The 72089-nt window shown below is 36.4% G+C and overlaps 3 protein-coding genes and 1 pseudogene across 4 annotated transcripts; 2 read left to right on the forward strand and 2 right to left on the reverse strand.

Annotated features, from left to right (window-relative positions):
- The first annotated feature begins 19283 nt into the window (after nt 1–19283).
- On the forward strand, nt 19284–27871 carry LOC107629915 (vesicle-associated protein 1-2-like). Of its 2 annotated transcripts, none has more exons than XM_016332868.3 (8): nt 19284–19520; nt 19621–19691; nt 20005–20086; nt 25063–25178; nt 25330–25494; nt 25596–25646; nt 26346–26423; nt 27322–27871. In XM_016332868.3, the coding sequence occupies exons 1-8, from the start codon at nt 19469–19471 to the stop codon at nt 27367–27369; spliced, it is 663 nt and encodes a 220-aa protein (XP_016188354.1). In that variant the 5' UTR covers nt 19284–19468; the 3' UTR covers nt 27370–27871. The 2 variants fall into 2 exon arrangements, with proteins under 2 accessions (XP_016188354.1, XP_016188346.1); XM_016332860.3 differs by having other exon boundaries at nt 19288–19520; nt 27145–27871.
- An 11612-nt stretch (nt 27872–39483) lies between these two features.
- On the forward strand, nt 39484–41456 carry LOC107606423 (lysM domain receptor-like kinase 4; annotated as a pseudogene).
- Nucleotides 41457–41964: 508 nt separating this feature from the next.
- LOC107629924 (uncharacterized) lies at nt 41965–44886 on the reverse strand. Its single transcript, XM_016332875.3, has 3 exons — nt 44620–44886; nt 43417–44488; nt 41965–42524 (listed from the first exon to the last, which is right to left on the reverse strand). The coding sequence occupies exons 2-3, from the start codon at nt 44166–44168 to the stop codon at nt 42518–42520; spliced, it is 759 nt and encodes a 252-aa protein (XP_016188361.1). The 5' UTR covers nt 44169–44488; nt 44620–44886; the 3' UTR covers nt 41965–42517.
- Nucleotides 44887–52482: 7596 nt separating this feature from the next.
- On the reverse strand, nt 52483–59637 carry LOC107629935 (uncharacterized). The gene is made up of 15 exons (XM_016332889.3): nt 59355–59637; nt 59092–59272; nt 58880–58940; nt 58736–58784; nt 58336–58392; nt 58111–58223; nt 57948–58013; nt 57714–57856; nt 57445–57505; nt 57265–57326; nt 56490–56594; nt 55599–55674; nt 55116–55228; nt 54646–54705; nt 52483–52811 (listed from the first exon to the last, which is right to left on the reverse strand). The coding sequence occupies exons 1-15, from the start codon at nt 59440–59442 to the stop codon at nt 52706–52708; spliced, it is 1341 nt and encodes a 446-aa protein (XP_016188375.1). The 5' UTR covers nt 59443–59637; the 3' UTR covers nt 52483–52705.
- Nucleotides 59638–72089: the final 12452 nt, after the last annotated feature.

The raw sequence follows: 72089 nt of genomic DNA on the forward strand, positions 1-72089 counted from the left end.
GCATTGTCGTTCTTCATCCTTATGAATCTCGATTCTACATTAGTTCCTTACGAGTCTTGACCCGGATAGTATTGAGCTACAGCTTGAGGATGCATCACGGGTTCTAATAAAATTATCTGGACTAATTGGGGTATGTGACATATAACCTCGTTAGTCAGGGGCAATTGAGGTTCATGTGGCTCTAACCATAAGAGCATCAGTCTCTGATCCAGAAGATCCGACCTTGCCTGTGGCGTTTTGAGTAGGATCATCAAAGGGATTGACTTGCGCGCGCTTCACCCTCTCCCAGATTGATCTAGTCCGTTCGGATGTTTGGTCTGGACCTGAGGAGATTAATAACCATGACCCATGGCTTAATCACTAATAGCCTTACCATTAAAGGAATCATTCATCGTTGAAGTAGAGAGTATGATGTGTTAATTCAGAAGAAGAAGCATCTCCGAAGCCTTAACTGATGTCTCATTACTGTCTCTAACTTAATTAATTATCGCTTTTGTTATAGTTTGTTTATGCACCTACAACAATCAAAACTATCTTTCGATTCACCTGACTAAGATCTGCAGGATAACCACAGCTTGCTCAATCCGGCAATCCTCATGGGATTCGACCCTCACTCACCTGAGGTATTACTTGGACGACCCAGTGCACTTGCCGGTTCAGTTGTGCGAATTTAAATTTCGCACACCATCGAAGAATCATAACTTTATTCTGGTGGCGATTGATTATTTCACTAAATGGGTTAAAGCGATTCCTTTAAAAGAGGTTGGGCAAAGTGAGGTGATAAACTTCATTGAGGAACATATAATCCTTCGATTCGGAATTCTCCAAACTTTGAGTACTAATCAAGGAACTATGTTCACTGGCCAGTGAATTAAGAATTTTGCGGCCTCGAGAAACATTAACATGGTTACTTCAACTCCATATTATGCATAAGCTAACGGGTAAGTCGAGGTGGAAAATAAAATATTGATCAATTTGATTAAGAAGCAAATCGGTAGTTGATGCACCACGAAATACGCTGAATTGAGTGGATTTTATCCATTATTTTCATACTTATTCATAGAATTCACATGTTTTACATTTTCCTTCCTAATTTTGTACTATGATTGAAAACATGCTTCTTTGGTCTTAAATTTGCAAATTTTTTAATCCTCTCTTATTACCATTCGATGCTGTGATACGTGTGTTAAGTGTTTTCAGGTTTCATAGGGCAGGAATGGCTTAGAGGATGGAAAGGAAGCATGCAAAAGTGGAAGGAACACAAGAAATTGGAGTTTTGAGAAGCTGGCAGCGTCATTTCGTGGTACATTTTAAGTTGAATAGAGTGGATTTTATCCATTATTGTCACACTTATTCATAGAATTCGTATGTTTTACATTTTCCTTCCTAATTTTGTACTATGATTGAAAACATGCTTCTTTGGCCTTAAATTTGCTAATTTTTTAATCCTCACTTATTACCATTCGATGTCGTGATACGTGTGTTAAGTGTTTTCAGGTTTCATAGGACATGAATGGCTTAGAGGATGGAAAAAAAGCATGCAAAAGTGAAAGGAACACAAGAAATTAGAGTTTTGAAAAGCTGGCAGCGACGCGTACGCGTGGAAGATGCGCACGTATGGATGACGTGCACACGTGATTGGAGCAGCAAACACACGACGCACACGCATGGACGATGCGTACGCGTGGCCAGGTGAAAATTCCATTGACGCGTATGCGTGGTTCACGCGTACGCGTGACGAGCGTCACGTGCTGCAATTTACAGAAAATGCTGGGGCAATTTCTGGGCTGCTTTGGACCCAGTTTCAGGCCCGAAAATACTAATTAGGACTGCAGAGTAGAGTTGGAAGGGGAAATCAATCATTCATACATTCATTCACAATAGTTAGGTTTAGATGTAGTTTTCTAGAGAGAGGTTCTCTCCTCTCTCTAGGTTTTAGGGTTTTTAGTTTTGTTTCTTCTTCAATTCAGATTTCCATCTTGTTTTAATTTAGTTTCTCTTCTATATTCTATTATTCTAGTATCTTAGTTTATTTTCCTTCGTTGATGTCTTTATTTTCCCAATTTAATTTATGAACTCCTCATGTTAGATTCAATTTTCTTTTTAATACAATTTGAGGTATTTCATGTTTATTGCTTCTTCCTTTATTTGTGATCAATGATTCCTTGTAATTGTTGGTCATAGATTTTACATTCTCTTATTACTTTTCCATGCTTTTATTTTATGCCTACCAAGTGTTTGATAAAATGCTTGGTTGGATTTTAAGTTAGATTTTTATGTTCTTAGCTTAGATTGAGTAAATTGGAGACTCTTGAATTGTCAAAGTCTCTTGTTAGTTGGTGATTGAAAGTTGCTAGTTGGCTTGAGCTTCACTAACTCTAGTCTTTGATTGGGACTTGTGAACTCAAGTTGAATTGCTCACTTGACTTACCTTCAATTGTTAGAGGTTAACTAAGTGAGAACAAAAGGCAATTACCATCACAAGTGACTATGATAATGGGGATAGGAATTCTAATTATCAATCTTTGCTAGGACTTTTCTTAATTGTTAGTTTACTTCCTTGTTGTTTACATTTCTTGTCTCTTATTCCAAAACCCCAAAAATACTTTTCTATAACCAATAATAAACTACACTTTCCTGCAATTCCTTGAGAGACAATCCGAGGTTTAAATACTTTGGTTAATTTTATTGGGTTTGCTTAAGTGATAAACAATTTAAACATTGATTGAGGTTAATTGTCTGTTTAGAACTATGCTTGCAGCGTGACATTTTTGTGAAAAATCTTTATCGACATTTTTCCTCCGTCAGTAGTAAACCTCGAACTTGGCACAAAACTTTGAGCCAAGTGCTATGGGCTTATGGAAATTCACTAAGAGGTTCAACAATTTGGTGCAGGATTTATAACCCACAAACTAACCAGCAAGTGCACCGGGTCGTACCAAGTAGTACCTCAAGTAAATGAGGGTCGATCCCACGAGGATTGATGAACTAAGCAACAATGATTGTATGATTTACCTAGTTAGACAAACAGAAAATGGTGTTTTGAGAGTTCAGAAGCATCAAACAGTAAATTCAGAATATCAGAAAGCAAGCAGTGAACGGGTTGTGAAATATATGAGTAAAACAGTTAAGGTTTTGGAGATATTTATTTTTTGGATTAACTTTTCTTACCAACTATTTTAATCATGCAAGATTCAATTCATGGCAAACTATATGTGACTAAACCATAATTCCTTAGAACTTTTTAGTCTCCTATAACCTTCATCAACTGACAATTCCTTGGTCACTTGATTTCAATTAGAAGATTAAGTTCAATTCTAGTTTATATGCCACAGAAACCCTGATTACCCAAATATAAGAGGATTATCTATCACGCATCCCGTTAAGTCCAGATAATTAGTGATTTAGGAGAATATGTTTTCAAGCTGTTGTTCAGGTAAAGAGCTTTTCCAAGTTTTACAAGAACTCAAATAGAATAAGAGTCATACTTCCATTCCACCTAGATTCATAAGATAAAGAACGAAAACAATTCTTGAAATTGAAATCAATACATGAATTAAAATAGAAAAGTCATAGTATTAATCCATAGAATAAACATACCTCCTAACCTTAAGAGTGGAGGTTAAGTTGCTCATGGTTCAGAGAAAAAAACAAGGATTCTCAAAAACTGTAAAGTGCGGAATGAGTTAAGAGGGCAGAGCAGAGCCCGAATGGCTGGTTCTTTTCCCTTTTATATCTAATCCTAATTAATGTAAAATATATTTTCTAAAACTAAACAATATCTTTTCCTATTTTAAAATAAAATAAAGTTTAATAAAAAATTAATAAAGATCTTCGTGCAGGACTTGAGGAGTTGTGGGGACCATGTCTTGTCATTGGTGTGGCGCCTAACTTCTTAGACTTGAGCTTGGCAGCAAGCAATTGGGTGTTCCTGTGGTCTTGGCGCCTAACTCGGGAAAAGCCAAGTTAGGCGCCACCTATGCAGCACCTTCTTTACGCGCAATCTTTCTTCTAGCGCCTAACTTGAGAATAGCCAAGTTAGGTGCCAGTATGGCCGAATATACTGGTGAAGAAGTGTATACTATTATCTATCGTTGAAAAGCTCTGATAGTTAGCTTTTCAATACCACTGGAACCACGTCAATTGGACCTTGGTGCATGGCAGAAGTTAGGCCAATTAAGAGATTGTAATATAAGAACAGCGTTGCAAGTATAGCTCTTAACCAGCTAAAATCCGCCTCACCAATTTAGAAAGGTGTCACAAAAATTAGAATAAAAATACTGGGAGTATGAGTCCTAGGTCGTCTCCCAAAGAGTTGCAAAAAAGGATGCTAATTTATTAATCAGGAGTTTTCAAGAGAGTTTGAGTTTGGATAATGAGCAATTAAATAATTGTAAATTAAAGCAATAAAAACTAAGAATGATTATTAATATTCTAGATAAAAAGCCTTGACTGGGGGAATGATTAATTAGAAGTTCTATCCTTGTTGGGATCTCTTAAGTGTAGTATTAAAAAGGTTGTTGTTTTCACTTAGTTAACACTTACTAAATAAAGGAAAGTTAAGTGATTGAGCTAAATCTTATTCGCAAATCCTAGTCCTCTCCCTTGGGAAGGTCTAGCGTTAGTAAATACAGAACTAGCCAACAACTTCCAGTTTAATCAGCACTTAAGCCTTCCAACTCAAGTGTCTCCTTTTAATCAACCCCATGTCAAGTATGGAGTCTACTCCATTGACATGAATAAAACGCTCATAAAAATATAAGAAGAAGACATGATAAATTAAATAAGATGGGATTTAAAATTAATTGAAAGTAAAAGTAATCATTTGCATTAACAATCCATGAAAATAATCCAATTACTACTCTAAACAAGAATTAAGAATATGGAATAAATAAAAGAGTAAGTAAGGAAACAAACTAGAATAATATCTTCTGCGGAGGTAACGACTCTTCAGTATCCAAAAGCAAAAGCAATAAACTAGGAACGTAAAGAGAAACTAGAAGGAGAGTAATTCCTCTCTAGATTCAGATCCCAGCAGCGGCGCTAAAAACTTGGTGCACAAAATTGTGATTACACTTTTTACAACTCCACACAACTAACCAGCAAGTGCACTGGGTCGTCCAAGTAATACCTTATGTGAGTAAGGGTCGATCCCACGGAGATTGTCGGCTTGATGCAAGCTATGGTTACCTTGTAAATCTTAGTCAGGAGATTAATGATAGAAATGATTTTTGTTTATGAAAAGTAAATAACATGAAATAAATGGTACTTGTGATTCAGTAATGAGGAACAGGTTGAGGTTCTGGAGATGCTCTGTCATCTGAATTTCTGCTTTCTTACTGTCTTCTTCTCCAAACACGCATGACTTCCTTCAATGGCAAGCTGTATGATCCTCTCGGATGAAAAATACCAAGCACGGTTTCTGCACGGCTAATCAACTATCGGATTTCTCGTCTCGGATGAAAAATACTAGGTACAGCTACCGCACGGCTAATCATCTGTCGGTTCTCACTAGCGTCGGAATAGGATCTCTCTATCCTTTTGCACACTGTCACTGCGCCCAACATTCGCAAGTTTGAAGCTCGTCACAATCATCCCTTCCCAGATCCTACTCGGAATACCACCGACAAGGTTTAGACTTTCTGAATCCCAGGAATGCTGCCAATTGGTTCTAGCCTCTACCACAAAAATTCTAATCTCACGGACTCGGTCCGTGGATCAGAGACCCAAGAGATACGCACTCAAGCTGTCGCCCAATGACTACGTTGAGCTCAAATAGAATGGGAGTGGTTGTCAGGCACGCGTTCATAGATTTGAGAATAATGATGAGTGTCACGGATCATCATATTCTCTATATTGAAGTACGAGTGAGTATCTTAGAATGGAATCAAGTAAGATTGAATACAAAACAGTAGTAATTGCATTAATCCATTGAAACACAGCAGAGCTCCTCACCCCCACCTATGGGGTTTAGAGACTCATGCTGTAGAAGATACAATATGAAATGTAAAATGTCATGAGTTCAAAATGAATCTCTAAAAGTAGTTTTTATACTAAACTAGTAACTTAGGTTTACAGAAAATGAGTAACTAAGTGCAGATAGTGCAGAAATCCACTTCCGGGGTCCACTTGGTGTGTGCTTGGGCTGAGCATTGAAGCTTTCACGTGCATAGGCCATTCTTGGAGTTAAACGCCAGCTTGGGTGCCAGTTTGGGCGTTTAACTCCAGTTTTGGTGCCAGTTCTGGCGTTTTACTCCAGAAAAGGGTCTCTGGCTGGCGTTTAACGCCAGTTTGGGCCATCAAATCTCGGACAAAGTATGGACTATTATATATTTCTGGAAAGCCCAAGATGTCTACTTTCTAGCGCAATTGAGAGCGCGCCAATTGAGCTTCTGTAGCTCCAGAAAATCCATTTTGAGTGCAGGAGGGTCAGAATCCAACAGCATCTGCAGTCCTTTCTCAACCTCTGAATCAGATTTTTGTTCAGGTCCCTCAATTTCAGCCAGAAAATACCTGAAATCACAGAAAAATACACAAACTCATAGTAAAGTCCAGAAATGTGATTTTTGCATAAAAACTAATAAAAATATAATAAAAAGCAACTAAAACATACTAAAAACTATTTAAAAACAATGCCAAAATGGTATAAATTATCCGCTCATCACCATCCGAGTTGATGAAGCGAAGAAATTTTCCACACGGGACTCCGCACGATTCACTAACCGCTATTGTGAGCGGATGTTCCCTGTCTTGGTAGAGAAAAACTACCACAATGAGCACCTCCTAATTCTTCCACAACACTTCGTGCAATTTGTGGTGCCCCGCATTGAAAGGAGGCAATGGGGATTCTTAAACATGAGTCTGCGAGAAGCTAATCTCTCTTGGGTAGTTGAATTCTACGCCAATTATCACTCGCCTACCCTTCAGTTAGTCTTTGTGCGTCAAAAGCAAGTCCCTATCTCAGAAGATGCTATTCAGGAAGTACTTAATCTTTTACCTAGTCCGGATGGGATGGATGCCTATCAAGAGGCACAGCTTGGGCGCAAGACATTTCAGTTTGACTGGAACCTCATCCTTAGAGTCATCGCCCAACCTGGAAGCGAGTAGATCTATGGGCAATACCGGACTCGACCCAAGAGCATCTCCACCCAAGCACTCACTATGGAGGCTCGAGTGTGGGCACAGATCATATTCCACTACATATTGCTGAGCACTCATGAGTCCACTTTTACTGCCGATATGGCCATTCTTGTCTGGTGCATTCTCACAGAGAAACCTCTCAACTTGCCATGACTCACCCGACAAGCTATGAGTCAAGTGCAAATAGTGGGTAACCTACCTTTTCCCGCATTGGTTACAGACTTTGTGTCTGCAGCGGAAGTTTCCTATCGGGTTGGGGATGTGAAGACCATGATTCCTAGGGACGAGGAATATGTCCCGAATAGAAAATATATTAGGCCCCAGCACCACCTGTGAGCCGAAATGAAGACCTGTCTTTTGAAGCTCCTTCATCCTCCGCTCCACCATCATCAACACCACATGCACCACCACCATCCACCCACCAGTTGCTACTTAAGATCCTCGAGAAGGTGGACCGGCAAGGCTGGTGGATTGAGCAAATTGAGCGCCGCAACAAGCGCAGATACAACTACTTGAAGGAGCTTATTGATTGTACTCACCCACCTCTGGAAGAGCCCGATACGCCAGAATCCACTTCAGATCACAGCATGGAAAGGCATGATGAGCCAGACAGTGGAAGTGATGATTCCAATCCCACTTTGCTCATCACTGATGGCACGGAGGACCGTGCCAAGCTTTAAGTGTGGGGAGGTCAGTAACTGACTCTCGAAGGTAACAACCCTCTTCTCTCTCAACACCAATATTTTAATTTTTTTGTTAGAGAGGATAACTTGCATGTGTAGTTAGTTACTTGCATTTAGGTATTACTTAGTTGAAGTGATAATTTCTTGTCCAAGAAACTATTTTACGGTATTTCACTAATTTGAATTAAAACTTTTGTTGAACTTGCCTGAAGAAATTTAATTCGGAACATGGTTTTAGAGCTCAAACACACAAAACCAGTGAGATTTTGAACCTATTTGATTGGTTGCATCTTATCAACCAATGTTTTATTTTGGTGTGTGTTATTCTCTCTAAAATTGTGATCTTTGTCTTACTTGATTCTATATTTCCATTGTTTGATGTATGCATGCACTTATGTGATTGAGGCCTTTGTTTCACTATAGCTCACATACCCATATGACCTTACCCTTTCATTACCCTTTGCAATCCAATATTGAGCCATTTTACCCCATTTATTCTTTATTTTAGTACATCATTAACTCTAAGCGGAAAACAATAAATATTTTTAATTTGAATCCTTGGTTAGCTTAGACTAGTGAAAGTGTTCATGATTTAAGTGTGGGGAAGTTGGGTTTGGAAACATTTAGTTTGAGAAGTGAGTACTGTATATTTTGGGAAAAAATGAAAAAGATAGTTGAGCACATATTCTTGCATTCAATACCTTAGCTTAATCATATGCATTAATCTCTCGTACATATATATATTTCCACCGCATATGAAGAAAAATAGAAATATATATATATATATATATATATATATAAGGAAAAAAAGAAAAAAAAAAAGATAGCAATAAAACGGGACAAAATGTCCCGAAGAAAATGGAGGTAGAAATGTATATATATTGTACTCAAATTTGGGATGTATGAATATGTGGCAAATAATAGTTAATGGGTAGTTAGGTTTGCATTGTAATTACATGGATTGTCTTAGGTTAGGTGGAAAGTTTTAGGTTAATCAAGGATTCAGATTTGAGTCCACTTAACCAAATACATTCCTACCTTGACCATAACCCCATTACAACCCTTGAAAAGACCTCTTCATATGTGTATTCGTGCATTAAATTTTTGTTGATTGGTAGAAGAAGAGCAAGGCTTAGAAAGTAAGATTAGTAGAGAACCGAGAGAATTGACCCTCAAACACTAGAGTGATTAGAGTGTATACACTTTCGGTGAGGGTTCGATGTTCGATTCTTTATTCCCGGCTTTCACAAGCTTTCTTCTGCAAGTATACTTGTACTTCATTTTGAGATTTGAAATAGTGGAATCCAATTCACATTTGTTCTTGAAAGATTTATTTACTTTTAACCAAGTTGGTAGAAACATTTAGCATGTAGTTGCATTCACATAGATAAGTTGCATTGCATAAGTCTCACCATTTTTCCTTCACTCTTTTGGCTCACCTCAGCTTGGCATGAGGAAATGCTAACATTTAAGTGTGGGGAGATTTGATACACCACTATTTGATGATATATTTTGGACTGAATTGAGTGAGTTTTGTCAACTACTCTCACACTTATTCATGTAAATTGCATATTTTTAAGTTTTCTTCCTAATTTTGTGCTATGATTGAAAACATGCTTCCTAGGCCTTTAAATCACTAATTTTTAATCATTTGTTAATATCATTCGATGCCGTGATATGTGTGTTAAGTTATTACAAGATTTATAGAGCAGGAATGGTATAGAGGATGAAGAGGAAGCATGCTAAAGTGGAAGGAACACAAGAATTTGAAGATTTGAGAAGCTGGAGGTGACGCGCGCGCATGGCTGAGGCGTACGCGTGATCAAGCCATTTTTCACTGACGCGTACGCGTAACTGATGCGTACGCGTGACCTTGCGCAGAGCCTAGCGACGCGTTTGCGTGGCTGACGCGTAAGCGTGACGAGCGTCTCGTGCTGCAATTATCAAAACTCGCTGGGGGCGATTTCTGGGCTGATTTGGACCCAGTTTCAAGCCTGAAATAGAGTTGAGACTGAAGACACTTCACACTTTAGCTTAGTTTTTTATTTTCAAATTCTAGTGAGAGAAACTCCTACTTCTCTCTAGGATTTTTGGTTTTTCTTAGTTTACTTGCAATTGGATCCGGGGAGAAGCTGTGTTCACCTTCAATTGGAGTCATTTTTCTTATAGTTTTCTTCTCTAATCCCTTTATTGATCTTTTCCATTTGGTTATTTCGAATTCATTTTTGGATCTTGTTACTTTTGGATTTTGTTAATGAGTTGAGAATTTTCATATCTATTGTTATTACTTGTTTTGCTCTTGTTGATTACTCTGCGTGGTAATTTGAATTGAATCATTTTTCTATTTATTATCATGTCTTTTATCTTTTCTCACCAAGTGTTTGAGGAAATATCATCCAATATCATGGAGTAGATTTCCTTACTTGGTTGGGAGTTGATAATTGGAGCCACTTGAATTGTTATACTCGAGTATTAATCTGTAATTGGAAATTGCTAATTAGCCTGAAACTCACCAACTCTAGTGCTTCTCTACGAAGTAACTAGGACTTGTGGTCTAAAGTTAATTGTTTCACTTGACTTTCCTTCACTTGTTAGAGGATAACTAAGTGAGAGTAATGAACTTTTGCTATCACTCTTGGGAAAGACAATAAGGATAGAATTTCCAATTCTCACCCCAACCAAGGCTATTTATATTGATTATTTTACAACTCTTGCTAATTATTCATTGCTTTAATTTCTAGTTATTTATTTTCCTTGTTCTCAAGCTCGAAAAATCTCCAGAAAAATTCTAACCAATAATTCACATCTTGTGTCAACTCCTAGGGAAAACGACCCGAGATTTTACTCCCGGCTATTTAATTCACATGTGATACATTTTAAATTCGATAAGCGAAAATCTCGTCGATCAGGATTGTACTTGCAATGTTGATTTGGAAAAATACTTTTGGTAATTCTTGACCGGCATTTATCCGCATATAAGCTACTTGATGCGTGTGCCTTGCATCCTGTGTTTCATGTGTCTGTGTTGAAGGAGTTCCACGGCGACCCGACTACGGCGGTGTCTTCGACTGCCGACTTGCCCTCCTCTCTTTGGCCCCACCCGCTTGCAATTCTGGCCTGCTGCACTGCCAACAGCCCAGATGGACTACGATCTCAGGTTCTTGTAGATTGGGAAAGTCTTCCGCATGAGGAGACAACTTGGGAGGATGAAGCCACGATTCACATGTTGTTTTCCGACATTGACCTTTAGGACAAGGTCCTTGTGGAGGGCGGGATTATTGATAGCTCTAGCCCAAATATTGATAGCTATAGCCCAAATGAATATGAAAGTGTTCTTGCAGCAGTAAAGGCATTGGAGGTTGGGCTAACAGAAGCTGAACCCATTGCTCCCAAGACCAGAAACAAGCCCACTCGGATGAAGAATTTTGTGCTCAACTGATGAGAGGAGAAGGGTGTGAAAATGGCATCACTGTGACACCTTAGCAAGTTAGTTAGAAGGAAATATATTAGAAAGAACGTGATGAGAGTTCAATAGAGAATTTAGTGGATTCGGTTGTAAATTGGAGTGAGCACCCAACTCGAATAGGGGCACATTCTCTTTACCGTTTTTCATTTGTTTATCTTGTCTCATTTATCAATACAAATCTTTTCTAATCCCATTATACTGTTTTTACAAATCTTAATCAAACAACATCAATAAAAAATAGTTGCCTTTCAAATTTATTATTTACAAGGACAAAAAAAAAACTATATAAAATGTTAACTTTTGATGAAATAAAAATGAAAATAAATATATTATGAAGTCAATCGTTCATTCAAATTATTTCTTTTTTGATTGAGTCACTAATCGCCATAGGCAACTCCCTCAACAGAAGAAGCATGCCTTACTATGTCATCGCAACATGACAATCATATTTATAGATACAAAGATTGTACTTGTCACACTGATAATGGAGACTACACAAGCAACCAATAATCCAACCCAAAATTCATAATCAAAACTAATCCATGAATCATAGACACCAACTTGACATTACCAACTCATGTTTCTTAAGATTTTAATAAATTTTTACTGCAATTATTAGCTGCCTAATACAACTTTTATGCAAAGATTTGCAGCAAAGCACTATATAAGTGATCTAACGAAGAATGAATAACTAAAACTCATTCATCATGTTCAAAAATTTACATTCTCAGAGAAAATATTTCACCCATTACATGCATAAAATCCAAAATTTACAAAGCACATTGCAACATAGAATTTACTATTTTTTAGTCTCTTTCGAAAGAGGTTTTAGGGAATTCAAATAGAAGGACTAATGCTCAATCAAATGCTAAAACTTTCAACCAAGTAGCAGAGGAGATTCATGTCTCCAGTCAGCTCCCCAACCATAGGTACAACTTTTACACTGGATATTTTATTCATGGAAGGGACTATTTTAAAATTTTAAAATTTTAAAATTTTTTAAAGAATTGCTTTGATATTTTATTTTTCAGTACTTGTTTTGTACTTTTGCTTTACCTTATATATTTATTGTATATGTGGATACCTAACATTTACTTATACAAGTTAATGTTTCACATTAACGGTCACTGCTAGTAATTAACGAATTGAATTGGAGGAGAATTATATTCTCTAATGGAAATAAACATTGAAAATTGTTTTGAATATTTTAAAATTTAAAGATTAAAATATCCAATTTTAAAAATTTCAAGAACTCATTTAAGTAATTATTTGTATTTTATTATCCTACCTTATTAAAAGAATATATGTTTTACGGGCTTTTTTTTTTCCATGTAATTTTACGCAAAAACACAAACCTTCCTATATGAATTCTAGTTTAAGTGTTCAACTCATCCTTAATATTTTTTAATAGATTAAATGGTCAAATTAATCTTCGAAAGATTATTCATTCTCCAAATTAGTTTCTGAAAAATTTTTTTAATCAAATTCGCCTTCAAAACTTTAAGTTAGTCATTTTAGTCTTTCAGTCTCTTCCGTTACTAACACGTTATAATTTATTGATGTGACATGTTAAGTGACACCACAACACACACATAATAGTTCTAAACTCCTAGTTAGTAGCTAACATGATAAATGTATGAAATTAGATCAAATCAACCCCAAATGGAGAGATTCTAATGTCTCAAATTATTTCCCCAATTATATTTTAATTTGATCTAATTTTATAAATTTATCATGCTAATAGTCAATTAAAACTTATATGTGTATTATAGTATCACTTAACATGTTATATTAACAAATTTTGTAACTATCAACAACAAAAATGATAAAAAAAACTAATTTAATTAATTTAAAATTTTTTAAGAATAAATTTTATTAAAAATATTTTTGAGAATTAATTTAAAGAATGAATAATTTTTTAAGATGGAATCCAACTATTTATTTTTTATTTTTTTAAATGGACAAGGGGCATGTAGAGAATGTTTTAAATTTAAATGCAAAAGTTAAAAAAAAATCTCGGACTATTTATAATTTATATATATATTTTTTGGTGACTATTTTTTTTTTTGGTGACTTAAAAGAAAATAAACAAAAACTAAGAAAGAAAAAAAAACAAGAAACTGCTTAAGAAAGGCAGTCCCGCTGAATACTACTCTCAAACTCCTTCCAAGGCAATGGAAGCTCCACTTGGGGAGAAATAGTCCTCATTGCAGTCTTTGCCATGATGTCTGCTACTGTATTTGCATCTCTCAAGATCAACCGAAGATCAGCACGCCATTTCCAAGACATGATATCTCGGATTTTTAACACCAAAGGATCAATAAACCCAGAGCAATCTTGTAAATTATTGACAATAGTAAAAGCCTCCACACAGTCTGTCTCACATATAATGTCTCTTTGTCCCAAGTCCCATGCTAAAAGAAAGCCTCTCCAAATAGCAAACAACTCTCCTTGCAAAATGCTACGACTCTCAATTGTTCCCAGACAACCTCGTTGCCACCTTCCCTTCCAATCTCTGCTAACACAAGCAAAACCAACTCGAGCACCACTGCCAGGATAGCTAGCATCACAATTAATCTTAAAGGTACCCACTGAGGGAGGAATCCAAGAGCCACTAATGGTTGAGGGGATAGATAGTCGTTGCAACTCAAAAATATTTCGGAGCTCCTTTTCTAAGGACAAAGCCATACCAATCACCTTGTCTGTGGTCCAATGCTCGTGAGGATGAAAGATCTCGTTATTTCTCGAACACCAAATCCACCAGAGACCAGAAAAGAATCTAAAGGGGCGCTGTTTGCTATTATGTAAGAACCAACTCATCAAATCCACTGGTTGATCGGAGATCCCTAAAGCTTGCCAAACAAGTTGGGCTTTTGGACAATCCCGAATACAATGTAAAACCGACTCCTGACTTGAGAAACATCGTGGACAGCTATCCGTGTGCGAAATGCCCCTTCTAAAACGAAATGCAGCAGTAGGAAGAGCCTCCCGAAGACATAGCCAGGCCAAAAATTTGTGCTTTTCCGGAACATGTTGACGCCAAAGCCAAAGCCAATTACCCCTATCCTCCCAACTAAACATCTTCTTACTGAGCCATAAATAACCACTATGAGCATCATAAACCTTTGAGGCCGCACCAGTCCAACCCCAACCGGCCTCTGAACCAGCTTGAACATCTGGGTTGTAAGAGTTAATGTTGCTCTGCAGAGACTGATTCAGATGAGAATAGATATTCTCAAGGTTCCACTGTCCAGATGACCAAAGGTCCAAGATCCTGAGATCCGAATCAGAAATGTGAACATAATCCATCTCCTGACACAGTCGCCCCTCTCTTCTCCATTTAGAAAACCAAAAGTTCTGTTCCAAATCCCCAATGCACCAACTAAAACCTTCCTTTAGGATATCCCAAGCTCGACATATACTCTTCCAAACATAAGATCCCCTTCCTCGAGACTGACTAAAACAATCATCCTTAGAAGAATGGTATTTTTCCGTCAACAGTTGAACCCATAGCTTGTTGGGATGGTGAAAAAATTGCCAAACTAGTTTTCCAAGAAGAGCAATATTGGCACAAAAAGGATCTCTAATTCCTAGACCTCCAAACTTCTTAGGAGTGACCAACACTTTCCAATTAACTAGATTCAGGCCTCTACTATCAACTTGACCCTTCCATAGAAAGTTTCGCATCATGGATTCTATCTTATTAGTTACCCCTTTAGGGAAGAGAGATACTTGCATGCGATAAGTAGGAATCGCAGTCACTACCGAGTTGAGCAAACAGAGTCTGCCTGCCTTATTAAGCAATCTTTCTTTCCAGCTGGCTAGCCTTCCCCGAATCTTGTCCAAAACATCGTTGAAAGTTGCGCGTGTCACCCAAGAGTGATTAAGGTTCACCCCTAAATACTTGCCCAAGTTCTGAACGAATCTGATGGAGGAGACTCCAGTGAAAATCTCTTTTCTTGTCGCTGAAACATTCCTGGAGCATAGCGCTTTAGATTTTTCCACATTAACCTTCATCCCAGAGGCTCTGCAGAAATTTTCCAAAGCTACCATTACAGTTTGAACTTGCTGTTTTTCAGCTTTACAGAAAAGAAGCAAATAATCGGCAAACATCAAATGAGAAATTCTTGGACCCCCTCTAGAAACCGCAACTGGCTTCCACAAGCCCTTATCAACTTGCTGATTAATAGAACAGGACAATCTCTCCATACACAACACAAACAGATACGGTGATATAGGATCTCCTTGCCTAAGACCCCTGCTCGGAGTAAAGCTATTTAATCTATCCCCATTCCAGAGGATAGACAGTGAGGAAGCAGTGACACAACGCATAATCAGATTGACTGTCGGAGGAGGAAAGCCAAAACTCACCAGGGTTTGTTTCAGAAATCCCCAATCCACTCTATCGTACGCTTTCTCCAAATCAATCTTAAAGGCCAGGGTGCCTTTCTTTGACTTTGTCTTCTTCATGAAATGGAGAACCTCTTGTGCTACAATGATGTTGTCAGGGGTTCCTCTCCCCGGGATAAACCCTCCTTGAAGGGGCCCAATAATCTCTTTGAGATGGGGACGAAGTCTATTGACCAGGACCTTCGTTATAACTTTGTAAACCACATTACAGAGACTAATTGGTCGGAAATCCTTCATGGAAACCGGGTTTTCTACCTTCGGAATAAGAACCACAAGAGTTTCCATCATCCTTGGATCCATATCCAAACCAGAGAACGCATGACGAACCATAGTCCAAACATCAAAACCAACAATCTTCCAGTATTCTTTAAAGAAGAAAGCCTGAAACCCATCAGGGCCCGGCGCCTTAAAAGAATGCATACTGAAAACAGCCGACTTAACTTCTTCCAGAGTAACTGGCGCTGTGAGGCTACAACAGGCTTCATCATTCAGGGAAGGCAGCGGCACATCACCAAGACAACCTAAGTCTACATCCTCCGACTGGCAGAATAGGCGTTTATAGAAGGATTCAGCTTCCCTTCTAAGGACATCCGGGTCCGTTTCCCACACCCCGTCTTGAAGAAAGAGACCATGAATCTTATTATGCTTTCTCCGCACAAGAGTCTGGACATGAAAGAACTTGGTATTTCTATCCCCAAATTTTACCCACTGCTCTCTGGATTTTTGAAACCATAGAAGTTCCTCCTGCACAAGCGTGTTATTAAATTCCTCAATCAGCTGTTTTTCTTTTTGCCGCATAGACAAATCTTCCATTACTTCAAGTCGCTTCTGAAGAAAATTAATCTGTCTCTCCAATTTGCATTTTCTAACGAAAATATTGCCGAACACTTTAGAATTAAACTCCAAAGAGTTCTTCTGCACTTCTGAAAGCTTGCCATGCATCTCTCTGTAGCCAGCCTGCCATGACTGGTTCACAATATTTCTGTACCCCGGATGAGTTGCCCAAGCTGCAATAAACCGAAAAGGTCTATTCTTTTTCGGTTGGGGACGACCTGTACAGCGTACTAGGATAGGACAATGATCAGATTGAAGCCTATTTAAAATTTCTGCGTAAGCCTCTGGAAAGAGAGATAGCCAGCCACTATTGATACAAACCCGGTCAAGTTTTTTCGCCACCTCAACACCATTTTTAACCCTTCTGTACCAAGAAAATTGTCTTCCAATAGTCTTCAAGTCAAACAGATTACTATCCCCTAGAGAGGCAGCAAGCCGATCTGCATGATGACTCGAGAAGAGGCAACCCTTAGATTCATGAGAGAATAGTACTTCATTAAAATCACCAAGAACAATCCATGGCCCGCAGAAAGACGAAGACTGAGTAACAAGATAATCCCATAGCAAAACTCTGGTATTAAATTGAGGACTACCATAGATACCACTGCACCTCCAAATCACATTATTTACCTGAACCTCAACTGTAACACACTGATCGAAAGTATCAACCCATTTACAGTGAACACCCTGTATTGCAGAAAGTAACCAAATACCCCCCTTGTGTCCTGACGCCTCCACTATACCAATAGGGTGATAACCAAGTCTTTCCCAGAACATTTTCAAGTGTTGAAAAGGACAGTGAGTTTCAACCACAATAAAAATTACAGGTTTAAATTTCCTAACCAGCTCTTTACAATTCACCCGGGCTAACTTATTAGAAGCACCCCTAATATTCCAAGCTATTATATTTAAACTATCCATAATATAAAATATAAAAATATAAAACAAGAAAATCAAAGTGCTTCACCAACCTCAAACCGAGGCTTGCCCAGCGGAAGTGACTCCCGTGACCTTCAGGTTTGCCAGATCTCCCTGGAATATCTCCTTAATCCCACCTACCGACGCAGTAACAGCCGGCAATGTGCCTTCCTTCTCCAATGGAACCGCCACGGTAACACCCTCCTTCACGGTTGCAGGAAGACATGACGATGCTTCCACCACCGTGCCTCCATTCTTCTCAACTGGCGAGCTCTGTAGGGACCCCGGCCTTGGTCGTTTCCGGAGAGAGGACCCGCAAGGCACTGGGGTGTATCGGGTTGAGGAGATTGACGTCTCACCAACACGGGAAGCGCTGTGTCCGACCTTGACTCGTGACCCGACCCTAGCACGATAGGAGCTTGATCCATTCGTGTGAGAGAAGTGAATGGTGGGCCTGATTACTCTACCCGAATCGATTCTGGATTGAATGCCTCTTTGGACCTTGTTAGATTGCTTCTGACCCAGCTTGGTTTTACCTTTCCTCACAACTTGCTCCCAGCCTGGTTCATCATGCATGCAAGCCTCCTCAACATTATTTCCTTCCAAATTATTAGCCTCCAAATCTTCTTGCAAATTCGATGCAGGATTCTTGCCAGTAACGCCACCTACCACATTAGGTTCTACTTCATTTGAATTGTGAATTTTGGTCTCAGGATGTGGCACTGCCTTTGTACCATCCCGTGGCTTGGTGGCATCGGAATCAACACTCTTTCCTTCCCTAGAGTCTCTACCCAAGCACTGTGCCATATCGTGACCATAACGTGCACAAGAGTTATAAATTAAATTTAAACTTTCATACTCCACTACATGAGTTACGCCTTCCACAATGATATGTTTGATCACTGGCAGTCCTAAATTTATTTGAACACATACTCGGGCATATCGTCCTCTCTCAGCCAATTTAGTGGCTAAGTCCACTTTGATGGGAACTCCTATTGCAGAAGCAATACGCATCATGGCCTGTTCCTGATAGCACCAGATTAGGAGCCCCGAAATCCGAACCCATACAAGCGTAGACCCGAAGGATTGCTCACATGGCCGAAAATCTATATCCCACGGTTTTACAGCAACATAGTGCCCCTCAATCAACCACGGGCCACCAAGCATGACCTTCTCACGATCTTCACATGCATCGAATTTTACCATGAAGTACCCAAACCCCACATCAAGCAGATCAAAGTCACCTTTGATGCGCCAAACCATCCGAAGCTTGTGTGAAAGAGCTGTGTAACTATAATTTTTATCAAGAACCTTAATCACTAAAGCTTCTCGATAAGGCTCTGCCAAACAAAGCTTGGCTTCTTCAGTGAAGTTTACACATGGAGGTTGGGAATCGCCCTGCTTGCCCACCACCGTGGCTATACTATCCCCAGATAAAGATCCTGCAAGTGCAAACGCCTTCGATTTCTCTGGACCAATGACTTTATCTCTAAAGGAGATCTTTGTAGGATTTGAAAAACCCCCTCGTGAAAAACCCTCCTTGACACCGGATGCACCCCCACCCACACTCTCCCCCTTATCTCTTTCGACGGCATGGCCGCCATCCTCACTGTGTTTCGCCCTCAAACACTCGTTCCCGCTCTCTCCTTCTCTCATTCTCTCTGAATACGGAGTACGTACTCTTTCTCTGCTAGGGTTTAGTAAATAATTATCGATTTAAAAAGGTTTTTTGGTGACTATTTATATGTATTTCCCAACACTCTCCCTTTCACTCTTTTTTTATTATTATTATTATATTCTTTCTTCCGAGTTTCAGAGCATGCTGTTAATTCGACCACTTTCTCCACCAAATAGAAATCAGTTACGTAAACCAAAATGAAGATCTCTTTCATCACTGCATTTTCTCAATTCCCGATTTTCTTTTTCCCCTTCCTCTAAATCTCGTTTTGGATCTTTCCTATTTTACAATCATAACTGCAAACCTTCTAGAACCTTTCGCAACCTCAATCAGTTGGAGATGAGCAACGGGGAGCTTTTTAGCATCGAACCTCTCGAGCTCAGGTTCCCCTGTGAGTTCCCATTTTTGTCATTCTCCCTCGATCTATTTTTCTCATCTTCTAGGATTTCAAATTTCCATGATTTTCTAATTCTTTCTTTTCTTCTCGTTAGTTGAGTTGAAGAAGCAGATCTCGTGCGCTCTCCAATTGTTCAATAAGACCGATAGCTATGTAGCTTTCAAGGTAAATGGTGACATTTTCTTTTCTAGCTTTAGCTTCCTTCTTTCTATTTTTCAAAATCCAAATTGTTTGTCTCGTCATGCTCTTCATTTTCCTATCGTCAATTTGGAGAATTTGTTTTGAATTGTTGTTTTGATTCTATTATAAGATCTATTGAATTCACAGTAACTTTAACTCTTCAGCAAGTGTTTGGTGCAATGCGGTATTAAAAAAAATTGGACGATAATTTGTTACTATTCTATTATTTTATTTATTTGTTGATGTGATAAAATGCTTAATTTCCATGTTTACGTGTTGCATATTTGGTTTTGTTCAGGTGAAAACAACTAATCCGAAGAAGTATTGTGTTCGTCCAAACACAGGAATTGTCTTGCCACGATCAACATGTGATATCATGGGTACTAATACTTCTATGCACTATCATTGAACAGACGAAAGGGAAAAATGGAATCAGTTATTGAACTTCTCAATTGAAGATTTATACATGCACTATAATAAAGTTGATGGAGCCTGTGACTAATTAAATCCTTATTCTAACTAACTGGTACAGCTAATTTAATTTCTAACTAACTAGTTAACTTATGCTACTAATCAGAACATCTAATATCCCCCCTCAAGTTGGAGCATACATGTTGTATGTTCCTAACTTGGCCATGAGAAACTGAAACTGAGGTGCAGGGAGTGCTTTGGTGAGAATATCCGCAATTTGATGCTTGCTTGGAACGTGCACCAGCTTGATAATCCCAGATGCGACTTTCTCGAATAAAGTGTCAGTTGATTTCAATGTGTTTGGACCTTTCATGTAAGGTTGGATTGGTAGACATCTGAATAGCCGATATGTTGTTGCAAAAAACCATGGCTGAGTGGACCTCAACGTGCATGAATTTTAGCAAAACAACGAGTGAAAGGACCTTACAAGCAGCATTTGCCAACGCCCGATATTCAGCCTCAGTCGAGCTTTTCGAAACCACATCTTGTTTCTTGCTCTTCCACGATATCAAAGAATCACCCAAAAAGGTGCAATACCTAGTGGTGGATTGCCTCGTATCTAAACAATCACCCCAATCCGCATCAGTGTACATAGTGAGATTGAATTTGGACTTAGATGAGAAAAGGAGCCCTTGTCCCGGTGCAGCTTTCAAGTAACGAAGGACATGATGAGCGGCATTCAAATGGGGAAGGCGCGGATCGGACATAAACTGGGCCAATTTCACTACTACGAAGGTAATGTCTGGTCTGAAAATAGTCAAAGACATGAGGCGGCCAATGAGTCTTCTATAGTGGGATGGGTCAGGTACGGGATCGCCTTTACCACTCGAAGTTTCATATTTGCATCCATAGGTGTGGTGGCAGGCTTACATCCTAAGTAACCTGTCTCTGTCAAAAACAACATCACATACTTTCTCTGAGTAAGCGCCATGCCAGCTTTAGAGTGTGCAAGTTCTAAACCCAGAAAAAACTTGAGGTCACCCAAGATTTTGAGCTTGAAAATTGATTGGAGTTTCAGCTTAACATTGTCAACCATCTCTTGCTTGGGGGGCAGCAATGATGATATCATCCACATAAACAATGAGGAAAGTAGTCGCATCGCCTTCTCCCAAAGCAAATAGAGACTAATCCTGTTTGCATTGTGTGAACCCGTGGCTGAGGAGAGTGTTGCAGAACTTGGTAAACCATTGTCGTGAAGCTTGCCTTAGACCATACAAGGACCTTGTGAGCTTGCAAACTAATCCTCCTTTCCGTTGAGGATGGCCCAAGGGTAACTCCATGTAAACTTCTTCATCTAATTCGCTGTTGAGAAACGCATTGTTGATATCTAATTGGAGAAGACTCCAATTCTTGACCGCAGCAATGGTGAGGAGAGTCCTTACCCTGGTGATTTTTGCGACCGATCCCGGCTTGTTGAGTGTAGTCTTTGGCGACGAGGCGTGCCTTATAGCGCTCCAATGTACCATCAGCCTTTAATTTGGCTTTGTACACCCACCGGCACCCGATTGCACGTTTGGCTTTGGGTAATTCGACCAAGACCCAAGTATTATTGGCTTTGAGGGCATCTAGCTCTTCTTGCATGGCCTGCCGTCACTCTTTGAACTTGACAACTTGGTGATAGAACTGAGGTTCAGGAATGATGTTCAACTGAGCAATGGAATTGTGATATTTGAAGTTGAGCTTGTGAGTACTAAGGTGGTTAGTGAGAGGATATGGTGTTGAGGTATACACACATAGTCATTTAGATATAATGGTGGCTGAGTGTGTCAGGTAGATCGTCGTAATGGTGGTGGCTGAGGCTGAGGCTGAGTGCTGGGGACGATGAAAGAAAGGCTTGGAGAATGGGGTGCGGGTGTGGAATTGGTGTGAGGTGAAGGTGGTAAATGTGATGGAGTAGGATCTAGAATAGGTTTAGGTAGTGCAAAGTCATGAAGCAGATCTGTGTTAGATTGAAGATGAGGGGATTGACTAAAGGGCATGATGGTTTCATGAAACACAATGTCTCTGGATATTAAGAACTGTTGGTGTGAAGGTTGTAAAGTTTATATCCTTTGTAGCCAATAGGATAGCCAACAAAGACAGGGGGTCAGCTCTTGGGAAAAATTTAGTCCTAGAATTGGGAGTAGTTGCTGCATAGGTAAGGCATCCAAAACTTTTCAAGGAATCATAGTTGGGTGTCTTGCCAAAAAGGAGTTCAAATGGTGACTTGAAATGTAGAAGTTTGCTGGGAGTTTGGTTGATAAGGAAGGCAGCAGTGATGATGCATTCACCCAAAAAGGAAATGGGCACTAAGGATTGGAAAAGTAATGCTCTTGCAACATTCAAAACGTGTTGATGCTTGCGTTCCACGACGGCATCTGCTGCGGACGATAAGGACAGGAGAATTGATACAAGATTCCCCGTTGCTGCAGGAATGCATCGAGAGCAAGTTCTTTGGCATTATCCACCTGAAACACTTAATTCTTTGGCCAAATTGAGTTTCAATCAAGGCAAAAAAATTCTTTAAGCAGTCGGGGTGGCCTCAGACTTGTGAGTTAGCATATAAATCCAACAAAAACGAGTCGCATCATCAACAATTGTCAAGAAGAAACATTTTTCATTATAAGTTGGGATATGGTAAAGTCCCCAAACATCACAATGTATAAGGTCAAAAGCATTGGAGGACATGTTATTATGTGATTCGAAAGGAAGTCTTTTGAATTTCGCTAAGTGACAAACATCACAAGTGTGATGGTCTGACTTATTTGGTAATTGCAAGATGTTATCTAAATGCTGTAAAACACTAGAAGGAGCATGTCCTAAACGTGCATGCTATAATTGGGATTTGCACAAATTTATTTGATTAAAACTAGTATAAAAGGTCGGATTAGACTGAGTAGAGACATAAGGATCTGAGGAACCATATGATGATGACTTGGTTGGGGTGTCAGCTTTCAGGATATAAAGTCCCTGCTGTAGGCTACCCTTCCCAATCTTCTTCGAACACTTGTCCTAAATAACGAAGTGAGTGTATCCAATAGTCACAGTGAGTGAAGAATTGGAAAGTAAGGAAGACATTGATAGTAAATTGACTCGAAATTCAAGCACATAAAGCACATTGTGGAGTGTAATATTGTTATTGATGAAAACTGACCCTACGAAATTCGCAGAAAAGATGTCACCATTTGGTAAAGAAACTGAAAAATTCTTAGAGGTATGAATGGACTCAAAAAGTGATAAATCACAAGCAATATGTATAGTGGCTCCAATATCCAAGATCCAAGAATTATTGGATAAATTTGACCTTAACATGGATGTGTTGAGAACAATACCTGCTGGGGTTGTGACGCTTGTGGATTCAGGAGTTGGAATTTCCTGAATTTGGTGATGGTTGAGTAAGGACAAGAGTTATTGAACTTGAGCAGAAGTCAGGTTGGGAGTGGCAGATGTTGATGGTTCCAAATTGGCAGACACATTGTGTACGGATGGCCTCGTTTCTCTCCCTTTGCCAAAATTTGGTGCTAATCCGTGGAGCTTGTAGCACTTATCGATTGTGTGCCCAAGAAAGCCACAACGAAAGCAGAGAGGACGGTCTTTCTTCAATGTGCCTCGGCCACGACCTTGAGGTTGAGTGGCATGAGGATTGCAGGCGAGGAAAGCAACCTGAGATTGTGGCAGTGAATTTAAGGAAGCTCCTAATGCTCAATGTTTCTCTTCTTGAGTCACCAAAGGTAGCACCTTGTTAATCGCAGGAAGAGGTTCCATGAGTAGGATTTGGCCCCGAATTTGAGAGTAAGACTCATCTAGTCCCATCAAGAAGCAATGGACGTATTCTGCTTGAAGAAATTCTTGCATAGCTCGAGCATCACCATAGTTGCATTGTACGGGTCTGTAGCAGTTCAATTCCTCCCAAAGAACTTTGATCTTAGTAAAGTATTGTGAGATGGTCATCGTGCCTTGGCGGAGATTCATCAAATCACGTTTTAACTCAAAAACGCGAGAGCCATTGGCATGCTGAAATCGAATTTCAAATCATTTCAAAGTTCAGCAGCCGAATTTGTATACACCAGTGAAGTGGCTATCTCTTTCGAAACAGAGTTCAGAATCCAAGTGCTCACTACATCATTGACACACTGCCAGTTTTCAAATTTCTCTGGTTTAGTGGTAGGATCAGGTTGAGGAACAGAACCTGTGATAAAACCAAGCTTTCTCTTGGCATTGAGGGCTTTTCGTATAGCCTGGCTCCAGGAATGATAGTTGTCCTCACTGAGTTGTTGAGTGACTAAGATCAAACCTAGTTGATCAGCCGGAGAGAGATTGTATGGATCGATCGTCATGGATGAAGCTGAAGAAGCAGCCGAAGACGGTGAAACGGAAGGCTCTATGAACACGCACGATGAATGTCTTCTCTTCGAGGCTCGTTGATTGGAACTTGCTGTTTCGATTCAAGAACAGCGATGAAACAAGCAAGATCTCATCAATCTCTATCGTGTGAGCCAAGAAGAGAGGAAGAAAAAAGAATATCGAAGAAAGAAGATGCAGAAATGGCAGAGAGGAGAGAGAGAGAGAGGAAGAGAGAAAGAGTCGAAGGTTACGGAAGCTTCAAGAAGGATTTGCTTCTGATACCATATTGAACAGAGGAAAGGGAAAAATGGAACCTGTTATTGAACTTCTCAATTGAAGGTTTATATACATGCACTATAATGAAGTTGATCGAGCCTGTGACTAATTGAGCCCTTATTCTAACTAACTGGTACAGCTAATTTAATTTCTAACTAACTTGTTAACTTATGCTACTAATCAGTACATCTAATAACGATTACTCTCCCTTTCCCCCTACATTATGATGTTATTGGTTATCATCCATTAATGTTCACTTTTTTCTACTATTTTTTTGGTTAATAAGTTGCCATGCAGGCGCAAAAGGAAGCGCCACCTGATATGCAATGCAAGGATAAATTTCTTCTTCAGAGTGTGAAAACTTTTGACGGTGCTTCTACAAAAGATATCAATTCAGAAATGGTATAATACTTAATAATAGTTGCCTTTGCATCTTCATTTAATTTCTTTTTCACCTTTTTGGTTTGAATTGTGAATCTTTTGCTGTCATTTTCATTTAATTTCTTTTTCACCTTTTTGGTTTGAATTTTAAATCTTATGCTGCTTTGTCTAGTTCAACAAGGAGGCAGGGCATTTGGTTGAGGAGTGTAAATTGAGAGTGGTGTATGTTTCTCCACCTCAACCACCATCTCCAGTCCCAGAAGGTTCTGAGGAAGGGTCATCGCCTAGAGGTTCTGTTTCAGAAAATGGGAATGTCAGTAGTGTTGACTTCACACAAGTGGGTTCTTAACTTGTCCTCAATTGGATGAACCTTAACCTTTCTCCAAGTAAAAATCCGGTGATGTCAATTGGGATTCCTTTTATTATTGAATATTGCAGGCATCAAGAGGATTTACTGAAAGATCCGATACTCAATACAAATATGCAGAGGTAAAGAAAGAAAAAGTGTGTTGTAGTTATTAGAAAAATTAATTTTTATTTATTGGTAGCTAATTTGTTGATTGATAAATCTTTATTTCTAATATGGAAGTTTTAGAAAGAATATCAACTATAACCGAGCTATCTTGTTCAATTATATAAAGAAATCATATCGTTTTGTTTGTCTGTTAATTTGTACGACTTCTGGTTGTTTTCATTTCATCTTGCTTAGTTTGTGATCAAATGTTGACAATTGAGCTCTTTAGAAACTATCTCATGCCCTTACTTGGAGCATACTAATTGGAGAAATTTTCAATACTATGCAGAGTTTGTATGTTTCCTTCTGTGTCATTGATTGATTGGCATTGCTAGTAGTTGACCCTACGACCTTCTTTCTACAACTCAGTCAACTCTACAATTTTAATTCTATGGAATACATGAGCATGAGAATTTTTAAAAGAGCTCTGCCTGAGTTGAGAAATGGTTTATGGCTAACTTACTAAGTGGCCTGGGGATCACACATTCTTCTCTACTATCAAATTTGGAGGATAAGTTCATATTTTCAAGTTCCAATGATGGTTTTTAGGTATCTTAGATTAACAGGAAAAGGCAAACCAAAAAATATTTAAACTTATATATATATGATTTAGATACTACATAAAGTTGTTATTGTGTGGCAACGTTATTTTGATTATAATTGCTTTGTTGCAGGCAAGGGCTCTTATCACAAGATTGACTGAAGAAAAAAGTAATGCAATTCAACAGAACAACGAGTGCCATCAGGAACCGGTGAGCATTAATCAAATATGGTTTAGATAATTTTATCTACCAATTTGTATAGTCTATATTGATGTCTTTCTGGCAATTAAATTTGCAGTGTTTGCTATTAAAGCAATATATACCACAAATATTAAAGTCTCTAAAACACCATCAAAATCTGATGCTCTTTCTAACTATCTATTTTAAAAGCATATATTCTCAGATAGATGTGGTAACAATCACAGTTCATGTCAAAGTAATGCTATGGGAGGGACCTTACTTAATTTGAACTGTTCTTTTGTTTTTCCTTCAAATATATTTTAAGGTGTTCTCCGAATTTGATGATTTTCAAGATATTGTGTATTGTTTGTGGGTTTCAATTTTTAGTAATATGAGATGAAGAGCACATATTTTCAACACCAATATGAGGTTTAGTTGTATGAACACTTTGTGTAGGACATGAAGTAATAGTTGTGCTTCATTAGTTTTATATTGATTTTATGTATTGCATATTTAATGTTTGCTTGTGTTGAGATTTTGCCTTTGTCATGACCCCTCTAATAGTCTGTTAGGGATTTGATTGTTCCTGTCAATTTCTTCCACGTCAATTTCTTTTACACGTGCTACGCGAGCTCGTGCACATACAAACACAATCATGCACTTTAATTTGTGCCATGCACATGCATTAATTCTTTCAAACTTAGCTTTGCGCTCAAGAAAACATTTATTTTGGTGATTTTACTGATTGTAGGATCTTCTGAAGCGTGAAGGCAATAAAAATCGCAGTGGAGTCTCCTTTGTCATTATTGTATTAATTGGCTTGCTTGGCATTATTATGGGGTATCTCATGAGGAAGATCTAATCAATTCTGCAATTTGATCTTTCTCTTTCTTCTTTCTCCATTTTTGTTTCTATTTTTTGGTCTCAGATGGATAGCATTCTGGAAGTAGAAAACATTGGGGAATGTCAGGTATGAGATTGCCCTTATTTGGGACTTGGCTCATACTTTCGGTACATGAATTCCTTTCGTAACTTAAAGAGGGGAACTTTGTTATTTCTCTTGTTGTTTATCTGGTGGCTCTTGGGTAAAGTCGAAGTTGTAAAAAAAAAATGATGATAAGAGGCTCCTTTTCTTATCTTTCCATGTTAAGAATGTCCTTAGTACGTTACTTATGACAGTGTTCTTTGTTTCTTTCGTAATCCCCCTTTTATGTATGTGTGTGTGTGTGTATGTATTACATATTGGTAGTTTCTCTCAAACAAGAAAAGCTCACAAAAAGGCTACAGGTACTCTTGAAGGGTGTATAAATCTCATCCTTTCGTGACTCATCAGATATATATTACTCTGGTTTCCATTATAGGGTATTTTAGCACATTTTCCTTCTTGTTTAGGGTTTAGGGTTTCCATTATGAACACGAGTTTTGTACTTAAAGATCACATATTCTGATTATTTTGGCTAATGACTTGTTTATTCAAATTTATGGTGTCGAAGAAATATCGTAAAGCTTATGACATAATACCTTCACTGTCAAATATCTGGTAGAAAATTGATGAATAACATGGATTCCAGATAATAATAAAAAGGATAGGAAAAAAAACTTGGATACATAAATGTGCCAGAAAAATAAAAAATATGATTCATGAAATGTTGGTGTGTTAAAACGTTGGTGTTTGCCATAGTGCCTACAACTACGGTCCAGAAATCAAACATAAAGGAATGGGCTTCAAATTCATATCTCTCTCCAACATCAAAAGTTGTTCATATTTTGGCAAATTCAACAAGTATTTACAAGGGCAGCTGAGGAAGCCTTAGTTCAAATGGTAAATCATATGTATCTTAATATGCTATATTTGGGTTGAACTTTGACAAATGTGCCAAGTATTGAATATGAACTTTTTAGTATTGTGTGGGTGAGTGTGTAGTATGAGTATGTTATAGTGTTATCATATTTAGGATTAGAAGTTGTTCAGTTTATTTTAAAAAAAAAAAAAAAACAAGTATTTACAAGGTACCATAGAGTTTTGTGGGTTTCTAAGTGGTGGTTTTGGAGACACTAGAAAGTGAAGATATTTTTGTTTTAAAAATCTCTCTTAATAATTTTCCTAACATTACCAACAAGGGTAAGAAATTAAAGTCATGAATGGGTCTACTTTGTACGACTCCCCTCCCCCCTTCCCTGAATTGTAAAAAGTATATATATATATATATATATAGAGAGAGAGAGAGAGAAATTTTTATATGAGAGTGTGAGAATGTATTTATAATTATTGGATTAATTTAAAAGGTTAAGATTATATGTAGCTAATAAATAGTATAAAATAGGATTAATCTCTACATACAAGTGTTTTGCATTTACAAGCTTTACAAGTCTGAACGAAACCCATCTATTAAACGTGCTGCTTATGTTACGTGCCTTTTTAACAGAATTTTAAATCAATTCAAATCAATTAACGCGCAAATATATAACTTCCATTTTTCAAAAGATTTCGTTTCTTTCCCTTCTTATTCTTCCTCTTGGTAGCTTTTTTCCAGTTCAATCTCTTCTTCATTGCTCACCAAGGGCATGGGAGGCTGTGCTTCTTCTTCTTTAATCTCCATCTCTTGACCAACCTCTTCCAAGTTTTTAACTATGATATGCCTTGGAGGTTGTACATCCTCCTCAGCATCAAATGCAACCATCCTGGAAGGAGGTTCTATGTCTTGACTTTCCCATAGAGGTACAGCATCTCTTAAGTTTGCAACCACTTTTTCCTCTTCAATAATTACAGCTTCCTCCACTTATTCCAGTACAAAGCCATGTTCTCTACTGTCCAATGGAGTTTCTAGTATCTCCTTCATGCTACGTTCTTCATTAGATTGTCCACATGAAGCCATGGGGTTCCTTGAGTGTCCGAACGTCGGGAAGCTAATTGATTTATTGCTTGATTCAATTGATGAAGTGTGGCATTAAATTTTTCACATGTTTCCTTGAGTTGCTCCGATGATGCTTGGGGTGATGGATATGGACATGATGCATAGGGAGGTGGTGGTTCTTGGGAATAATTGGGTTGGAATTGGGGTGGTTCTATATATGGTTCATATGGTTCATAAGGTGGTTAGTATGGTGGATGAGGGTTAGGATCATATGAAGGTGAATGGTGTAAAGGGGCTTGTGAGTTTGGTGGTCCAAAGTCATGTTGAGGAAATGGTTCATAGGCATATGGTGGTGGTTGTTGATAGTCCATTGGAGGTGGTTGTTGCCAAGAGAGTTGATCAAATCCTTGTGACTCCTCCTATCTTTGATTGTTCCAACCTTGATGCCTGTTCTCAATGTAATTTCTTCCTCTTGTAACATAATTGTAACCAGACTCATAGCAAAAGGGGTGAGAGTTCATAGTAGCAAATAAAAAAATTAAAAACGAAAATAAAAACAATTTTAAATTTTAAATTTCTGAAATTTAAAATTTGAAATTTGAAATTTGAACATTTTTAAATTTAAATTTTTTTTTAAATTTAAAATTTGAATTTTGAAAAAAGTTAACAATATAAGATGAAAATTTGAAAAAGATTTAAATTTTGAAAATGTTCGATTTTTTTTTAATTTTTTTTTAATTTTAAATTTTGATTTTGAATTTTGGAATTTAAATATTGAAATTTTAAATTTTGAATTTTTTTGAATTTAATGAGGAAAGAGAAGAACAATAAAATGACACCAAACTTAAAATTTTTAGATCAAAACGAAGAAAACAACTAAGAACAACTTTGAAGGTCAAGATGAACACGAAGAACAACTTGAAGATCAAGATGAACACCAAGAAAAAAAATTTTTTGAAAAAATTTTTAATAACTAAATAAAAACCAATAACCTCTTAATTTATGAAAAAAATAAAAACAGAAATAAAAATAAATAAACAAGCAAAAAGCAAATATTTACAATAACCAATAATAAGGCACACGTTTGCAATTCTCCGGCAACGGCGCCATTTTGAAGAACTAAAGATTGATGGTTTAGAGGTTATAATAAACTCTCGTTGCAAGTATAGTTACTAAACCAAGCAATCAACCTTTCTTACAAAAGTTTTGGTTGTCACAAGTAACAAACCCCTAAATAAATTGATAACCGAAGTATTCAAACCTCGGGTCGTCTTCTCAAGGAATTGCAGGGAGGTATGTTCTTATTATTGGTTATAAGTTTGTAAATTGGGGGTTTTGAAAGTAAGGAAGCAGTATGTTGAATAAAAAGAATAAAATAAAATAGTAATAATAAAATAAGCTCTTGGCAAGGTATTAGAACTGAAAGTCCTATCCTGGTTTTCTCCCACTTTGTTAACCTCTAACTATGAAGGTATGTTAAGTGGATGAATTAATTTTGATTCCTCAGGTCCTAGTCTTTCCTTGGGAAAGGCTAGAGTTATTGGAACTTGAATTAATGAAATGAAGAAATCCAATTTTCAATCAACAATGAGTTTGATAACTCAAGTGTCTCCAATGACTCAACCAAAGCTAAAAGGGAAGAGAATCTACTTGAATGAAAATAATTTGAATACATAAATTAAAGAGAGCAATCGTAATTCTGAAATACCGCAATTAGCACTAATAAAGATATCAAATGTAACATGGAAGAGTTCATAAATTAAATTAGGAAAATAAATAAAAAGAACATTGAACCTAGGATTAAGAGTCACTCCTAAAACTAAGAGAAATCCTAAATCTTAATCCTAAGAGAGAGGAGAGAACCTCTCTCTCTAAAAACTACATCTACTCCTAAAACTGTGAATTATAAAAAGCTTGTTTTTTTTATGAATGGATGTATTCTCCTACTTTATAATCTCTAATCTGTGTTTTCTGGGTCGAGAACTGGGTCAGAAACAGCCCAGAATTCGCTGGTTGCGAATTCAAATACGCTGATTTTCGTCACTACCACGCGGCCGCGTGGAGCACGCATTCGCGTCACCTAGCGTCAGGAAAACTATGGCATATTATATATCAAATCGAAGCCCCAGACATTAGCTTTCCAACGCAACTGAAACCACGTCGTTTGGACCTCTTTAGCTAAAGTTATAGCTGTTTGAGTGCGAAGAGGTCAGGCTGGACAGCTTAACAGTTTCTCCAACTTCTTGTATTCCTTCCACTTTTGCATGCTTCCTTTCCATCCTCTGAGCCATTCCTTCCCTGTAATCTTTGAAATCACTTAACACACATATCAAGACATCTAATGGTAATAAGAGAGGATTTAAACATAGGGAACTTATAGCCAAAAAAGCATGTTTTCAATCAAAGCACATAATTAGAAAGGCAAATGTAAAACCATGCAAATAGTATGAATAAGTGGGTAAAGAGTTGATAAAAACCACTCAATTAAGCACAAGATAAACCATGAAATAGTGGTTTATCACTTGTCGATGTAAAATTGTTTCAAAAGTTTCTCAATATAGGTTGACTGATGGATGAATATACCGTCCTTCAAGTGTTCAATTTTTAAATCAAGACAAAATTTTATTTTACCAAGATCTTTCATTTCAAATTCTCTTTTCAAATAATTCACAGTTTTTAGAATCTCTTCAAGTGATCCAATGATATTTAAATTATCAGCATATATTGCAATAATAACAAATTTGGATTTAGATTTTTTTTATAAACACACATGGGCATATACGGTCATTTTTGTACCCATCTTTCAATAAGTACTCACTGAGACGTTTATACCACATAAGTCCAGATTTTTTTAATCAATACAAGGATTTTTGAAGTTTTACTGAATAAATCTCTGGAAAATTATTATATGCTTCAGACACTTTGAGTCCTTCAGGGACTTTTCTATAAATTTCTTTATCAATTGAGTCATATAAATAAGCTATAACAATATCCATTAGACGCATGTCAAGCTTTTCATGCACAGCCAGACTAATTAGATATCTTAATGTTATTACAGGAAAATATATTTTCACATAGTCAATACCAGGTTTTTGTGAGAACCCTTATGCTACTAGCCGTGCTTTGTATCTTTCTATTTCATTTTTCTCATTTGGTTTGCGCACAAAAATCCACTTGTATCCCACTAGTTCTGACTATAGGACTAAAAAACTTCACGTTTTCTAAGTGAAGTTAATTCAGCGTAAATTGCGTTTTTCTAATTTGGCCAATCATTTCTTTGTTTGCATTCTTTGACAGATTTTAGTTCATAATCCTCATCTTGCTTTGCTATTTCAACAACAATATTATAAGCAAAAATATTGTTGACAATAGTATTCTTTCGGTCCCATATTTTTCCGGTAGTGACATAACTTATTGAGATCTTTACATTTTCAGGTACCTGAACCTCTTCAGAGGTTTCATCAATAGTTATGTCTTCGGATCTCTTTTGAGTATTTGCCTCCATATTGTGACCATCATGATTGATTATCTCTCTCTTTTTCCGGAGATTTTTATTTTTAGAACCAATTGGTCTTCCATGCTTTAGGCATGGATGGCTTTCATTTGCACTAACAATTTGACCTTCCAAAATACTTGTTTTTATTGGTATATTTGCAGTTAGAATGTAAGGTTTTGTTACTCTCTTTAGGTTAATAAATGTGTTTGGCAATTGGTTTGCAATATTTTATATATAAATTAATCTTTGTACTTCTATTAACCTTTGCATATGAGTTTTTAATATTATCAAGAAGATTAGGTTCTTACTCTATAACTTCTTCCATTGCTATTGCATAACATTCAAAGTGGAATTATAAAAAATAGAACGGGCCGCTACACGCTTTGGGGTGTGCTGGGTCGGTGGAAGGTGAGGAACCGAACGGGCGGCGCGGGTACCGGATCGGAGGCGATGGTGAAGGCTCATTGTCGACACAGGCAGTACACGTAGAAGGCGATGGTAAGTCCGAAATGGTCAATGATGATAGGGGTAGGAAGGTTGGGAGCGCAGGAGAAACGGTTATGGAGGAGGGGTGCAGATTGCCAAAAGTTTGGGGGGGGGGGGCTGAATGGGTACAAGGGGTTAATGGCGTAGATGTGGGACTGAACGACGAGCTCTGTAACGATGATGCTTCTGAACACAGTGGTGGAGCTCAACAAATTGACATTACACGGCGGGGAATTGAAACGTCTTGTCACAGAATTATGCCAGAGATTAATAAAAGAGATGGATACGGTGATGATGAGGGTAGTATGGAGGGCAGAACATGTGCAAACGATGATGATGCCAGTAATGATGAGAGCTTAAGATTGAATGAGCAGCTGCTAGAAAACAAAAGGACATGGGAATTGGCAAAGGAGTCAAGAGCGGAGCTATATAATGAAGAAGATGACATTATAGCAATCCTCCAACAATAGAATGAAAAAATCGCTCGAAAAAGAAGATTGGCGAAACAGAAGGTAAAAGCTAGACAGAGCAAACCCAAGACACAAAAAAAGGTGTGCAATAATTATTTAAAATAATTTTTAGTTCTTGAAATGTTAGGAAATTGAGGGGTGACAGGAAAATAAGGATGGTAAAGGACCTAAAGAGAAAGTTTAGATTAAACATGCTAGGTTTGGTGGAGACTAAAAGACAGTCAGTGAATAGTTTTGATGTTAAAAAAATTTGGGGGAATGGTTGTTTTGGTTGGGACTATGTTGAGTCTACCGGTGCGTCTGGCGGGTTGTTGCTAATGTAGGACGAAGGTTCTTTTGAAATCAGAAATTGCTATAAAAGTGAGAGATTGTTGTGTGTTGAAGGAGTCCTGTTGCAGAATAATTTTAATTATGCTTTTATTTTGGTTTATGGTGCACATATTAGAGATGATAAGCTTGTGGTGTGGGAGGAGCTGAGTTACATAGCTGGTTTATGCCAGGTTCCCTGTTGTTTCATGGGGGACTTTAATGAGATTATACAAGTGGAAGAAAGACGAGGTACCGATAACTTATCCTTGTCGGCGGAGGATTTCAAGAATTGGATACATGACATGGGTCTAGTGGACTTGCCAATTACTGACCGCAAGTTTACTTGGTTCAGAGGACGATCCTGTAGCCGTATTGACAGGGCCTTGGTAAGTTTGGAATAGCTTGAAGAGTTTCCAGAGACTCGACTACGAGGTGATCCAAGGGATTTGCCTGACCATTGTCCTATTTTGGTGGAAGATAAGAGGCTGAGAGATGGCCTTAGACCGTTCAGAAGTCTGGACTCGTGGTTTACACATGAAGGCTTCCTGAGGATGGTAAAGGAGGAATGGAGAGGTTTAGGAGAGATGCAATTCACAGATAAATTAAAGGCTTTGGCAATTCCTCTGGGTAGATGGCATAAAGACAATTTTAGTGACATGGACAAAAAATTTTTTAAGTTTGAAGAAGAGATTAAGAAGATTGATGATATGGTGGGCGATGGGGTTTATGATGAAACGGTAGAGGCAAGAAGAAAAGCGCTCGTGACGTGTTGTGAGAAATGGTATGTAAGAAAAAAACTACATTGGAAGCAAATGTCGTGCTCAAGACATGTGAGGGACATAGATAAAAACACGAGGTATTTTCACAACATAGCCTCGACAAGAAGGAGAAACAACAAGGTTGATGCACTGGTTATTAATGGAAGATTGATAAGGAATCAAGCAAGAATTAAGATTGCGATTAGGGACTTTTACAAGGACTTATATCATCAGGAGGAGTCGCCGTTGGTGGGATTCAGAGACGGTCTGGTGGAGATGATCAATGAGGATGATGCTCTGGCTTTGGAGATACAACTGACTTCTGAGGAGGTTAGAGAAGCTGTGTGGGATTATGAGTCATCTAAGGCTCCCAGTAGTGACGGTTACAACATGAACTTCATAAAGAAATGTTGGGATGAAATCGGTTCGGAATTCACAGGAGCGGTGTTGGGCTTTTTCCAGTCCTCCAGATTACCGGCAGATGCTAATCTCACTTGGGTTGCATTGGTGCCTAAGTTTACTGGAGCAAAGGAAATCAAGGACCTCAGGCCGATTAGTATGGTCGAGTGTGTGTACAAAGCCATTTCAAAGATGCTGGTTAGGAGAATGCGAGCAATAATGCCACGACTAGTAGGTAAAACACAGAGTGCTTATGTGAAGGGGAGAAAGATTCATGATGAGGCTCTTATCGCGTGCGAAACTGTTCAATTGATTAAATCGAGAAAAAAGGAAGCGATGATAATAAAGTTAGACTTCCATAAGGCATATGATAGGGTCAAGTGGAGCTTCGTAGATCTTGTATTACAGAAGATGGGTTTTGGAAGGAAATGGAGGGGTTGGGTTATGGAGTGTGTCAGTACTTGCTCTATGTCAATATTGATAAACGGTTCGCCTTCTAAGCAGTTTAAGATGGAAACGGGCCTACGACAAGGTGATCCGCTGTCTCCTTTTCTGTTTGTCCTCGTCGTTGATGTTCTACATAGGATGTTTGGGGAGGCGGTTAGGAACGGGCGCATATCTCCGTTACTGGTTGGTAGAGATCATATTGAGTTGTCATATCTTCAGTTCACGGATGACACTATTCTGTTCTGCCCTCCAGAGGAAAAGACAGTTAAGAATTACAGGATGATTCTTCGTTGTTTTGAGCTGATGTCGGGGTTAAGTATTAACTTTGACAAATCTAGCTTGATTCCTATTAACTGTGATAATCAGTGGGTACAACGTATGTGCTATGTGCTGGGTTGCAAGAAAGCATTCCTTCCAGTAAAATACTTGGGGATCTCGCTAGGAGCTAATCCAAGATTGGTGAAGACTTGGAAGTCAATTATTGACAAAGTAGAGGAAAAACTCAGCCTTTGAAAAGCCAAGGTTCTCAATAAACCTGGTAAGCTGGTGCTCATTAAATCTGTGTTAAATAGCCTTCCTGTATATTATTTGAGCCTATACAAGATGCCAAAGATTGTTGCAGAGAAACTTATCTCCTTACAGAGAAGATTTCTATGGAGTAAGGATGATGGTAGGAATGGTATAGCTTTGGTCAGGTGGGAGGTGGTGCAGGCGCCCAAAAAGTTTGGTGGATTGGGTGTTGGGGATGCCATGCTGCGAAACTCAGCTCTTCTATTTAAGTGGTGGTGGCGCTTTTCAAAGGAGGATTGTCCGCTGTAGAAGAAGGTGATTTGCTCTTGTAATAACCTGAACCCAAACGTGTTGCTGTCCTCTCAGGCTTTACCTATCCGGGGAGGCCCCTAGAAGGATATATGCCAGTTACAGTTCAAGAATCAGCAGGTGAGACAGAATATGATCATTGGGTTGGCTATGGAGGTTAGTGATTGGAGAGGGACTCGATTCTGGGAGGATGTTTGCTACGTGGTGGTGCTCTGAAAGATCAGTTTCCGAGACTTTTCTCAGTTTCAAACTAAAGAGGATCTGTTATAGGGAATTGTGGGTTTTGGGACGGGGCTGAGTGGATATGGAACTTCCAATGGAGGCGAGAGCTATTCCAATGGGAGTTGGATCTAGTGAACCAGTTGCATGAAATTTTAAGGCTGGTCAAACTGGCTCATGATAGAGAGGATAGAGTTGTATGAAAATTTGATAAATAAGGAGTCTTTTCTACTAACACTTTTATGCAGGTACTGCAAGCAGACATAATCCCGGAGGATATAACAAGTTACAGCTTTACTAGGACAATTTGAAAAGGTCTTGTTCCACCAAGAGTTGAACTGTTGTATGGTTTTCTTTGATTGGTAGGGTCAATACAAAGGAGAGGCTAAGCCGGTTAGGAGTTATTAACCAGAGAAGATTTCTATGGAGTTATTGTTGCAGAGAAACTTATCTCCTTACAGAGAAGATTTCTATGGAGTAAGGATGATGGTAGGAATGGTATGGCTTTGGTCAGGTGGGAGGTGGTGCAGGCACCCAAAAAGTTTGGTGGATTGGGTGTTGGAGATGCCATGCTGCGAAACACAGCTCTTCTATTTAAGTGGTGGTGGCGTTTTTCAAAGGAGGATTGTCCGCTGTAGAAGAAGGTGATTTGCTCTTGTAATAACCTGAACCCAAACGTGTTGCTGTCCTCTCAGACTTTACCTATCCGGGGAGGCCCCTAGAAGGATATATGCCAGTTACAGTTCAAGAATCAGCAGGTGAGACAGAAGATGATCATTGGGTTGGCTATGGAGGTTAGTGATTGGAGAGGGACTCGATTTTGGGAGGATGTTTGTTGCGTGTTGGTGCTCTGAAAGATCAGTTTCCGAGACTTTTCTCAGTTTCAAACTAAAGAGGATCTGTTATAGGGAATTGTGGGTTTTGGGACGGGGCTGAATGGATATGGAACTTCCAATGGAGGCGAGAGCTATTCCAATAGGAGTTGGATCTAGTGAATCAGTTGCATGAAATATTAAGGCTGGTCAAACTGGCTCATGATAGAGAGGATAGAGTTGTATGAAAATTTGATAAATAAGGAGTCTTTTCTACTAACACTTTTATGCAGGTACTGCAGGCAGACATAATCCCGGAGGATATAACAAGTTACAGCTTTATTAGGACAATTTGGAAAGGTCTTGTTCCACCAAGAGTTGAACTGTTTGTATGGTTTTCTTTGATTGGTAGGGTCAATACGAAGGAGAGGCTAAGCCGGTTAGGAGTTATTAACCAGGAAGATGTTGTATGTGTGTTATGCAACAAAAGTGTCGAATATGGTCACCATTTGTTCCTTGGTTGTGATTTTTCATGGCAGGTCTGGTGTGCCTGATTATCATTTGTTGAGAGGCCATGGTCATGCCCGGAGACGATGAAAGAATATTTTATAAGTTGGACTGAGATATCAGCTAGCAAAGAGGAGCGCCAGAGGTGGATGATGTGTTTTTGTGCGATTGTTTGGAACATCTGGTTGAAAAGAAACAGAAGGATTTTTCATAATAAAGAAAAAGGGGTTGACGAGATTATCCATATGTCCTTCATGAACTATAAGGAGTCGTTAGGTGTAGATTCTTTTTGTTGTTGATGGCAATGCCGGAGATGACAATGCCAAAGATGACAAGGAAATAAATATTGATTAGGTGTTTTTATTTTATATTTTATGTGAGTACTTTCTTATTTTTTTTGCTCCACTTGTTGTGTTGAGCTTTTTTCTTTTAAAAAAAAAAAATAGAACAGGGACCAAAAGCTGGCTTGGACTATGGGTTTAGAAAAGATAATTGTGGAATGTGACTAAGTCTGTTATTGAGGTCCTCAACAATCCCAAAGACTTAAAGAATCATCTAAATGCTCTTATAAAAAATATCTATAATTGGAAGATCAGAAAATGGAACATTCCTTTTATAAATATCTACAGGGAAGATAATAGACACGTTGATTATCTAGCACGCAAAAGCATATAATTGAGATAGAATTTCACTTTTACGACATTTCTCCTGGAGAGTTAGTGACTAGCATGTATTTAATTTCCTTTCCAAATTTTATGCCTTATTTCTATACCAAAAAAAAAAAAATTATCCATCACCCAAAGTCAACGGATTGATACTTTCATTTCATCATCAATTGCCTCAAATTACACTTTTTCTTTCTTAATTTTTTTTTTTCTAAAACATAAAATACAAAATCATAGTTTATAATTTGCTATTCTAAGTTTGAATATATGAAAAGCAGCATAACATATTACTTAACAAGTAAAACGGCAAAAATAAGGACCTAATCAGATTTGCGATCGATTCATTATATGACTAATTCGACCAATCAGTTCAATCCAATTTTGAAGACCATGGTTCTCATAAATAATGCTTGTTAGAATAGAGAAAAATTGAAATAAGGATAGAACTGTAATTTTATGCTTTTATCATGCTTTTACATCGAGGACCATAACTCCATAATTGAGGTAAGTATCAAAGTAGTTCTTGAAGTTATCCTCGAGCCTCAAAATAATCCTGAACTTAAAAATTTGTCGAGATCGTCTCTGAAGTTGATCTCCGGTACTCATAGTGGTCCTTCTGGTGAATTCTGTCCAGCTGGCGCAACCAAAAAGCTGACCTGGCGTCGTTGGTGACACGTTAGCAGCGCAACGACTAAATGACGTGGCGCAGTAAACATTTTGGACTCAATTTGGTTCTAATTTTAGGTTAAATAATTTTATCACTTTTTTAATCCAACCCGCGTTTGCGCTATATATTACGTATTCTGATATGAGAAATATTAGTCTATCATATCACGAGTCTGAGTCCAATGGATAATACTATTGTTCTCTTCACACTAAGCTTTCTTCTTGTATCTTCAAATGGCATCATGTCACAGCAGAATTATCAGTACTAAGTTGCAGCAACAACGACGCAGAGGGTCCTTCTTCAGATTTCCTATACACCTGCAATGGATTCCAAAAATCTTGCTTAGCCTTTCTCATATTCAAATCCCAAACTCCTCACAACACCATTGCCACAATCTCCAACCTCACTTCCTCAAACCCAGAGGACCTTGCAAGGTTCAACAACGCCACTCATTCCACACTGTTCCGAACCGGCAAAGAAGTCATTGTCCCTCTCAATTGTTCTTGTCCAACCAGAGAACATGATGATGAGTACTATCAAGCCCAAACCACATACGTTCTGCCAAAAGATCCAACATATTTTACAACAGCAAATGATACCTTTCAGGGATTAACCACGTGCGATTCTCTCCAGCGTTACAATCCTTATGGGGTTCTTGATTTGCATCCTGGCATGGTGTTGCACGTGCCCCTCAGATGCGCTTGTCCGACGGCGCGTCAAGCCGGTAGCGGCACCAAGTATTTCCTGACCTACTCGGTTAATTGGGGTGATAACGTCTCTAATATCGCAACACGGTTCCATGTCAACGCAAGTAGTATGGTTGATGCCAATGGTTTATCCTCAGAAAATGAAATGCTCTATCCATTCACAACTGTCCTGATTCGATTAACAAGTGAACCCAACAGCACAATAACCAAAGTTCAAAATGGTCAACCACCTTCTCCAACTACTCTTTACACTAAGAAAGGATAAGACAAAGACAAAAAGAAAAAGAATCATAGTTGCTCTTACTTCCTCTGCGAGCTTCTTGTTTTTTCTGTTTGTCGTTTTATCTCTTGTGTTTGTGCGTAGAAAGAGATTAGAAATTTTCTTCAGGGGAGATAGAAGAGGCAGAACAAAGCAAGTGTTTTCAGAACAAATACGTGAAGGGTTAGCAAGCATTGAGCTTCTTTCCAAAGTGTACAGGTTTGATGAAATTAAAGAAGCAACTGAGAATTTCAGTGCAAGCAACAGAATCAAAGGCTCTGTCTACCGTGGGGTATTTGGTAAGGAGAGGAAAATCATGGCGATCAAGGAGATGAATTTGGGTGCCTCTAAGGAAGTGAATTTGTTAGGAAGGATCAATCACTTCAACCTGATAAAGCTGGAAGGTTACTGTGAAAAAGATGGATCCTTCCATCTTGTTTTTGAGTACATGGAAAATGGTTGTTGAGAGAATGGCTTGGGAGAAGAAACAGAACCCTAGAACACCAATGTTGGAGAAAGAGGATTCGGATTGCTGTGGATATTGCAAATGGACTTGAGTATCTTCATAACTTCACAGATCCTTGCTATGTTCACAAGGCCATAAACACTGACAATATATTGTTAAATAAAGATCTAAGGGCCAAGATAGCGAATTTCACTTTGGCTAAAGAATCAGATAGAGAAGTAACAAGCTCTTGTTCTTATTACACATCACATGTTGTGGGAACTAGGGGTTATATGGCTCCAGAGTATCTTGATTCAGGGAGAGTCACATCGAAGATGGACGTGTATGCGTTCGGAGTGGTGCTGTTGGAATTGATCACTGGCAAAGATTCTATTATTGTGCAGGATGATGGAAGTGAGACGATGCTTTCATCAATCATATTGAATCTCATTGACAAAGATGATGCAGAAGAGAAACTCGGTTTGTTCATTGATCCTAGTCTCGTGGGAAACAGTCAGAAGGTCTATGCAATTCAGCTAGTTAAGCTAAGCCTAGCATGCTTGGTTGAAGAACCTTCAAGGAGACCAAACATGGCAGAAGTGGTCTCGAGTTTGCTTAGAATATATACAGAAATTGAGACAAGAACGTCACCCTGCCGCATCAATGACAGTGGAAGCACGGAGAGGTTAAATCGTATAGAGTGTGACGGAGAAATGAAGAGTGAAGAGTGTGACAGAGAGTAGAGGAGAACAGCGTGTGCGATGGAGAAAGGAGAAGAGAGTCAATTGGGAGTTAGGGTTTTTAACCTAAAATTAGGGACCAAATTGAGTCCACGCGCCACGTCAGCTAGCCGTTGCGCTGCTAACATGTCACCAACGACGCTATGTCAGCTTTTCGGTTGCGCCAGCTGGACGAAATTCACTGGAAAGACCACTATGAGTACCGGAGATCAACTTCAGGGACGATTACGAGATTACTTTGAGGCTCGAAGGTAACTTCAGGGACTACTTTGATGCTTACCTCCTCCATAATTCCTATTATTACTTTTGTTCCATTGAAGACAAATTCATATAGGACATTTATATGTTTGTAAAGCTCATCAAAAAACGTATAAAAGATAGCATGCTCTACGAATAAACAAATATTTATCCAAAATGCATGTCTAATTGTCTAGTATGAAAGGTTGTCGAAATTCCCAGTATAAGTATTTCTCTAGTAGTATAAACCCCATCGTTGCAAGGTCAGAGGTTCTTTTCAAACACAACTGCATTATTTTAATCATCAGCATTTCTTCATATACAAGGTTTTTTTCAGACAGTCGTTTCTTTATATACAAGTTGATGATCAAAACTCGGGTACAAACTTAACAAACTAAACTAAAAATAATATTAACCAATGTTATTTCCCACTTTTTCACATAAGCTCAAGCAATTTGAAGATCCTTTCTACACAGGGCAATAATCGAAACTAAGCTTCATCTAAAAGCTCTAGAAACTCCAAACCAAAAAATATAACGTGATTCTGCTTTCTTTTTCCCCTTCAGACAAGCAATTTGATTCCACTGGACTCGAGTCTAAGTAATAGCACAAGCTCTGACAGGTGATTTTACAGGGTCTATTTAGCAAAGTGGGAGCTTTGATGTGGGTTGCAAGAAACTGCATGTGATTTGTGAATTTGCAATGAATTATCCTAGAACAAAAAGAACAAAATCCCAAAGGCCATATCCGGCAGAGCAAATCCAGAGATCCGTGCAACAAGACATGGGTGGAAGCATCAATAAGGAAATCTGTGTCACTTACTGAAATTATCGCCTGTAAAACAATAGAATATGGGTTTTCATTAAACAAAATAATGAAACAGAATAACCAATAAAATCGTTATCTCATAACATCAGGTATGATGTGCACTTTTTGGCCTGTCATCATCTGGGGTCAGTATCAAACATAATCCACTGTTATATGTAAATGTAAAGAAAGAAATACGGCCAGTGGTTCATTTTCGCAAACATAACATTCACTCAACAACATTCCTTTACAATTATATCTCTGACTATATACTTTGGAAAGGAAAAGTCCAAAGGGTAAGTTAAAAAACAATTAAAATTATGAATTCTAATGTTATCATATTTAGATGTGGAGCAATTCAATAAATCAATATTAGAAAAAAAATGACACCATTCAAATAGTGGCCAGTGAAACAGCAACCAATCAAAAGATTGAAAAAAAAAACCTAGGGTTAAATAAGTTGGACTGAGGGATCTCAGCCATATTCTGAATTACTTCCTGAAAAACTCAAATAGACAATGTCATATTCATAATATGTTTTACAATAGTGAGACCCCAGAAGTCAGAACCTTGTGCACGATCAAGCAAGAAAACAGTTGCAGGTCAGATACAAAATTTGAATGGGGGGCATATATCTCTGCTAATTTTGTAACTTTATTTTAGAAATATATGATCCTAACTGTATTTCGACATTTAGAATTAAGAGATTACTTGATGAAAGAAAACCAAGCCAATTTTGATTTTTGATTCGTTACATTATTCTTTTATGTTACAAGATTACTTAATCAACAACTTTTTACACAGCATTGAATTTCTAAGCTTGTCGTAGTAGACATACAAAGAGCATTTATGATTTAAAAGAGCTTCAAACAAAATTGCCAAATGCATAACATTAAAAACATGGTCAATATGTGATCACCTGTTAAACTTCTTGTTCCCATACACATCTCTATCGCTGCGGCGCTCACTATGGCTGCTTCTGCTGCGGCCCTTCTCCCCGATCAATGCCCTCTCCCGCTCCTTCTCGTGCTTCTCCCTCTTCAACCTCTCTTCCCTCAACTCCTCCAAAGTCTTCCTCCCATTCTTCTTCTTCTTGTTCTCATTCTTCACTTTCCCATCACTATCATCCCCACCGCCCTTCTCATCGTCGCCATTACGCTTTTCAAGATACCAAGGCATCTTCACACCCTTCCCTGCTACCCCATACCCTAACCTATACTTCTCATCCTCGGGACCCACCGCCACCCCCGAGGACTTCCCTTCTTCTTTCTTCATCCTCTTCTCCTTCTTCCACCCTTCCCTTTCCCCTAACAACTCCTTCCTCTTCTCGGTTCCTCGTACAGGATCAAAAATCTTAATCCCCTCGAACAAGTTAATGTGTCTGTTGTCACCCGAATTCTTCGATTCTGGTTCTTCTTCTTCTTCCTCCTCCTTCTCTTCCTCTTCCTCTTCCTCTTCCTCTGCCTTGGCCTTAACGAGAGGAGCCAAACCCTTGGCGGTGCGGAGGCGCTCGAGACGGAACTCGGCATCGCGCTTTCTGACCTCGTCGCGCTTGATCTGCTCGTCTCTGGCGGCTTGCTCCTCGTCGCGGCGGACCTTTTCCCTGTTCTCGTAGTTGTAGACGTTCCACCGCTTCTGCGGGAGAATGTTGAGGCCGCCATGGCCTCCCATTTTCGGTGGCTTAACGATTCAGCTTGCTGAGGTTGGAGATGATTGGCTGTGAAATTTGTAATATCGATGAACTATGAGCCTGATGATAGGCCTCTTTCGATTTTCCCAGGGAGAGATACGATATTGATAACAAATTTGCAATACTTCGTTGTGAATTTAGTTTGGAACACGTTGTGTGTCCGCGGGTGTAATTGGGAATTCTGAAAACCCTAAGACGATACTGTAAGGGGCTAAACAGTGATAGTACAAAGTAACCTATGCCAAATCAATATGATCCTTCTTCTCTGTCTTCAATTTGTGTCGCCTCTCCATGTGGCTCCCTGCAACCAAGGAGATGGAAGGTGAAAAAAATTCAATGCCGGAAGAACAAGAACAAAAAAATTAAGAAATTAATTAAGCAAATTAACAAACGAATACAACGCAGCAAGAACACAGCAAAGAGAGGACTCACCTACTAGAATTTCGGCGAGAACGGCCAGAAGCAAAGCAACACAGAAAGACCGCGAGAAGCACCGTAATAGGCAAGAACTACGAGCATCACGGCGAGGAGGGTAAGAAGTTGCTCGGCCAACACGGAAGGGGACGGCAACTATAGAGTTGGGGATGATGGCTTTGGTCTCTGGTGTTTGTTTTCTGACTTTTCTCTTATTTAGTTGTTTCTGAGTTTGAATTGTTTGATACTGAATAGTGAAGGAGCAAAGAGGAAATTAGGGTATATATTGGAGTAAAATATCAACTCGGTCCCTGTCTATTTTCTAAAATGACAAGACGACCCTTAATCAAAAATACGTTTTATTATGGTTTTTGATTCTGTACTCCGTCTGTCAATTCGATTCTTCTGTCAGTTTCACGACGAAAATTCGACAAAATTACTGACGTGTCAGATTTAAAAATGGACAGGAACCTAATTGTTTTTAAATTTAAATTGGTTAGGAATTTATTTGTCTTTATTATTCTTTAAATAATATTTTTAATTATATTTTTATTCATTATATTAATATTCTTTTTTTAATAAAAAAGTACAAACTAATTAATAAATTATTCAAATTTAAAAATATCATTTATTATGAAACCAAATAAATAATTTTTAAATTAAAATTTTAAATATATAAATAATAAACATTAAAATTCAGTTAATACATTAATAATAATAACCCTATAATATACTATTAGTATTATAAATTTATAACTAATGAACACATTATTTGATATATTGTAAACTTTTTTTTGACTAATAACAAATTTAATTTCTTATCTCTTTAAACTAAATTAATAATTCTATTATGTTTTATTTCATTTAGTATTAGTAGCCTACTCATAGTGTATTTTAGTGCAAAGATATCAAATAGAATTATTAATTTAGTTTCAAGAGATAAAAAATTAAATTTGTTATTAGTCAAAAAAAGTTTACTATATATCAAATAATGTGTTCATTAGTTTTCACTTTATTGTGAGAATTAGCTAGATCATAATACTAATAGTATATCATAGGGTTATTATTATTAATGTATTAACTGAATTTTAATGTTTATTATTTATATTTTTATATTTAAAATTATATTTAAAAATTATTTATTTAGTTTCATAATAAATGATATTTTTAAATTTGAATAATTTATTAATTAGTTTGTACTTATTTATTAGAAAAAGAATAGTAATATAATGAATAAAAAAATAATTAAAAAATATTGTTTAAAGAATAATACGGACAAATAAACCCCTAACCAATTTAAATTTAGAGACAACTAGGTCTCTGTCCATTTTTTAACTTGACACGTCAGCAATTTCCGTCGAGTTTTCGCCGTAAAATTGACAGAAGAACCGGGTTGACAGACAGAGTATAGGGTCAAAATCGTAATAGAACGTGTTTTTGGTTAAAGATCGTCTTATCATTTTAGGAAATGGACAGATATCGGGTTGGTACTTTACTCTATATATTGTTTTCCTTTTTTATTTTGGGTTTTTTTTAAAACCTTAAAACGATGCTGTTTTAGGCTTTAGGTTTTTTTTTTTAAAGTAAATGATTCTGGTTCAACTTTGTTTTTTAAAATAGGCATTTTTGTATATCAACAAATCAAATTAGTCACTGATGTTCAGTTCAACTAGTCCAACCGGCTTGTTCGATCCGATTTTGAGAACATTGATAAAATGTAAACAAAACAATCGCCAAAGTTAGATGAGAACTCTTAAAATAAAGCATGATTCAACTTATGAAATGGTATCGCACCCCTCCTAATTATATATCAAAAGAATAAGGTCATTTATACGGTAAAGAGTTAAATATGTACAGATTTACAGATATTCTATGTGATGCAATGAGAAATGTACACGTACCTTAAATCATGTTCAGCATTGAGACACAGATGTCAGAGCCAACAGTTTCGTTACAGGGCTTGCCGGCATAGGCTCGCATAGTTTAGTTGAGCCTTCCAGAGTTTATGGCGTAACGGAGGATACTTTTATGGGTCAGTTCAAGAAGTTTTGTATGGGCCTTCACCGTTTTTTTTATGGGTTTTTTAATTGGATTCATTGTATGCTGAAGTTATGTCAAAAATCAGTTAATGTAGATATTTATGTCTAAAAAAAAGAAGCTGATGCTTATTTAAGAAGGTAGGAAATCATCCAAGAAGATAGCAAATGGCCACCCATGGGCAGAATAAAAAAAAACGGAATGAACACCTGAAAAATAAGTAGAAGAATAAAGGAAATGCTTCTGGATTCTTTTCACCTTTTTTATGTAAAATAATTAAGTTAATATACAATTAATTCAATATTTATTTTACATCATATTCTTCTAGTGATTGATGGTGAAGAATCGATCATGTTGAACTCTTTGAATTTTCAAAACATGGATAATAGTGTTAAGACAATAATAGCTAAGTTTCTGTGAGTTGTCACTACACCATAAAATTGTGATTGTGGTTGTAATCATTCTAGTCTTCTCTAGTACACAAATAAAATAATCCAGAGTCTTCACTTTAAAAACTACTCTACCTAATTGCCAATTTTGACATGAAACTATAATTAAAAAAAATCCTATGCAAAATAGTAAAACACATATTAAAGCTATCAATATTAAAGTTATCAACATGGATATGTGTCACTTAACTTGCTAATTAGACTTTAAAAAATTGTACATGTCAAATGGAGTATAAGATAATTGACTCTAGTTGATGATTTGAGAAATCTGTAATTGACTCTCGTTGCTGATTTGAGATAATGAAATCTTGTAATGAGTACTCATTAATTAAAATTTAATGAAATTTTTTTTAGTAGTTTATATACATTGAAAATGTCCGATTAAAAATACTGATAAATAAAAATATCGATTAAAAAAAGTGAAAAATTGATTGTAAAATTATTTTTTAATCTTTTAATTTTGGAGATTGAATTTAGAGTTTAAATTAGAATTCAGAATTTAAATTAAAAATTAGAATTTAAAGTTTAATATTTAAACTTTATAATAACAATATAATTAAAAAATTGATTGATATTTACTAAAAATTATTAATTTTCTAATTGAACTCAAAGAAAAAAAATATATAACAATAATATCCCAAATTGTTAATATTATATATTTTAGATTGTTATTGAGCCTGACTTAATCTGAAACTTGTTAAAAGACATGACGATTTTTTAAAAGTTACCTATATGTAATATGCCAAATTTAATGTTTACAAGTATTTAAAATGAAAAATGCTATTTGTATACTAAAATCAGCTACTAAAATCAGTTACAATATATTTGTGTATAAATACATGTATGATTTAATTTATTTTTAATGTATATTTGTATTTCAATATGTATTTTATACTGATGGCTGACTTTGATAACTGATTTTGGTGTACACGTAACATAATCCATTTAAAATATACAAAAATATTTATAATAAAATATAATAAATTTAAAATATTTAATAACTTTGTTAATGATAAAAAATTATTTATATATTTATTTATATTTTAATAAACACAGACAAGCCAATAAGATTTACCAGTAAGTTTGAATTCGGCCTATTAACATATTAAGTTTTTATAACAGCGTGAGTCTATGCCTATTTTATAACAGTTTAGGTTAGACTAGGCCAAGATCAGATTATAGGCTGATGAGTTTAGAAAACTCTAAATTTAATTTGATGATGAACAAATATTATTAAAGTAATTAATTACAAAATTATTAATTTGATCATATTTCATACTTGCTTAATTAATAATTTTGTTGATGCATGTTTTACTCTTGGGCCAAAAAGGAAAGAAAAATTCAGCAAGCCCAATAGAGTATATTCAGCATTGATACAAATTATTTTGATTCTTATGGCTGAATTATTATGTTACTTGGGCCAGATTGAATTATTATTACTACAAGCTCAATTACAATCTTTGCTAAATAGGCCAAAGCATGGTCCGAAACCATTAAGCAAAGAAAGCAAAGTTCCTTTGCTTCCAATGGATCCCATTCTTTAAGTTGTGATGGATTTTAAATTCAATTAACTTGAATTAACTTGCATTGGAAATATGAGAGAGGTTTAGCACTTGATTTGATAGACATCATCAATGCTACACGCGAAGTGAGAAACTTAATTTACTTTATCACATTCATTAATTATTCAAGTTTCTCTTTCTTCACTCTCATCTCTCTTCTCCATTTTTGGTCACCTCACAGAGAAAGAATGGAAGCTAAGCCTAGTCACCGAAAAAAAAGAGAAGCAAGTTACAAGACCATTGAAATGATGGCAAGAAAAAGAAAACAAAAAATATATTGTGACTGAGATCTTCAACCAAAAAAGGTAAGTATGGTGAAGTAAGCTCAGCCTCTCCATACCAAAAATAGAAGAGAAGATTTCGGTCAGAGGAAGAAGATCCTTGGAGGGATGACTTGACTCTAATTTTGCTCAACCATCACAGGAGGTAGCTATAGTAGCTACGTGATGGAGAAGGCAGAAGTTGGAGTAGATGAAGCTGTCATCATCAAGAGTGCATCAAGGGCTAGGAGTCCTTCTTGGAGTGCAAGACAAGATGGATGGCTCGGATTGATGATTATTGGTGACCAAGGAAGACCCAGAGGTAATTGTATGTTGGTCATTACATTCGGTTACCTCTCCTCTCTCTCTCTCTCTGGCCGAACCGGTTTCGCATGAAGAAGAAGAAGTTTAGCTTGGTTTTTGGTTTCAACCATGGAGGCTTCTCCTTTTATAAATAAGGGAGAACAGTCAGGGCTTGAAGCAAGGAGTGAGAGTGCAAGACATAGTGTTCACATAGCTACCTAAGCTAACAGAAGTTCTTCTCCTTCAATGTATTCTATTTTGTATTTTTCTATTTAATTTTGTCTGTCTTGAGTCTCATAGAAAAAGGTAAATAGTGAGGTTTGTATGAAAAAGTCATAGAGCAGAAAAAGGCATAGAGTGCAAAATTAAAAGAAAAAGCCATAGATGTCCTTAGAGGTCCTTTGTACATCTGTGTTGTATTTCATGATTCTGTGGGAATCTCCTTGTAAGTTGGGTTAGCACTTAGCAGTTGAAAGCTTGGGAGTGACCAAGTCAAGTTCAGTCTAGGTTTAGATTCTGGACTTGTCCCGGATAGGAAGGGTAGTTCCTAGGGAGTATTGGAGTCTGTAATCAAAGATGATTATAGTGAAATTCCATTATTGTTGTGATGGAGACTGGAGGTAGGCTGCATTGTACTTAGCAGCTGAACCAGGACATATCTTGGTGTGATTTTCTCTCTCTTCTACTCCATTTTTGTTTTTGCTGCATAGGAGACAAAATTGAAAAATATCTCCTGACTGGTCACGAGACAAAACGAAAAAGTCTCTTGACTAGGCACGAGACAAAAATAAAAATATCTCCTCAAGTGCTCTAAAAGATAACAAGAGTTACAAAACAAAAAGGGGTTAAGATTCAACCCCTTCTCTTAGCCACTGATAAACCATCATAGGCCTATAATAGACTAAGAGCCTGCCTAACCTATTTTTACTCCTAATTGTTCTTCTTATTCAAATTTGATATTGACTTTTTTTTATAATTGTTTATAGTGCATCACATTCATCAAGTTCTATCTCTAATTATATTTGTTGATCCATGTATATTTATTAAATATTTACTTGTACCTAAATATTTTAATGAATTTTAATATATTTTATAATTTCTTCATTTTCTGACATTTTTCTTGCAACCTTTATATAATTTTGCTGTGTTCTTATTTTATTTCAATCAAGTTTTGATATTTTGCTCTGGAAAAAAAAAGAAAAAATCAACTTCTTTTTCTATAAAAAAAAATGAATGCTAATGTATATAAAATTGTTTGAGGTGTTTTATTCAATTTTTTATAGTAATTTCAATTTTTTATTCATTTTAATAAACTATATTTTAGTCCTTTCATAAAAAAGTAATAATAATAATTTTTTATATTTCGCATTCTTTTATTCTTTTTATATTTTCATTATCCTTAATATTTTGCATATAACTTATAAAATATTTATTTTTTACTCTAATATATATAAAATTTTCTCTTTTTTTTGTAAATTAAGTTTAGAGTTAAATTTTAGGTGCTATTATGCATGATTAAAACTTATCCATTTTTATTCTTCGTTGTTCATGTTGTTGACTATTGCTTATATGAATAATTTAAAAAAAGTTGGTGATATCAAAAAAGAATTTATGTAATAGTCTAAATTTTTAATAAATTGAATTGTATAGTTAATACCTAAATTTTAGATACTTGGATATTTTATTATTCCAATTCGTTGTAGGAAATAAAAAATTATATTATTATACTCAACAAAAAATGAACTTTTATTTATTTTTTTAAATAATTATTCAATAATATTTCAAAAATTATTAAATTATACCGTCTTAAAATAATGAATTAATATGAATATAACATATTTTTTTTGTTCCTCTCTATTAGATTTATCTAAATTATTACTTTTCAATAATACATCACCAGTTTTTTACTATTCAAATCAATAATAATAATAATATATATTTTTTTATTAATAAAAATAGCGTAATAAATTGTATAATGTCTTTTGAGCCACTAATTTAAAAGACAACTCCCTTTTGATTTTCAAACTATTTGCCATTCAATTATTTTTTTTCTTTTTGCTCACGATGCCATTGACATCAATGGTAACTTCTTCACAACTCACTTATTTAGGGTCTTTGCATCTAATACAACATGATTTGAATTTTTTTTTAATTTTCACTATACTGTATTTTTTTTTTTTGTAGTAATTTTCACTATACTGTGTAACAAAACAAAATAGTAAACCAAATTCACCTTAAACCCATTAGCAACTCTTGACCAAAAATAAAAACACCCATATGCAACTGGCCTACAGAAACCGAAATAATGATTGGATTCACTGTCAAAAAATGGAGCCCAATACTTCATTATCCCGTTTGAGTTTAAGCATTCCACTGAACGTTAAGCCAAGCCAATTTATAGTGTGGCGCCTTTGAAGCTATGTCCCAAGTCACCGACAACCCACCCACATGTATCATGATGACGTCAGAAAAAAGAATATCTGTAAATCTGCCTCTGTATCGTAGAACGACCCAAGAATAAACTATTATTTTTAATCGTAAATATTGAGTTAAATCCAAAAGTGATCCCTAAAAATTGGCTGCTTGCATCAAAAAAATCTTTGAGATTTTAATTGCACCATAAACATCTTTAAAATTGAAAATATGGTGAATACTACCATGAAGATTTTATAATTGTCTTCATATGAAAATGTTTGCTTTTGACCCTTAAATGATAGATTGTATGGTTAGATTTTGACATGTTATAAAAATGTTGTCTTTATTTAAAATATAACTAAATAAACAAATCACATTTTTTAACAAAACATCTTCATGAAAAGATGTTTTTGCCATCTTCACTTGAATAGTTACCTGAAAATATTACACCACGTTAATCCCTCACTCTCTTTCTATCGAGTTACTAGTCACACCGTGAGTGACCTGACATATACCGTTCCACGCTAGACTAGACGAAATGACATCATTTTAGTTTTGACGTCAAATACTTGATGAAACAATGTCATTTAACCTTAATGAACAACAAAACGTCTTATGCCCCACAAAAAATGTATGACCATTAAGGTGATGTCTTCTCTTCGTGCGTTAAAGAGATGTGTTAAGTCACTCATAGTGTAAAGAGTAATTAGACGGAAAGAAGTGGAAACTAACATGGTACAATTTTTCAAACGTAACAAATATTCCTATAAATGAACAAAACTAACTTTATACAAAAGATACCAAATTACATAGGCGTTAATTTCCTTCATGAGTAAATTTATATGCGTTTTAAACTTTTTTGGATAAAAATGATAGTTTACTTTGAAAAGATAGAAAGACATGTATATGTTTCCATTTAAAAGCAGATACATGATTATGTTTCTAAGGATACAAAATTAATGTATTTTCTATATATATCTTTTAATCTTTACATTTGCATTATGTCCCTTAAACCGCACACATTCTTCAAAGTGAAGCTCAAATTCTTCCAGGACAAACTGAGCGAGTGTCTCAACCATCAAAAAATGAAGTCACTAAGTTGCCTAGGTTTACCTCTTAGACCGTCATTTTTAAAAATATATGCATTAACTTCCACATCTGCATTCAAACAATTCATCCTATGCCTGATCCATGATAAAGTAATGTTAGGTGAAAGTAACAAAAAAAAAAAAAAATAGTGGATGTAGAAAACAAGATGGAAGTGCTCAACAGACGCACTTTCACCTAGGTTTCAAATTGGGCAATTTAACTAAATAAAATGTTTAGAAACCAATATTACTCAAATGTTCTAATTTGAATCAGGTTACATGTGTCCTTTTACAAATCTATGTAATTCGCTAGACTACGAAAAAGAACATAATTTGCTAGATGCAGACATGAATTAGGAGGATATTCTGCCTCAAGCTAATTCGTTGAAGGATGCAACGAATTACTTGGAGAAACATGATTTGTGAGTATTTCGTTGTTGGCAGCAGCGAATTATGAATTTTCCTTTCTACTTTGTCCTTCATTGTCATTTTCAGAAAGGGACACAAGAAACACAAAATAATTTTTTCATGGTCATATTTTATAAGTAAATATTTTTGTTTTTTGATATTTTATTTCTCTTCCAAATTTTGACCTTTTTACCAATTCTTTGTTGTATTTTCTTTATTCATATAAAGAATGTTTTTTTAGACAGTATGATGTATGCTGTTATTTTTTTATGGAGTTTTGAGTATATTTGTTCATGTGGGTCCTTTTTTATTGTTTTTGCTACTTTCTAATGCATGTTTTTTTGTTCATACATCATAGAACACTAAAAAAAAGGTCATTTTAAAAAAACATTCATTATATGAACAAAAAAAAGAAAAATTGGTAAAAAAAAAAAATCAAAATTTGAAAGAGAGGAAATAAAATATCCAAAAACTAAAATATTCACTTGTATAATACAGCCATGAAATAATCATCTTATGTTACTTGTGTCCCTTTCGAAAGATAAGAATGAAGGACAATGTTGGTAGAAAGGAAAATTCATGATTTGCTGCATGGAACCACGAATTATGCTGTCCAACAACAAATTACTTGCAAATCATGCTTCCCCAAAAAATTCATTGCAGGCTCCAATGAATTAGCAAGACAGAATATCCTCCTAATTCGTTTCTGCCTTTGGCGAATTACATTCTTTTTTGTAGTTTTGTTCATGGGTCCAGCAAATTATATAGATGCGTAAAAGAACACACATGTAACCTGATTCTAATTAGGACATTTGGGTAATATTAGTTCTCAAATAATTTATTTAGATAAATTGCCCAAGGATTGGGCAGGAGTATCTCTTCAGTTTACAATATCTTTTATATACCACAAAAATTAGCAACAGAACTTATGAGGGAAATCAAAATACCACTCTCATTTTTTATAACACCACTATACACATGATTTCTTTACATCGTATGTTTCATAAATTTATACAAAAAAGAGTAACATTATCAAAATAGGAGTAGCAAAATCCATTTCCAACTTATTGGTATATTAAAAAATTAATATTAAGTCACAACAAAACAATAAATGTTTTGAGATGCAATATTCCTTTTCGGGATGTAGAATTCTTTAACATCAGACTAAAGAAACAGAAACACTTGGTCCACATAGAAGAATTACAAATCAAAATCCAAAAAACTTTAATTTGATAAAAATTGTACTGTTATTAAACCATAAATTGTATCCTATAACAAAATTTGATACTACTTATTTATAATTTTTTATAAAATTGGCGATGATGTTACAAAAATTCAAGTCAACCATACTAAGATTTAAGACTGCTAAGGGCAGTCACATGCATGACACATCCCTAAATCTAGGATTACTTACTAGACATGAACATTGATGGAAATATCTAAAATACCAGTTTTGAAGGCATATAAGAACCCCATATGATTTTATCAGACTCCGCCAAATAGAGATAGAGGAATTACTTACCAGGTGAAGTGATCTTCACAGCATATAGAACCCCATATGATTGAAAGCCCAGCCTCCTTCCTGCATATGAACAAGCAACAGGACATATTAGATGAATAAGAAAAGAAAGGTGGCAGAAGTTGACATTACAAAGAAAACATTTAAACAGAAGACTATAATATCTATATATTCACCACATGCATTAAACTATAAGTATAGGCAACTGCTATTCTGATCCATCTTAAACCCAAAGTTAGTCTTGATATGTATTTATTGCCCGATAAATGCTCTTCACATGAAAACCCTTTGAAAAGTAAAGGCAACAACACGAAAGAAGACGACTATATTACCATACTATTTGAAAACTCCATTTCATGACATTGTATTATGATTTGATACAGGAATATGTTTTATATAATATAATCACTTATTCAGAACATCAGAAGTAGAGAAGAAAGAGGATCTGGATATGCAGAACTTGAAATGCTTACCACATTGCGGTATACATGTCATAGAACTTTTCAAAGGCTTTATCAAAGCAGTAGTGGCAAATCAAAAGATCCTTGATGTCAGTGACATTGCATGTTGACTTGCAGCATTTTACCTATATATAATGCGAAATGTTAGATCTTGCCTCAGACAGTTTGTTCATGAGTGTAGAAGACTTGTAGAAGCCCCAGTACGGAGTATATCAGATCAAGCATAGCACAATAATAAGAGGAAAAGGACTTGCCAAAAGTGACAGAAAGTGCAGACAAAGGAGATAGAAAATAAGTATAAGGCAGAAAAATGTATGAATCAAATTTTCCTAGGTCTGTCATTAGTTTTCAGAGTGTTAACATAGCTGGTAAAAGGTTACATGGCCTAGATTAGGTTAAGATTCAACTCCAGAGTTACTTGCTGTGCATTTTAAATTCATTTGTGCATATGAAGTAAGATTTTAGCCCTTGTTAAATCAAAGCATGGTAACTCACCAGACGTTTTAGCTTGTGTGAGTAACACTTTTGATGAGATGGGTGTGTCTTTATATGTTCATCCAAGTGTCCTGCCCTGGAAAATCAAAATCTTAGAGCAATAACTACTGAAATCTGCATTCCTACCACGTTATGTGTTTGTATGCTATCTATTTTATGGAAACAATGTTCATCAAGAAGGTGTAGTATGAACTACAAAATTTCAGCACAAGTTCATTTAATTGGAATGGAGCATAAATCACAATACAATCCATCTTAATGCCAACTACAAATGCATAAAACCATGGCAGCAAAATATTATACCACTCAAGAGCAACAGTATGTCCATATAGGGTAAAAATAAAAGATAAAACACAATATAAAAAGTACTACAAATATGCATGAACTCAAGAATTTAGTTTTAGTGAATAACAACTATAGGTATATGAGGATTTATGCAACAAAGGAAACAAGAAACCAAGTCAAAAATTACGAAGAATTTAGTAAAATAGAACTTAGATAATTCTTGTTAAAAACCAGAAACTTAGTATCTCCGTTTACAAGTGTTTTTGAAAAAGTTTTTGAAAGTACAAATTTTCACAAAACATGTAAGATATCTTTCAAGGATCAAATAATCATTAGCCTTGAGCTTTTAAAAACATGAACTCTATTTGTTTTTCTTATTATTTGCGCAAATTTGTTAAAAATGTTAGTACTCAATTCACCACTCTTGAGTAATTATGCTTATTGACTACTAACACATATTTGTTCTAGCATAGCATCAACTACCATCATAAGTTAGTAGTTTTCACAGCAATATCATTTAATTCAAAAAGAGGAGCATGGAGAGGAAAATAACTAACCTTAGACATTTTACATGAAATGTAGCCAGAGTACAAATTTTCAACTTACCGGTCACAAAGGACTACACTACAATCAAGGCAAGTAGCCAAATTTGATGAGTTACGGCACACATTACAGTTTGCAGCCAACAAGTCTCTGCCAATTTGATGGCATCTGCATAAAATCAATAAAAATAAATAAATTAATAAATTCTGCTGATTTTACTTCATTTGCATGCAATCTCCAAAAATCATTCAACAACAAATTCTCTTCAAAGAATATGCAATACGAAATGAGAAGCACTACTACTAATTCACTTGAAGTATGGACCACGAAAATAATTTCTACATTTTTTGGTCACCATGAGATATAAAATTCAACTTTCCAACATCCAAATTTCAAGCTATACAAGCAACAAGTCATCAACAACTTTACTCCCTTTGACCTAGATACAGAAGCATTTAACAACCACAAAACTTCTCCTAGGAAGCATGATGAAGTCATAGCCTCATAAGGATAGGATAGAGGTACTCAAGGAGGAGGGAAAATTTGCTTTCCTATGTAAATTAACAACTTCAAAATTAATCTGAACATGACATTTTTAAAAGAATTTATGTTTGTCATTCACATTCCATAAACTCAACATGCACTTCAGAAAATCATTTGAATAAAGACTAAAGGCTAGACAAAAAAAGAATAGGTCAATAATAAAAAAGACAGATACTTGAAAGCTATCCTTGATAATGTGTCCTATTATCAACCTAAGAACTGATTAAATGAAAAACTGGTACAACTATGGGAACACGGCATTATCAAAAACTGACAGAAAACAGAAATTTGGAACCTTCTATACAGTCCAAGAAGATCCTTGGGAATGGAACTAGATCTATTACTTGATGGTGTGATCTGTATATAAAAATAGTATAATTCATTAATCACTATCCATTATAATTTATACTTTTTTTAAACAAAAAGGAAAGATGAAAGGAGTGAACTTTTGTGTATGAAGGGATTGATGACAAACCTGGCTACAACTCTTTACTAGACAGTCTTCAGCTAGGTGCCCAGGTCTATGACATTTCCAACTACAATAAAATAAAACCATACGCACAGCCCAAATCAGAAAAGGATTAGAACACAAAGGTACTCTAGTGCATGGGCATGAAATATGCAAGCATTGATGGGGATATTCATCTCTCAAGTTCCTCAAGCATATAATCAGAACTGCTAGCATCTGACATTTTGACTAAATACATAAGTATCGAGTACTAAATGCCCAATGAAAATATATACCATTCATATGTTGAAAGGCTAGATCTCTTTTTTGTCCAGCGATGCCGATCATAATCCCAGTTATCATCACTAAATACAGGCTCCAGCGATACATTACTAATTCCAGATGAGGAGAAATGTCTGACTTGGATATGGGAGGATCCCTAAATACATTACGAAACAAGAAGAGAATATTAGATGGGTATGATGGCTAGAACTTTTAGACAGAAATAAATAATATTATAATAGATGTACCTCATTCAATTTCAGAGTTTCCAAAAGCTCCTTTTTGCACTCCATGCTACAGACATCATCATTTGTCTATGAAGGCCAAAAAAAAAATTATATAAATTGTCATTGAAATAAGAAAAGCCCATAAACTACAAATTAGAGTGAATAATTTAGATCACAAACTCACCTCATTGCATATGTATTCTCCGTATCTGCCACATATGAGACAAATAGGTTCTCCACTGACAGGAAAGCGCTGCTCACTTCTGCTTTTAATTCCATGAAATTCTTTTTCTTGGTCTTCAGAATATAGTCAAAGCCATAATTGATGTAAGCATTCTTGAATGCTAAAAGTGTAAATAAGATAGGAATTTAATATACAAAACTTAATCTTAAGAATGAAGAAACAAACCAGTAGTATCGGGAGGAGTGTGTGCTTCTTGACGGTCTGAAGGGCTACCTTCATCACCTATATCCATCAGTATAATTGAATTATTAGAAGCACAGATACATTCCAAGATGATAGCATGTTTCAATAAATTTTTGTTAGAAAAGATACATTTCTTTATCAACTAATCATGAAACTTCTCACTACACATGTGATAACAAATAGGTACATTCCTCTCCCAAAAAAGGAAACAAGAAAAACGAAGACAGAAAAGTGGTAAAAGAAATTAATGAACAACAAAATTTGTATGCATGATCATGAAAACAATATCACGTGATTTTTTACATGCTAATTATCAAAAAAAAAAAAATTTGTCATTGAAAAAAATGCAAAAAGTTGAACGAAAGTTTTCCAAGAAACTCACTAGCATAATCCACCAAGGCTACAGCAGAGTTAGGGTTTCCCCGGCAGTGCTGTCACATAAATAAGCAAAATGTGAGGAGAAAATTAAATAATCAGGCAATCTTCAAAGACATGACATCAATCAAACTTCAGAAATTGAAATTACCAACAACACATCTTCAGTCAATTCTACACGATCGCAATTTCGAGACGAATCAACTTCGTCCCTGGCAAACCCAAAAATAAAATAAGAAATTGTGATTCACGAATTTTCAGAGCAAAAAAAATAGGGTAAAAAAATTAATGCATAAGAAGCAACGGTGGCAACAACTGCTTATTTGAGGAAATCATGGTTGACGAAAGAAAAGTGAGAATTACCTTCTTTTTTGGACGTAATCGCGGTGTGACATGGAGCTAGGTACATCGCAATCGGGCTGGGATTTCGGAGGCTTGGGATCGCGGTGGCGTTTGAGGGAGCGAGTATTTTCGACGGAGGAAGTGGCGGAAATAGATGGCAGTTCATCGGATGGAGGAGCGTTGCCGGTGGCGGTATTGTAAGCTGGACAAATGAAAAAAAAAAAAAAGAGATGAATTGAAAGGAAGGGGAGAAAGAAAATGTAGAAAGGGGGTGTTGTGTGTACCTTGTAGGTTCTGAAGAACGGAAGAGAGACTGAAGTGTTTGTTGTAAGAGATGGATGGGTTCTTGTAGAAATTCGATCGAGTTCCCATTTCCTTACCAAAGAGAGACACTGACAGAGTAACAGGGCCTAAGTCCACACAAGAGAAACTATTCTCTAGGCCAGTCTTGAAAGTGATTTTGGCTATATTCTTCTTCGGGGAAAAGTTGCCTCCTCCATTCCATCTTGGTAGCTACGCTTCCTCTAACATTCTCTAGCTGCTATCTCAGGGAGCTTGTTTGGAACCATCTAAGACATTTCCAATGGGGTGGCAATACTACCCGAACCCGCGGGTACCCACCCTGCCCCTACTCGCTCGAGGCGGATAATTATCCGCTTCCGCACCGGGACGGATTTTAACGGGCGGGTTCTTAGGCGGGGCGGGGCAGAGTCGGGTTTAGGTTGAACTCGTCCCTATCCGCCCCGGTATATATAATATATATGTAAATATATATATTTTTAATATATAATATACGTAACATATATAAAATAATTAGTAAAATGATTAATAATATTATATTATATATAAATTTTTACTTTAATTTATATTATGTATGTAAATGGTGGTTATATAATTTTTAAAATTTAATTTTATTTGTTGGATTTAATAATTATAGGGGCGGGTAGGGGCGGGGCGGGTACTTATAGGGGCAGGTTAGGGTTTAACATTTTACAACCCGCGGGTAGGGCGGGCGGGTTTAATGCGGATTTTCTGTAGGGCGGGGCGGGATCGGGTAGAGCAAAAACCCGCCCCGTTGCCACCCCTAATTTCCATTTGAAATTTTATTCATTAATTTGGAATGGAGGTAACTACCAAATCGGTACCCGGAAGATTCTGGCGCTGACAAAATGGTACCTGACTTTTGTTATTGGCAAAATAGTCCCTAAAAGATTTTAAAATTTGACAAGCGTGTCTCCGAGCTCGTCGGAGCAAATCTCCGGCAAGCACAATGCTGACATGGCCACCGTATTTTGGTGACTTGTCAAGCCACCTCCCAAACCCTAATTCCTCCTTCCCCAACGCAGACTCCCTTTCCTCTTCCTCCCCATCGCAACCCACCCCCCTACCCAACGCAACCCCCTCCCCCTCCCTCCCATCGCAACCCCCTTTTCTCTTCCTCCCATCGCAGCCCCCTAACGCACACTCTCCCTGCCCTTTTCCTTTCCATCGCAGCCCCTTTCCATCGCAGCCCCTTTCCCTCTTCCTCTCATCGCAGATCATATAAAGACACAGATAGAAAAAGAAGAAAAAAATTCAGTTACAAACCCCCCAAATTTCTTTTCTTTTGATCATACATCCAGATTCACAATGACCAACACATTCACAATAACCGCAAAAAACAGCAAAGGAAGAGAAGGATATCAATTGCTATAATAAGCAAAATCAAGGAAATCACGAAGACAAAATTATAGATAAACATCAAAATTGTGACCCAGAGGTAAGTGATGAACAAAATGCTTGAAGACTTTGGAGATTGCGAAGACGGTGGAGAAAAGGGAGACATCTTTGTTGGTGTAGAGGGAAGCGACGGTGAAGACGACGGCGGTGATGGAGATGAGAGAGAAGGCGAAGAGGAAGAGAAGATAGAAGAACTGAATTGTGAGGAGAAGAGTCCATTCATGGTTAGCCTGGGAAGAGTCCTGATAAGGGTTCTGAAACTAAGTGAGAAATGGGTGTGTGAAGAGTGAGTGTGCGAGGATTGCGAATCAGAGAGGAAAATTAGGGTTAGGGTTATGAGGTAGAACATCTTCAGTGATCTTTTTGAAATTGAGATTGATTCTCTCAAGATTTCTGGGATGTTCAGGAATTGTAGCTCCTCTAGTGCTAGATCCATTATTCCTTCTTCTTCTTTTTCTTCTTCTTTTTCTTCTTCTTCTTCTCCAATTTTCGTTTTGGTTTGTGAATGCTGTGAAGGGATGTGATTTTGAGGTATCAGATTTTTGTTCTTTTTCGTTGCAGAAATGAGATGAGATGAGATGATATGAGAGGGAGGGAGAGGGAAGAGGACTGCGATGGGGAAGGAAAGGGAAGGGGGGAGTGTGTATTGGGGACTGCAATGGGGAGGAAGAGGAAAGGGAGTCTGCGTTGGGGAAGGAGGAATTAGGGTTTGGGAGGTGGCTTGCCAGGTCACCAAAATACGGTGGCCATGTCAGCATTGTGCTTGCCGAAAATTTGCTCCGGCGAGCTCGGGGACACGCTTGTCAAATTTTAAAATTTTTTAGGGACTATTTTGTCAATAACAAAAGTCAGGTACCATTTTGTCAGCGCCAGAATCTTTCGGGTACCAATTTGGTAGTTACCTCATTTGGAATGATTATAATATATTAATAAAATAAAATTTAAATTAAAAAAATGTGAGAGTTGATTTGAAAATTATATTTTTTTTATCTGATTTATAAATAAAAAAATTAAAATTAAAATTCTCAAAAAATTTAAACTATTTATTTTTAATTATTTTAAAATAAAAAATTTAACTTTTAAGTAAATTTTAATTCTTAATATTTTAAATAAGTTCTCAATATTTTTAATAGGATAAAAGAGTAAAGAGATAAATAAGTTTTAAAATTTATATTTTGAACTAGTACTTGAAGAAAAAAATGCTAAATAAATTTTTTTAAGATAATAAATATGGATAAATTATATTTAAATTAAGATATTTTACTCTAAGAGTAATATTATATGATCAGCAAATATTATTATTTTTAATCAAAGTCAATAATAATTTATACTCATATTTAGAGAAGTTTTGCACACCAAAAGTATATAATTTATATTTATATTTATTAGAGTTTTACACATATGAATCAGTACAGTTTATACTCATACTTTTTAGAATTTATTCACATAAATTAATAAAATTTATTTTTTAAAGATAATTTAGTTTTCTATTGGTCAAATGATAACCAAAAATACTAAAAATAACTGCCCACAAAAAATTTCTCTTACTCTAATTATAAGAATTAATTTAAAAGTAATATATCCACGTCTAGGACTTAGTTGATATTTTCTTTTTTATAGACTAATTTATGTAAAGTATAAATTTTATGAATTTATTTATTACTTTATTCTTGATAAAATAAAAAAATTAGTGCTAAGTGTAATGGCCTAGCCTTTAGCCCCAAAGAAATGACGCTTTTTCGGGATCAAACGGAATTTTTATAAAATTTTTCGGAATTTTAGTGCATATAAGCACCTCGACTGCACAGGTACTGTGTCATCAAGCTGCTGAGTCAGCAGTTTGACTGCACTAGACACCTCTCCTGATCTAAGCAGGCACGTCGCGAAAGGTTGCATTCTTGAGCCACTTCGGGTCCGAATTTCAAAATTCTGATTTCTGTGGTTAGTGTCATTGTGACGAGCCGGTCCCGAATTTCGAGAGAAAAATTATATTAATATAATATTCATATATTATTATTTTATTCAAAATATTATATTATTATTTTCTCTGTTGTGGTTAATGTTGCTCTATGTTTAGTAATATAATAATTGAGCTAGAAATCTACCGGTAATGAATAATACCGGCATTTTTAGATGAACTTAGCAATGCTAATGCTTCATCATATATCTTTTATTCTCATGATTATCTTGTTACTAGTATCATTTATACTAGTAAAGCTCATGCTTATCCTTTAGTAGTGTAATCTGAAGTATCTAGTTTTAGTAATTATCTTCAGAACGATATTTTATTATTAAACTCTGATGAGTCAGCACCCTATGACACGTGGCTCTCCCAGAGTTAGCCACCACATGTTTTCTTTCTTACTCTCCAAGCAAAGGTTTCTTAAGAGAAAAGTAAGAAACACTTGTATTCTAATACATCTAGCTTTAGTAATTATCCTTTCTTGAGATAATTTTTACACCAAACTTTAGGATAATGCTTATCCTAACCCCACGGCCTCCCATGTATCATCATTCATATCATCTTTACTTTCTAAACAAGTTAGAATTGGAAGAACTTCTATGAAAACTTCCATGAACACTTGAGCTTCTTTCTTCGTTCTTTCTCAAACTAAAACCCTTATCAAAAATCTAATCCGACCAAAGTGTTCACCTCTTCCTCCTCTTCATTTCTATGTCACTTTTTATGGAGTAAATCAAGGTATGATGGCTGCTCCTCCTCCTTAAAGTTTCAGCCATGGTAGAGAAATCAAGTTAATGATATTTTCTTCAAGTTTTCTCTTAAGATCTCTTGTTCACTCACCATAAGCTCTAAGAAAATGTGATTTCTAGCTGCTTTAAGGTGAGATAAACCTTCTTTTCATCATCATGAAGCTTCATCCTTCATGGTTCATAAGATTCTAAAGTTATTTTTGATGTTAAAATAGGCGTAAAAGTACTTCTAGAAGCTTGTTTTTGGTGCAACTTTGGGCAGCAGCAAAGGAGATAAAGTTTGGTAAATTAATTAATGAATGGTTGTGTTCTTGAAGTGTTAAATCAGATCTTGTTGCTTGAGACTTGATATTGAGTGTTTGTGTGGTGGTTTGATCATGAAATCTTGTTGTTTAATGCTTGAAAATCAAGTTTATGATGGTTTTGAAGTTTCTGTTGTTGGTGTTGGAAAACGTGGCTTTCCAGCCATAAAATTCATGACATTTGATGCTTATTTGATGTGTCTTTGATGGCTGAAATATTGTTCTTTGGTTTGGTAAAAATCAGGTAAAAATCGGTTACCGAAAAGATTGAAAAACTAGCTGAAAATCAAGTGAAAATCTAATAAACTTTTAGAAGAATGTTTTTGGTTTTTTGAAGGATGTGAAAATGTTTATTTTGATGATTTTGGGGTCAAAATGAAATTATTAAAAAGTTTGAGGTTGAAAGTTAATTAATAGAAAGTTGAGGGGTCAAAGTGCAAATATTAAAAGTTAAGGGGTCAAAATGTAATTTCTAAAAAGTTCGGGGGTCAAAATACAAATTTTGAAAGTTGAATAAAATATTATTATTTTAATATTAAAATATTAATATATTATTTTATTAATAATAATAAAATATTGATAAAAAGACAATTTTTCCTAAAAGTCTCGGGAAGGCAGTTTTGAGTCCAGAATTTCCTAATTCTCTTTATTAAACACCTAAGGAAATGTATAAAGGTATGTAAGGTAACGAAACAAGTTTTAAAAACTCGTATACATGATAGAAAGAAAAGGAGCTAAAGGCTGTATAGCAGTGTGCTTAACCTTGCAGAGTAAGCAGAGAATTGTGAAATGAGACCACTATATGATGTTGTGATTCTTGATTTATGATTGTGGAAAGATGATAGATTTGTGGAAAGCTCACTGTGATATTGTGATGCTTGATTTACGATTGTGGAGGGATGATAGATTTGTAAAATGAGCTCACTGTGATGTTGTGGTGCTTGATTTATGATCGTGGGAAGATGACAAAGATGATTTCTAAATGATGAAAGTATGGCTATATGTGAGTTATGAGCCTTCGGACGATGCTTGTGAATATTGTGCAGGGACGCCCATATTGTGATGTTGCTTCCCAGACAGGCTGCGGTAGAGAAGTACCATCCCTGCAAGCTGAATGCTTGGTAGAGGCCTAACTCGTATACCTGCGGTATATTAAGATTTGAGCAAATACCAGCCCTACAAGTCGAGAGTACTTGGTAGAGGGTATGCGGTACTTAATCTAGGATTAAGTTCTGGGAAGGCCTTATCTGACCTGGAGGGTTGGATTGCGTCGGGTGTGGGTCAAAACCGACAAATGAGCTCATTACCTGCAATAGGACCAGACATGCATCATACTTGTTTGTGCATATTTTAATTGGTTTGCCTATGTGAATAATTATGTTTAATTGCTAATTTCTATACTTGACGTAACTGCTCTTGATTGTGTTTGAACCTTATTACTTGTGTTTGTAACTGATTGTTTGGATTGTGGTGATTGGATGTTGATTGAGTTGTTTGGGTCTAAGGTCGTGGCTGGTATGTTTGAAGTCTAGTTCTGTATAAAGCATCTGACTGGTTCAGCATAGACTTAATGAATCTATGTTTGGAACAGGATGATCATTTATACTACGTAGGTAACTTCTTTTATGTTTATGGTCTAGTAAAGTATGAAAAATCAAACTCTTACAGCATAGACTTAATTGAACCTATGCTTGGGACAAGTTGGTCATTTATACCATTAGGAAACTTTTAAGATTCTTTTATCTGGAAAGGGAGTTTGGATTTCTGGTTAATTAACTGATTTCTTTTTTAAAAGGTTTTGAATTTTTTATGGTTGAACCATCGATTTTCAAAGGATTTAGAAACTTGCAAACGACCATAATAAATGGACTTAACTGTAAACCCCGACCTTACTAAGAACTCCCCAGTTCTTACCCCTTACTCCTCTTCAGATGGACACGGAAGTCCTGTTTTACGATATTGATCATCCGTCTGTCTACGACGACCCAGTGCTCGGCGAGTATTAATTATATTGTGCGGCACCTTGTGTATGTAATTATATAGTACGTGACCAGATCGTGGATATCTCTTCTGGCAGTAATGAGCCAGATGAGGCACCAGCGAGCGGGCATCACCACCTACCCAATGACTTTCTTTGAGGGACTTTTGGATCAGAGATGAGGAGACTTTTTGAGACATCCAGTCTAACTTTGGTACATTATAGTGTTTCCCTCGCTTTTCCTAACATGTTCAGAGGGAATAGACATGTCATAGAGTTAGGCTAGCCTGGGTACCAGCTTAGGGGCTTTTGGACAGGTCAGGTCCCGGGACATCTTATGTACATATATGTATATATTATATGAGTCACTAACCGAAGGATGCTGTATTATAGTTCTGTACTGGTATAACTGATAGGGGTGAGCACGGATAGCGGGTACTCGATTATCCGTCCGAACCCGAACCGAACCAATTAAATTGGTTCTGAAACCAACGGGTAGTCGGATCCAACCCGAACCAAACCGATGGCTTTTGTTAGTGATTGGTTCGGGTATCGGTTTTGGGGTGCGGAACCCGAACCAACCCGCGAACCCGATCATATATTAATTAAATAAAAAAATAAAAAATATATATGGCTTTTTTATTAGACAATGATTATTCATTATTAATATGTTTGGATTTTAATGAGTTTAGTTTTTAATGTATTTGGTGTTTAACATGTTTGGATTATTTCTATTGATGTTACATGTTTATTGTACTTGTTGAATTTTTAAGATAAAAATTTGGTTTTTTTTTATGAATTTCAAAGTCATCGGGTACCCAATTAACTGAACCGAACCAATCCGTTCTTAATTGGTTTGGTTTGGTTCGGATACATGTACAAAAAAATGTAAATTCAAACCAAACCGAACCAATTACATTTTGATCGGTTCGGTTCTAATTTTATCATAAATTCGAACCAAACTGACCCATGCTCACCCCTAATAACTGAGCCACTTCTGTATTATGATGTATATTATGGTGGAATGTTCTATGCATTGTCTTCTACTATTCTCTGAATGTGTGTACTCATGTTTCCTTGTTATACTATATGTATGTGACTCTAAACTATTATTGTTTAAAAAAAAATACCTCGAAAAATCGCGAGGTGTTAACAACGAACAGGCTTATATTTATTAAATATTACTTAAGTTGAGGAAACAAGTTAGTAACATTCAGCTTCTAGTATGATCATGACATGTTGGGAGTTGGGTCGTTACACTAAGATCTTAATTAATATAAAAATTAATTATATTAAAATTATTAAAAAAACTGAATAAATATTATATTAAAAAAAAGACCATATAATATTTATAAATAGACAAAAATATCCATATTTTTTTTCAAATCTCTAATTTAAGATAATTTTATTTTTGACACAACCATTTTTTTCATCTTTAATTTTTGCTTTTACTCTCACAAGAGACTAAAGAAAAAAAATAATGAAAGAAAAAAAAAGAAACACAAGAAAGAAACACAGACTCAACTATCAAAGGTCATACCTTAAGATCAGCAGCAAACTTTTAGAAGGTTGGGGCCATTCCACAACGTGACGTCGGCACGGGTGCTAAATTTAATTAACCAATCCGTTGGAATTTCGGTATATAATTATTATTATTATTTAAACTTGTTATGGAGGTTACTTGAAATTGAATTGTTTTGGGCCTGAACATGAGGTCCGATTTTGACTGGTATCAAGGTGATGTTGTCGGAGTTTCTTGTGAGAAGATAGAGGGTAGTACCTGCAAAGAAATTCGATGCTTAAATTAGCATAGATTTTAGACGAATTTTTAATAGATTGGATCCTGAATATACCTGAGGGTGTCACAGTATATTTATAGTAGAATAGATAATTACCTTTCTAGAGTAGTTCTACTTTTGATGGTGGATGACCGTTCCCTTTTGTTAAGAAAGTAGTCGAGAACTCCCTTCTAGAAGAATAGGAAATATCTTAGGAGCAGTTACTTATTTGGATAAGTAGAGTTAGATTCTTATCGCTATGTCGAGTAGGTCTGGACTAAATTTGATCTCTTAATTGGGCCTCATTCATTTTGGCCCTGGATGTATGTTTAGGTCAGGGTATGAACAGTGCCCATATTTAAGCCCGAGCTTACTGAAGTCGAACTCGAGCATTTTGTAGTTTAGACTGGTCTCTTGTGTGTTAGTGCATCACGTCAGGCGCGCCTCCTTTCTAAGGGTTAGGTCAGGTACTCGATATGTTTTCACAAACTTGAAGCGTCATGTCTTTTTGCAGTCATTTACTCATTTTTCTACGGTTATTTTGCAGTTATTTTATCACGTCTTTTTTCCCTGATATCTTATAAATACTCAAACCTTTTCTAATTTTTTTATAAAGTCATTTTTATGGACCTAATTCAAATATTTTTCAAATAATAAAGCAAAATTATATAGTTTCACCATCCAAGACATCTCCCATTCAACACGTACTAGCAAATAGGGTGGCAAAGTGGACCGGTCTGCCCCAACCCCCCACCCTGCCAACTAAAATGGGCTCAAAATACTAGCCCGCCCCACTTTATGGCGGATTGGCAGGTCGGCGGGCTAGCCCGTTTGACTCTTTTCTAAAAAAAAAATAAAATTCATTAAAATTAACTAAAAAATAATAATTAAAAAATCGAATACAAATAAAAAATAGTCAAATTATAATATAATTTTTTTTACTATCTTTTTTTCAATTTTTAACTTCAATAAAATTGTTCAAAATAATTTTTGTCAATAGAACTATCTTTATTTTAAAAAATAAGTCACATAATTCGAACAAATATACGAAATTGTAAAATAAAATAAATAAAGTTAATAACTAAAAGAAGAATAAAAATAAAAATAAAAAAAGTATTTGAAAATTCTATAATTATTTATTTTATAATAGTAATCACTCTTTTATTTAATAAAAAAAAGAAAAATAAAGATCTTCGGCCCGCCCCGCCCCGCCATAACCCGCCAATTTGGCGGTGCGGGTTTGGAGGATTTTTTTTAATTTGACGGGCTCTAAATCCTAGCCCGACCCGCCCTTTTTAGCAAGTTTAGCGGGTCGGCCCGACGGGTTCAACCCGTTTTGCCACCCCTACTACAAATCATCTAGAAACAACGACCCATCTCAGCATAAGGGATAAAATTAACCATAATTAGGGCCTATTTCAACTAAATACGTGATAAAATAACTGCAACAATCAACCAATCTTTAACATCAACTCATATCACTAAACAATCACAACATGGGCATTCTACTACTCCCTAAATCCATGCATTTGTGACATTCTACCCAAACCATTTTCAAGAACCGAAACATACATGCGATGGTATGATTAAAAGACAAAGACAAAATGCAAGTCAAATTAACTGTATACATCAAGGTTTTAATTCATTCCATAGAAATACAATGCATCAACAGCTTCTGGTATGACCATCCTATTTTTGGACTTGAATACTCATGTTGAAAACTTGAGACCAGCAATTTCCCTCTATAGTTTGTCATCGTTGAAACTCAATTTCCTTCATCAAGAAAAAACGTCGCCCTGGCTGGCCCTATTATTTTTGGCACGGCAAGATCTTTTACCGCCACCCTGACTTGGTCTCAAACCTGACCCTGATGGCTGTACAACAAGTTATAACACAGGTTTCTTCATTACTATGCACTTAAAAAATGAAATAGTAAATCCACAAGTAGAACACAAGGGATACAAAACCTATATTACGTTCTTAGTAATGAAATATAACACTAACCTCATCATATCCGTCTTCGTCGTTTGCTATGCAATTGTGTCGGTCGTGTCTAAATCCATGGCAATGCCTGCACCACCTACCCATTTTGCTATTGCTGCTTGACCGGGGTGCACCTTTCGACTTGATTATCTTCGGATCCAAAATATCACAACCATTTGCAATAGCATGCATGAAAGTTGTACTGTTACCCTTTGGGACTTCTGCTTCAACCTCTTTTAATAGCTGCGCAATCCTGCTAGCCGCATACTCATACGTATCTGATCATTGGGCCGCTAACAAGCACATAGGAAGGCAAGCAGTCTACAACAAACCATACCTTTCCCGGAATGTACGATTAGAATCCAAACTACCATCAAAGTCATGGAATGATCCAAACTTTGCATCTTTGAACCATCTCTTCAACACCAACCACATCTGCAAGGCATCCTTCTCTAATTCATTCAAAACACAGATGATATGACTGCATGAAATCCCTATGCTGTTCCAGAGCTTGCACGAACACTCGTACCTTTCAGAACTATTTTCATAGAATACAGAGTAAACCCGATGGGGCTTACGAAACTTTCTAAGCATGAACTTCTCCAAGCTACCATAGCTTTTCGTATGAAGAACTATCAACACAGCTACACCATCAATCTGTTTCTTCACCTCAAATAATGTATCCTTAGTGTAGATTTGTGACACGGCCCTTTCAATTGATTCCAATTCTGTAGTCATGACCGGTTCCAAATATAGAGATTTGTAATCCGCAATAAACTCATTGTTCCTATAGTCCTTAACCATATGTTCAAGATTCTGAACTAGCTCCAGCAAGCAATTCAAAAACTTGATAAATTTCATAAGTGCTGCATTAATGCCCTCATATCTTGATGTCATTCTCAACCCTGCACAAAAATTGTTACACAAATAAGCATTCGCCCACTGTTCCCTCTTTTCGTATGTTCTACAAATCTATTTATTCTCTTTTAACCCAAATGCAACAACCATGTCTGCCCAATAGTTATCAAACTTTTCTACCTTAAAATGACCATACACAACAATCTTGAATGTTGCACAAAAATTAGTATTCTTGATGTTTGAAATAGCATTCTGCACTAAGTGCCAGGTGCAAAGTCGATGTGTAGCGTTAGAGAATTTTGCCCTAATAGACTCCTTTATTGACTCGTCTCCATCTGTAACCACAACTTTAGGCTATTTTTGATGCATTACCTCAAGGAAAGTGGCTAGCAACCACTTATAAGATAGAATTTTCTCATCCTCCAGTAACCCAAAACTAAAAATCATTATTTTTCGGTGGTGATTAGTGCCCAAAAATATTACCAAAGGCCAATTGTATAGATTCTTCCTATATGTCAAATCTAACGCCAACACATCACCAAAGCACTTATAGTCACACCGCATCACCCCATATAACCAAAATAGGTGACCAGGGTGATTTTTGGGACAATATGTATATGGCACAACAGCTAACGGATCCACCTCAGTTTTTTCCTTCAGACAACTTATTGTTGCTGCCACGTCCCCTTCAATGATCCAAGAGCGACGTACATCATCGATATAGTTTTAAAGGTCCTTCTTAATAAAGTGTAAGTTTTGATAACTAATGGACAAGTATGCAAACAACCCCATGATCTGACTTGTTTGAAATCCTACTTTGTGCCTACTATGAATGTGGGCTTTGTCACCTTCATTGATATTGCAGTGGGCTGGCATGACATTAGTGAAAGCAGACAAAGCTAAATCATGATTGTGATCTTGAACAAATGTCTTTATCCTCCATTCAGCTCTTTGTTTGTGAAAGAACACAACAAACTTCGCATTGCAGTTGATCCTAGTATCTGCCTTATGCGCTCTCTTCCTATTCGCCTTTTTATAATGCTTCTTCTCCTGCAAGCCCTGTCGATTGTAGTAAAAAATTTTCTCATAACATTGCCTTCATCATCTTTAATGGAATCTCCTTTTTGAACAGCCAAATTAGGGGCCTTTGCATACTCTATGTATCTTGCATAAGCCTTTTCAACCCCATCAAATTCAGCTTCAGCCAATGCAGTCGCGGTTGACGGCATGGAACCATCCACATCATCACTTGTAGGATTGTCTGAACCAGCTGGTAACTTCGATGAAAGCACCATGCCACCCTCCTCCCCTTCACCAGATACATTCAATCTCTTTTTTGCCTCACTCTCTTTGCCCACTCCAGATTGTGACTCTAACCCTTTAGAGACCTCTTCCTCATTGGAATCACTACTCCATCCATTAGTCCATTGGTCAAAAAATTTCAAGCTCCCTTTACTGCAAGTATCCCTTCCAAGGCGCTTTTAAGTTCCTACATTACAGACCATTTAAGACATGAAATACCAATACCAAATATAACACGAAATTCGAACATCTAGTTCACAATATTGATGCCAAGCACCCTTACAAATCTTTACTAACACATCAAACTTCATTGAAATGCCTCCTACTATCACTTTTGCAACTATGAACCTCCTATACACTTATAATCATATTCCATAAGACACCAAC

The sequence above is a fragment of the Arachis ipaensis genome, chromosome B1 (genome assembly GCF_059453495.1).
Source record: "Arachis ipaensis isolate K30076 ecotype BB chromosome B1, ASM5945349v1, whole genome shotgun sequence".
In the NCBI taxonomy this organism is placed as follows: domain Eukaryota; kingdom Viridiplantae; phylum Streptophyta; class Magnoliopsida; order Fabales; family Fabaceae; genus Arachis; species Arachis ipaensis.

What these genes read in the sequence shown, in the direction of transcription:
- LOC107629935 (XM_016332889.3), bottom strand. Translation starts at nt 59,442, where the DNA reads ATGGGAACTCGATCGAATTTCTACAAGAACCCATCCATCTCTTACAAC. An exon ending in CACTCCTCCCGATACTACTG is followed by an intron (nt 58,224 to 58,335) that starts GTTTGTTTCTTC and finishes TATATTCTGAAG; the next exon opens with ACCAAGAAAAAGAATTTCAT. An exon ending in AGCCTTTCAACATATGAATG is followed by an intron (nt 57,506 to 57,713) that starts GTATATATTTTC and finishes ATTTTATTGTAG; the next exon opens with TTGGAAATGTCATAGACCTG.
- LOC107629924 (XM_016332875.3), bottom strand. Translation starts at nt 44,168, where the DNA reads ATGGGAGGCCATGGCGGCCTCAACATTCTCCCGCAGAAGCGGTGGAAC.
- LOC107629915 (XM_016332860.3), top strand. Translation starts at nt 19,469, where the DNA reads ATGAGCAACGGGGAGCTTTTTAGCATCGAACCTCTCGAGCTCAGGTTC. An exon ending in ATCAACATGTGATATCATGG is followed by an intron (nt 20,087 to 25,062) that starts GTACTAATACTT and finishes TTGGTTAATAAG; the next exon opens with TTGCCATGCAGGCGCAAAAG. An exon ending in CTCAATACAAATATGCAGAG is followed by an intron (nt 25,647 to 26,345) that starts GTAAAGAAAGAA and finishes GCTTTGTTGCAG; the next exon opens with GCAAGGGCTCTTATCACAAG.